The following is a 72,089-nucleotide window of genomic DNA, read 5'->3' on the forward strand; positions in this document are numbered from 1 at the left end:
ATCCATGACATGACCCCTTGACTAACCCCAGGACAAACGGACCAAAGAACTGTGTTGTGTTCTTGATAACTATGGACTGACTCAGCATGTGAGATCAGCCCACACACAACAAGGGCCACACTCTGGACTTAATCATCTCCAAGGAAACCTCTGGGCAGACCTTGGATGTGCAGAGTGGATTATATCTCCCAGCTAGCCTGGAAATGCTGAAGGATCCCACAGGAGAAGCTGGAAGAAGTGGAAGAGAAATAGTTGACAGGACTGCTCTGATATACTAAATAAAACCTTGGGTTTTACATAGTATTTTTATCTCTATGTGCAGTGACTGCAGTGAATAAAATGTGTATATATGTACATTTTTACTTAAGTAATGTATGTAGAAATGATGACAGTTGATTTGATATACTTTACTCTACCAAGTTCCGGGCCGCTTCACCCGGATGGCCACGGGCTGCAGAGCTGTTCATGGTCCTAGGGTTTGATGCCATTTGTGGTTCAATGCCAATTTTGACAACCTTATCGCTATTTCCTATAACTTTAAGTTATTTGTTTGATATCTTTAGAGTTTAATAGGAATTAAAGAACCATTTGTTGTAAACGTTTGTGACGCTTTTCATGTACAATCAATCATTGAAAGTTTCAACAACTTTCTTTTAGAGTGCGTTTTGAAAACCATGGATGCTACCTGTTCTGCTGTCTTCAGATGCCGTGACAGTAATAACAATAATAATATATTAGCCGCAAAAACCACGCAAGATGACAGGAACACAGCTTTTTTGTTACACAAGACCGCCACCAACCCGCCTCTTTGGACCATGTTTTGGTCTTTAAACAAAATATCATTAGTTCTCCAAGAGGGGAAGAATAACCACAGGTGCAACAAATCAACATAGAAACAAACAACAACATATACCTGGAAAAATAATCATAGAAACATCAGACGACAACATGTATCGATAAAACATAATTAATTTAGTTCAGGAAAATTGTAACAGCAATTTGGCACGTGGCCTCTTCTTGTAATAGCTATGGCAGTTAAGGAGGGAGAACAGGAAAAGTATGTAATCAGGTGGGTGTTTGAAACAGGGGCTGGTGGTTTCAAAATTCAAGATTCAAGAGGTTTATTCATCACATGTGTGGTGCCTGTGATGAGTCCGCCTGTGCGTGCACACGTGCATGCTAAGTGTGTGTGTGTGATGTGTCCGCTGGTGAGTGCACAGGACATGTCCCAATTAGTTCTAGTGTATGAGGTCAGAATTATATCGTAACGCCTCCAAGCAGCAGAAGAGGCCCTGCAGCCACCCATGAGTCCCGTAGCCATATAGACCAGAGGTCACTAATTGGTGGACCGCGATCCGGATCCGGACCCAGAAGCTGTCCTGTCCAGACCCGGACCTATAACCCATAAATTATTGAGAATTAATATATTTTGACAGACCAATTACATGTGTTGTAAATCATCTCACATGATGTTACTCAGCCAATCAAATCTGCGCATTCCAACAAGCATCTCACTGTCACGCACAGTCGAGAGATGAGACGAGAGAGGAGAGTCACATAGTGAGAGAACTAAGAAAGTCAGTCAGAGAGAAGTCATTTCACATGGTGTGCTCTAAAAAGAGAAAAGAAAGCTGAAATGTTAACCCAGGATGTGCTTTCACAACTGGATGAATCAATTCATAAGGCCCCATGCACAGGCTCAGCTGTATTAGAGTGTCTGACAATGCTCAGCTGTTAGTTTATAGAAGGTTCTTCAACAAGGAGAAGAACGAGTTCTGTGAAGAACTGTAAGGTGTTACACCCCTTCAGACAAGTACAATAACAGAGGACCTCTACCTGGCCATAAAGGAGATGCTAGCGAACAGGAGAATAGAGCCGAAACAGGTGGTTTCAATAACCACTGATGGAGAGAGAAAGGAGCTGTGGCAAGAATGAAATAGGACAATCCTGAGCTCATCTCTTATCATTGCATTATTCATCAATGGGTCCTGTGCTCCACCCTGTCAGACGAGTATGCTGAAGTGATGAACACAATGATGAGAATGATAAACTTTCACAGGGTATCCTCTTCCCATCAACAACGCATGCTCAGGGAATTCCTCAAAGAAGTTGATGCAAATGCTGATGACCTTCTACTGCACAACAATGTCAGATTGCTCAGCAAAGGAAAGGTGTTGGAGCGCTTTTGGTCAATCCAAATGGAAATCGCAGCTTTCTTGCCACAGCTGAATAGCCAAAAGGCAACCCCATTTTCTCTTTTTTTAGAAGATGAGAAGAATTTAGATATTGTGGCTTTTTTGGTTGATATAACTTCACACCTTAATGAATTGAATTTAAAGCTACAGGGCTAGGACAATTCATTTTGTGACCTGATGACAGTGGTTAAATCCTTTCGGGAGGAAACTTGAGGTGTTCACGGAAGACCTGCAGGGAGACTGTACACACTTCCCAACAGTGCAGGAACAGGTTCAGGGTGATAGAGTGATATCTTCTTTTGTAGACTTTATTGACAAGCTGATTGTAAACTTCAGCAAACAGTTTGACAGCTTCAGCCTTGGACAGCAGCTCACCCAGTTCATTCAGAACCTATTTATCATCAAGGATATCAGGGGGTTCTCAAAGAAAGTCGCACACCATTTCAAGTGGGCAAATGCTGGGCCTCTCCAAATGCATGTGATTGATCTCCAATCAAATGTGGCCCTGAGCATTTTGGAGGGACTGACCCTGCCACTTTCTGGCCCCAAATAGTATCTGAGACAGCTTTCCCAGGTCTGAGTAAAGAAGCCCTGTACATATTGACCATGTACGGCTCCACATACAGCTGTGAGGCAGGTTTCTCCACAATGAACATTTTTAAAACCAAATATTGTTCCAGGCTCACCACTGAGCACCTACACATGTGCATGAGAATGGTCCTGACACCATTCCAACCCAGATTTAAAATCCTGGCAGGACAAGCTAAAGCTCACTTTTCCCACTGAACAAGAGAAAGTGGAGGAGTGTGATATATAAGGGAAAGAAAGAGAAAAGTGTTAAAGCTGTTCAATTGTTAGGATTGTTTATTTAAAAATTGAGATAAGTTAGTAAGTTTGTTAGATGGCAGTTTGTGAAGTGGAGTTAACAGTAAAGAAGGAAAGGGTAAACTCCAGCTGCGTTTTTTTTAATGAAGCACTTTATTTTAAGATGTACATCTTTGAAAAGTTTTGTTATGTATTTTATTTTTAAATGCAGCCCTGATTTTATTTGAAATTACTAGAATATTTATTATTTATTAGGGTACTTATTATTTTTAATCCCTCCAGTTCAATGTGAAAACTGATAATAAATATTGTTGAAATATTATCAATTATACTTCATTTGATTTGACAGTCAGTTGTTGACTACATACGGACGTTGATACAACTACCAAGCTTCTTCAATATGGCACTGAATCATAAAGCAAGTTAGACATTATAATGTTCCAGACAGGAAAGCTCCAAGCACCGCATTATGTGTTTATAATGCATAGTCTGTCAAAACACTCATACCAAATGACCAGGAATCTGGTAACTTTCTGGTATCAATGTATCAATGTGTGTATGTTTATACCGATGATCAGTCAAAACATTAAAAACACCTGCCTAATATAGTGTAGGGACCCCTCATGCCACCAAAACAGCTCAGACTGGTCGAGGCATGAACTCCACAGGACCTCTGAAGGTGTCCTGTGGTATCTGGCACCAAGACGTCATCAGCAGTTCCTTTAAGTCCTGTAAGTTGCAAGGTGGGATCGGGCTTGTTTTTCCAGCACATCCCACAGATGCTCGATCGGATTGAGATCTGGGGAATTTGGAGGGAATTTGTCATGTTCCTCAAACCATTCCTGAACATTTTTTGTATTTTTTTGCATTATCCTGCTGAATGAGGCCACTGCCATCAGGGAATACAGTTGCCAGGAAGGGGTGTACTTGGTCTGCAACAATGTTTAGGTAGGTGGTTTCTGTCAAAGTAAATTCCACATGTATGTCAGGACCCAAGGTTTCCCAGCAGAACATTGCCCAGAGCATCATACTGCCTCTGCCAGCTTGCCTTCTTCCGTAGTGCATCCTGGTGCCTTGTCTTCCCCAGGTGAACGATGCACTGACGGTGATGAAAACATAATTCACTAGACTAGGCCACTTTCTGCCATTGCTCCCTGCTCACGTGCCCATTGTAGGCAGCATGGTCACTCTGACTGCTCTGCAGCTAGGCAGCCCCATACGCAACCAGCTGCGATGCACTGTTTTTATGATACCTTTCTATCATAGCCAGCATTAACTTTTTCAGCAATTTGGGCAACAATAGCTCTTCTGTGGGATCGAACCAGATGAGCAAGCCTTTGCTCCCCACAAGCATCAATGGACCTTGGGTGCCCATGATCCTGTTGCCGGTTCACCGATTGTCCTTCCTTGGACCACTTCATACTTCAACCACTGCATACCGGGAACAACCAATATGCAGTTGAACGGGGTCAGCATGGGCACTCTGACCACTCTGCGGCTTTGTACCAAGCTGCGATGCACTCTTTGTTCTGATTACCTTCTATCATAGCCAGAAATTACCTTTTCAGCTGTCTGTGTAACCGTTGCTCTTCTGTGGAATCGGAGCAGAGCCTTTCTGTCCCGTCATCTCCTTATGTGTCTCTACTCCCTTTCCCTCTTGTATCTAGTATGTCCATGTCTATACCTGACAGTGCATTGTGGGCGTGGCTCCTGGTTCCAGGCCTGACTGGCACAGCTGCTCGTCACACTCATCAACACTTTCCATAAGAATCCTTGCTCCTCATCCAGACCTCATCTGATCGTACCATCATCTAGTGTGCTATTCTCCAGACTGCTCTCCATTGGATTCTTGGATGTATTTGTTGCTCCTTGCCTTTTGTGGCAGTTTTATTTTATTGTTTATTTTATTGTTTATCGTTTATTGCAGAGAGTGGGCCGGCTGGAATTTATTCAGAAGCAGATAGAACATGTCCTGACATGTGACTGATCCCAGTTACCTAGATCCAGGTGAGGTGTGGCTGCTCACCACACCATCCCCACACCACACCTTGTCTGACCCTGTCCGCCCCACGTCTCCAGAAAACCTCCCACATGCCAGCCTGCCTGCCTGCCTGCCTGCTTGCCTGCCTGCCTACGCCTCACCACCGACCTGTCCACACTGGCCTGTGTCTTCAGCCTGCCCGCCCGTACCCCGAACGACCCACCTGCCCTTTATTCCATTCCCACATCATTTTGTTCCCCCCTTGTAAATAAACCTTCTATACTTCCCCGTGGTTTGTGCTGCATCTGGGTCCTATCCACCTCGTTCATGACAGAACGATCGGACCCCAACATGGAAACAACAGCCACTATCGCCATTCATCAAATCATCTCCACCCATGATGAGGTCGTCCATCCGCACCACCAGCTCATCCGAGGACTCGTGGACACTCAGGTAGTACAACTTGGGGAAATGCTGATGACTCTGTCTACGAAGATAACCCCTTCTCCTCTGCTATCCCAAGATCTCTCTCCTCAGCCGCCTCCTTCCATCTAAGAGCCCCATTGTGGTAGACCAAGGGGGCGTGGTAAAGCCGCCGCTGCAAACAGGCGGTGCAGGCTCCCATTCCGGGGCTGTTCCGCTGCTGTGGATTGGGCAAATCAATGGAGGGACTCGGGGGAGCCGTGACGCTGTCTGATTCCTGTCCTGTCTGGCCAAAAGACAACGCTAAGCCGTAGCTGTGGGAAGGCTGGTGAGCGAAACTACCGAACCTAAGACCCCACCCCCTAGGTTGCAGGTCCAAGCCCCCCTGTGTTACAATCTACTAGCCCTTCAATTGTTAGCTTTGGTTGATTCCGGTGCCAAACAGAGTTTTCTTAACTTGCATTTAGTTTCCCAGTACGGCATTTCTGTAGAGCCCAATGATTGTCCCATGAGCGTTGGTGCTCTGGATGGTTGCATTCTGGCGCAGGTCACACACCATACCACGCCATTCTTTTGTTTTTTTCCTCACCTCACACCCCCTGGTCCTTGGACACCCCTGGCTAGGTCTGCGCAACCCTCACATTGATTAGTCTGATTGTTGGAAGGAGTTCCCTGTGCCATTTCAAATGTCTGTGTTCTGGTCTTCCTCCAGTTGAGTCCATCGCTGTCTCTTTCTCCCCTGTTACTCTAGACCTGTCTGTTTTACCTCCTGAATATCATGATTTAGGGGAGGTGTTCAGTAAGGAGCGGGCACTCTCTCTGCCGCCCCATCGCCCATATAACCGTGTGATTGATCTACTGCCTGGTGCCTCCCTGCCCTCCAGCCGTCTCTTCAGCATGTCCCGTCCTGAGCATGAAACCATGGAGAGCTCCATCACCGAGTTAGTATCTACAGGTATCATGGGGGCAGGTTTCTTCTTTGTGGCAAAGAAGGACGGGTCCCCACGACCCTGTATTGATTATCATGAACTCAGTGACATCACAGTTAAAAACAAGTATCCTCTGCCACTCATCAGCTCTGCCTTTGAACCCCTGCATGGTGCCACAGTCTTCAGCAAGCTGGACTCCCCCTCCACATCCCGGGGGGGGACAAATGGAAGATGGCATTTATCACCCCGCTAGGCCACTTAGAGAATTTATTGATGCCTTTCGGCCTCTCCAATGCCTGTCTTCCAGGCCCTCGTCAATGACATGCTGAGGGACTTCCTGAACTGCTTCATCTTTCTCTACTTAGACGACATTCTGATCTTCATCTGTGACCTGTCATAACACAAGCTCCATCTCCGCTGGGGGCACCAAAGGCTCCTGGAAAATAGACTTTTTGTGAAAGCGGAGAAGTGCGAGTTCCATGTGAACTCCGTGGACTTCTTGGGCTATATTATTGAGTGTGGGCAGGTGACGACAGACCCGGAGAAGATTCATGCTGTCGCTGAATGGCCAGTTCCCACAAGAAGCTGCAGCAGTTCCTGGGCTTTGCCAACTTCTACCAACGTTTTATTAGGGACTACATCCGAGTTGCAGCCCCTCTCACCAGACTCACTCATCTCACCTGGACCCATGCTACCCAGGCCATCTGCCGGCTCAAAGAACACTTTGTTTCAGCTCCTGTCCTGATCCAGCCCGATACCTCTCGGCAGTTTGTCGTCGAGGTTGACATCTCTGACGCAGGAGTGGAGGCCGTCCTCTCCCAGCGCTCTGGTCCTGACTCCAAGCTTCATTCCTATGCCTTCTCCTCACATTGTCTCTCCCCAGCAGAGCACGACTATGATGTAGGCAACAGGGAGCTACTTGCCATTAAGCTCGCCCTGGAGGAGTGAAGGCACTGGCTTGAGGGAGCAGAATCTCATCTATATTCAGTCCGCCAAATGACTGAACTCTCATCAAGCCCGTTGGGCCCTGTTTTTTTGGAAGATTTAATTTCTCCATCACGTATCGCACAGGGTTAAAGCACATCAAGCCTGACACCCTCTCCCACCAGTTTGACTTCGGAGACGCTCCACCTAGTGCCGACACCATCCTACACTCCTCTTGTGTTCTTGGGCCCTGTCTTGGGAAATCGAGTCAGTGGTGTAGGATGCTCAGAGGTCCCAACCCGACCCTGGAGGTGGGCCTCCCAACCGCCTGTTTGTCCCAGACTCCATTCACTCCCAGGTCCTCCAATGGGGCCACAACTCAAGGTTTTCATGTCACCCCGGTGTGGGACCGACCCTCTCCCTTCTCAGAAAAAGCTTCTGGTGGCCCTCTATGGCTACAGACCAGGCCCCCGGTGAGCTTACTCCATCCTTTACCCACTCCCAGCCGCCCCTGGTCACACATTGCCCTGGACTTTGTCACCATCTTGCCCCCTCTGAGGGCAACACAGTCATCTAGTGGTGGTCGACCACATCCATAAGGTGGCCCACTTTGTCGCCTTTCCCAAACTTCCCTCCTCCCAGAAGCCGACCTCATGGTACGCCATGTCTTCTGCCTGCAAGTTCAAGTTCAAGTTCAAGTTCAAGAGATTATTTGTTACATACATATACATACAGTCATACATATATGCAGTGAAATCTCATGACACCCGGTTATTACGCACAATAAACTCTATAAGCTCTAAAAATACTAAAAAATACCAAAATGTGCGTAATCGACACAAGGTGCTCACGCAGGCAGCCGCAAGGGGAGGCACCACAATCGCAATTCTGGGTTCTATAATTATATAATATAATTAATTGACTGTGTAATATGATTGCCATAGCCCCACCAATTGACCAAACAATGCCAATTTGATCAGCTGCACCGTCTTCCGGTAGGTATCGTCTCCGACTGTGGCCCCAAGTTTGTTTCCCAGGTCTGGAAGGCATTCTGTTGGGCCTTTGGGGCCACGGTCAGCCTCTCATTGGGCTTTCAACCACAAACCAACTGGCAACTTGGAGTTCCCAGTTAGCTTGGGTAGAGTACAACTCCCACTCATCTTCTGCTACTGTTCTCTCTCCCTTCAAGTCCACCCTATGTTACCAACTCCCGTTGTTCCCAGCCCAGGAGGAGGAAGTGGCAGTGCGTTCGATGTAGCTCTATATCCGGTGCTGTTGCAAGTTTTGGAGGGACCCCAAGGCCCTGCTTCAGACTGGCAAGTGGAACCAGCACCTTGCAGACTGCCGTCGAGTCCCGGGTCCCGGCCCCCAACTATACACCCGCTCAACAGATCTGACTTTCGTCACAAGACATCCCTTTGAAATGCACATGCAAGAAATTGTCACCCCGGTTCCTTGGCCCTTTTGAGATAACCCACAAACTTAACCCCACCCGAGCTCCAGCTCCGTCTCCCACACACTATGTGCATCCATCCAACCTTTCCACATCTCTCAGGTCAAACCCGTCTCCACCAGAACCCTCTGGCCTCCGACCATTCCCCTGTCAACCGCCTAGATCATCGAGGACCACCCTGCCTATACCATCAGCCAGCTCCTAGACGTCTGCTGCCGTCCATCTTGGACCCTTCCCTCATCCGGGAGTTCCACTTGGCCCAGCCGCGACAACCTTCTGGGTTGCCTTGGGGCTCCCATTGGGGGGGGGGGCATTCTGTCACAGCCCCAGCCATGCCTTTCTGTCCCCTGGTCTCCTTATGTGTCTTTCCTCCCTTTCCCTCTTGTATCTAGTATGTCTATACTTGACAGAGCAGTATGGGCGACGCTCCTGGTTCCAGGCCTGGCTGGCACAGCTGTTCCTCGTCACACTCATCACCACTCTCCATAAGAACAGAACAGAACTCATCCAGAACTTGTCTGATTGTACCGTCACCTAGTGTGGTAGGTGTCACTTAGAGTGTCTCCAGACTGGTCTCCGTGGGATTCTCATTTATTTATTGTTCATTGTCTGACCCTGTCTGCCCCTAGTCCCCAGAAAACCTCCCATGTGCCAGCCTGCCTGCCTGTCTGCCTGGACCCCAAATGACCCACCTGCCGTTTATTTCATTCCCACGTCATTTTGTTCCCCCCTTGTAAATAAACCTTCAATACTTCCCCCGTTGTGTGTACTGGGTCTGGGTCCTATCCACCTTGTTCATGACACAGACTGGCTAGTCTTCACCCCCCACCTGCATCAATCAGCTCATGGGCGCCCATGACCCTGTTACCGGTTCACCGATTGTCCTTCCTTGGACCACTTTTGAAACGTACTAGCCATTGCATACCGGAAACACCTCACAAGACCTGTCATTTTGGAGATGATCTGACACAGTCGTCTAGCCATCACAATTTGGTCCTTGTCAAAGTTGCTCAGATCCTTTTTCCCATTTTTCCTGCTTCCAACACATCAACTTCAATAACTGACTGTTCACTTGCTGCCTAATACATCTTACCCCTTGACAGATGGCATTGAGATGAGATGATCAATGTTATTCACTTTACCTGTCAGTGGTTTTAATGTTGTGGCTGATAGGTGTATATACAACAGCCGTTGACAACAGCCATTTAACCCATTTTACACTAATAAGGATCTATTAACCTCTCCATATTTAATACAGCATATACATATTTTTTTATTTATGTTTTATATGGTATATATGTACAGTATATATATAACAGCGAATCGCAGCTGTCATGATCTCCGCCTTCATCTACCTTCCCCTCCCTCTCCTTACCTGTCTCATTAATCCAACTCCATTCACCTGCGCACACAGCTGTTCCAGATCTGTAATCTAACCACTATATAAGCCTCTCTCACCAGTCACCCATTGTCAGATTGTCTTCGATGCTTGCACCAGACTCTCCAGCGTTCCCCGGACTGATTCCCCGCTAGCGACTCTGCCTCGCTCCGACCACGTATCCTGCCTGCCCCTCCGCCTGTCTTCTGTCTGCACTCATCATTATCGAACCTGCCTGTCCCCGACTATGTATCCTGCCTGCCCCCTGCCTGTCTTCCGTCTGCTCTACAAATAAAAGACATTACCAAATATCCCTGCCTGTCTTTGTGCTGCAATTGGGTCCTAACCACACCCGTTACAGTAGCGTGCTTTCTAAATGCTGCACAGGTGTTGGTGATCAAATTGGTGAAGGAAAATTGTATTTTGTCTATTTGCATGTGTTTTCTTAAGGTGCAGTGCATGTTTTGAGCTCAGGGCGACCGTACAGAAGTTGTTTTTTTTGTGTTTGGGCTTGATTGCTTCTACCTGGCTATCCTTGGTAAACCGGATGCTGGATTCAAATTTTTTCGAACTGAATTATCAGATTGGAATTCAACCACTCAAATTCCAACAACCTGAATTTAGTTTTAAGAATATCTGTAAATTGAATTTTTGTATCAATGTTTTCAAAACATATTTGAAATCAAGTTTTTGAAATAAAAGGGAAATATTTTGATGTTATAAATTCAAAGTAGTTTGAATTTCAATATATTAAATTCAGTGTCTTTAAATATTCACAACATTACAGCACTTATTTGCTTCCATACGCTTCACCTGTCAGTGATTTTAATGTTGTGGCTGATCAGTGTACATGCTCTGTGTTAATAAGATGTGTGTGAGGCTAATTTGCCAGGTCCTGTCGAGTAATCCGCTGGAAGAAACCAGACCAGCTCTCTCACTCTTTCCTTCTCTCTCTTTCTCTCTCTCTCTCTCTCTCTCTCTCTCTCTCTCTCTCTCACTCACACACACACATACACACTTGCACTCTCTCACACATGCATTTGCACACAAATGCATGCACAACCAGAAATGTACAGAGGCACACACATACCTGTGTGTGTCCCCTAATGGGGATAAACCTCAGATCTTTATCCTTTGACGGCCAAACACACAAAATCTTTTCTCAAGTCTCCAAAGTCTTGTTGGGTATGTTCGGTTAGCAAGCTGGTTAAGAGACCACCTCGTACTGGATCGGTCACTGGTTCAGTTCAGGCCCAGTTCAGGAGGGCCCGGACAAAAAACAGTACTGGGAATTGAAGGTGCCGCTGTCCCCTGTACTGAATGAAAGAGAGGGAAAGATGTAAGGGGACTCAGTAATATAATATTTGTCCTTTGTAGTAATGCATTTCAGTCTGCATTCAATAATATAGAATTCATTTGATTGATAGAATTGACTATATAATCATGTGGCCACAACATATTTCAGCATAATCAGAAATAATATCCCCCAATCAGAAACAAAACGCCTTGTTCAGTGTTGAGCAATCTTCAAAAGCAACAATCAATGACCAATCAAACTCTGAGATGTTCATTTGTATTGGAATAGTAAAAGAAGGTTTTCAAAGCTATGTAGTATATGTACAAGATAGTTATTAGATGTATTAGACAAGTTTGATTCTCTATTGGGTTTCTCACATACTAAATTACACAGCACTTAACAATAAACAAGTGAACACTAAGCTTAAGTCATGAGCAAATGCCCAACTGTTAAACAAAAAAGTTTAATTGCCAAGTCCTGCAATTGGAGCACTGACTGGAAAATGTTTACACCTGTACAACACATGGGAAAATTATTTTATTTCCTGTGGGCCAGTTCTCTTGACCACAGCGCTGTGTTATTGAATAACACAGGTTTATAGCTTGTAAATGTTTTATTTCTGACAGATTTCGATAGTTTTCGTTGTTATACACAATGTTATTGAATATATTGTCCATTTTTATCATTGAGGCATCCATTTTATCATATGCTAAGCAAGAGTGATGGTTAACCAAAAAAAAAAAAAATGACTACAATATTATGAAATAAAGCCATCGACAAGCTGGTCTATGTGTAGCCTTTATCACCCAAAATTATATGAATATGTGTGAAAATTCTCTATCTTGAAATCATATAAGCAAAACAAGGTCGAAATGAATTGTTACACTTCAGGCAACACATTACTGTTCCACGGAGCAAGAACATGATACTGTAGCAGTGTGAGGAATTGCAATAGTTTGGACATCAAATTTAATCAAATTTCCAGAACTTTGCGGTTTGCATTGTTTCATTTTGCACAGCCTACATTACAAATGGCAATTTAAATTCAGAGTCAGACCAGTTAAATCTGTTGTGAAATACAGCCCTGGAAAACTATGGAGTACCAGTGAACTGTACAATGGGATATTGGTGGCAATGAAACTGTGGCGGACAATTCCAGTTTGTTAACAGGACTCTACCCGCATGCAACACATACAGAACAACTGTTAATCCAGTTTAACCCCCAGTTTCCCCTCGAACTTTGTTGGTTCGTTACCGGGCATTGTCAGCGACAGAGTGCAAAAGAATATGTGCTTTGGGAAATGGGGATCGAAAGCAAATCAGTTCCCTGTTCATGCGACTGACAGGACTCACGGTTTTAAGTCACAGAGGAGAAGTATTATGTGATGAATGTATATTTCTGGCAAAGTTAAATGTATCAATATTATGTTTATGCTCACATTTATTATTTAGAAGTAAAGTGTATTTACACAAAAAAAAAAAGAACCAATAATCACCATGCCAAATCTCTAGTATATGTCAATGCACCTGATGAAATAAAGTCATTCTAATTATGATTCTCACAGACTGATCTCCGGCACATTTTCTCAACATTGACCCCTTTTGAACTGTAACCTGCAATGCAAATACTGAAAGATCTGACACTATTTCCTGATAAATGTAGTATGTATTATGTTAAATGAAGTGTTAAATAGTGTTAGATATTGGGTTGGTTCATTGTGATGAGTGTAGCGCACAGTCCTTATAAAATAGATTCTATTTGTTTGGCCTGGTCAGACGGTCCAGGACCCAGGAAATAGAATCCAGTTTATAAGGTCTATACCAGGGGTGGGCAAACTTTTTGGCTCGGGGACACATTGACTTTTAAAATTTGACAGACGGGCCGGGTCAGCACAAGATGCATACATATCAAATATAAACAGAAAAAAAGCATTGCAGTGTTAATACACTTTCCTTTTAGTGGGAACAGTGTTGTTTATCACCAATTTTTGCCAGTGCATCTGGTGTTAGTATTGTTGTGGCAATTCTCAGAACAGATCTGAGGTGTTCATCACTCAACTGGGATCTGTGGGGTGCTTTGTTGGTGTTCATTCCATTAAAAGTCTGTTCACACACATACGTAGAGCCAAACAACACCAGCATCCTCTGTGCCATCTTCTGGATGTTTGGGAATTTGGCTGCGCTTTATGAAGCCTAAAACTCATCCAGTTTAAGAGAGTTGAACTTCTCCTTTAAGACGGTGTCACATTGGAGATCAATCAGTTCCAACTGCAACTCCTGTGGCGCCGTTTCAGGGTCGTGTGAGAAGGGTGATGACACCAGCTGAAGTGACTTGTCAATTTTTCCAAAATCAGAGAACTGACGGCAGAATTCTTCATGCAGGTCATCCAGTGATTTCCTGTATTTCTTTCACATAGGCCTCTTTCAACGTAGCCAGTGTGGGGAAACTTGACTTGTTTTGCATTTGCTTTGAGAATAAAGCTAGCTTGGTTTTGAAGGCTCTGACTTTTGTATGCATTTCATGCACAAACTGGTCTTTCCCTTGTAGCTTCACGTTCAGCGCATTCATGTGTGTCAGTATGTCCACAGCAAAAGCTAAATCACAAATCCAATCTGTGTCTCTCAGCTCAGGAAACTTGTCAGCGTTCTCAAGTTGCTCCAAAAATGAGATAATCTCCTGTTTGAGCTCCCTCACTCGTTGACATACTTTCCCCAAACTTAACCAGCGGACATTAGAATGGTAAAGCAAGTCCCTGTGATCAGCGTCAGTTTCTTCAAGAAAGTTAATAAACTGACGATGGGGAAGTCCCCTCGCTCGAATAAAGTTAACAGGTTTTACAACTGGCTTCACCACGTGGTCAAGCTGCAATCTGGATTTACACAGTGCTTCCTGGTGAATTATGCAGTGTAGGAAAATGACCTCCTGCTCAGGGTTTTCATCTTTCACCCTCTCCTGGATTATTTTGAGCAGTCCGACGTTTTTTCCCGTCAGATTTGGCGATCCATCTGTGGTAATGTTGGCGAGCATACTCCAAGGTAGCTTGTGCCTCTTGATGATCGCCGACACACTGTCATACAAGTCCTCTCCCCGTGTTTTCCCTTTTAGGGATTCCATGGACAAAAACTCCTCCGTTTTCTCAAAATTGTCATTAATCCCTCTGATAAAAATTAAAAGCTGAGCGGTGTACCTTTATGTCATTATTTTCGTCCAGTGCCAAAGAATGTAATGTAAATGACTTCGCTTTTTTGTTTAGCTTGCTAGCTAAGTCTTCGTCAATTAATTCAACACGGCGAGTCACTGTCCTGCGTGATAAGCTAATTTTTTCAAATTTGTTCTTGCTCTCAGGACAAAAGATACCTGCTGTCTCTACCATGCGCTCTTTGAGACACTCCCCTTCGGAGAAAGGCTTGCTGGCTTTTGCTAATTTGAATGCCAGCAAATAACTTGCCTTCGTGCTTGATTCTTGGATGGCAGTTTGTCGGATAAAGGTGTTTTGCTGAGCCTGCAAGCCAGCTGCCAACCTCTGAGCGGTAGCTGTCTGTTATGCGTTGATTGGTTGTTAACGTAATTACCAGGCTTGGTAGAAAAGTGAGGGCTGATGTATTACTTTAAAACCGCAATCATTTCTTGGCAAATAAGACATACAGCCTTTGACCAGACTTAGGTAAAAAAGTATTTAGTTGTCCATTCCTTATTAAACACTCGGCACTCACTTTTCTTTGGCCCACTCATTGTTGCAGATGGGTTCAGAGTAGTAGCAGAGTAATAACAGAGAGTAGCTCGGGCTCCGCAAAATCAAGTCACTACGCCTAATGTGCCACCTGGTGAAACGCCAGGCATTGCAGGTCAGGGTGAAATGAATGCAGCCATAATTATGAATTCTGTACCAATCTTTGGCGGGCTGGATTAAAAAGACCAACGGGCTGGATCTGGCCCGCGTGCCGTAGTTTGCCCACCCCTGGTCTATACGCTACATGAGGTTCAATTTGTTGATATCTCTTGCAGAACTTTGAAGTATGTTGTAATACGCACACAGGCTGCAGTTAATAAGCTGTGCTTCAATTTGTCAGCGAAGATAAAGGTATCCAGATGATGGGTTGAAAAATCGATTAAAAATGTTCATTAGAACGACGATTTATCCCTTTTTTTTTTTATCTCCCGAAATGATATGAATGGATATTAAAATTCTGTATCTTAAAATCATATAAGCAAAACAAGGTCGAAATGATTTGTTACAGTTAGTGCACCACATTACTGTTCCAAGGAGCAAGAACATGATACTGTGGCAGTGTGAGGAATTGCAATAGTTTGTACATAAAATTTAATCATATTTCAAGAACTTTGCGGTTTGCATTGTTTCCTTCTGTGGACCGATATATGTGGACCGATAAATGTTTGATTATTTTTTCGTATCTGATTACCAAAGTATCCACTAACGACAATTGATGCAATATGTCAATTAATTGAGGTAAGAATGCGTCCAAGAAATCAGTTTGAATGATTCATAGAGTTATTGTGTATTAATTCTGAATACCACAACGCTTATTAACAGGGGAACAACGTCACTTCTTGAGCAGTGACTGTGGGCAGGACAGTGACCGTGTGTCAGTAGGAAACAACATGAAAGAAAATATGCAGGAATGCACATAATTTCCTTCAGCAATGGCGCTGTCGCCGCTGTGATGTATCGGGGGAGCACAGTATATTGTTTGTGTGTGTGTGTGTGTGTGTGTGTGTGTGTGTGTGTGTGTGTGTGAATTTGTACATCTATAGAATGCTGTAGCCAGTGTTTGTTGTGAGTGACACAATGAGTGACATTGGGGCTGTTAAAAAGAAAAATACACAAAGGGACTGAGGTATGTGACAAACACCACTTGCTTTGTGTGTGTGTGTGTGTGTGTGTGTGTGTGTGTGTGTGTGTGTTTGTTACAGACTAACTGACAATCAGGGACAAACACCTTTAGCTTGCTAACATTTCCTCTTAATCTGGGCATTCACAGTAGGACGAGACCAGCGTTGCCCTATGTAAAATATAAGAACCACGGAGATGGAAGCCTTCTCCACACCAAATCGGACAAACAATATGCTCTGATACGATGTGGGATTTCCGTGTCCGAACGAGGCTCTGGGATGCGTTTAAATAACTCTTATCCTACTTCCGGAAGTGATGTCACTCAAGGTTTATATATTGGAATTGGACTTAAAACTAAATGAATAAGTATGGAAAAAGTATTGGAAAAAACAAGCTCTCTCATTTTCCCCGACATATTTTGTGATAAAAGACTCAGGCGCAGTTGATCCAACCGTCGGATGCGAATACGGACTCTGTTTGAAGCTAGCTTAAAGACAATGAAATTGCTATATTTTACCACGGATTGAGTGCCGCCTGTGAGAAACATTCAAAGGGTTTGAATGTTCTGTCTCGCAGAAAAGCCAATTTTTCCAAATGCCGATGTGGGAGGAAGGAAGCCTGTTGTATGGATGGAAGCTCGCAGGTTTTATTCCCCTTGCTGGAGAAGTCCTGGGAGGATGATTATGAGCAAACAGCCCCCCGCCCCACCTTCCTCCCCTGAGCAAGGGCACTCAAGCCAGCAATAGACTCATTGGACGGAGTCACTCCACAGTCGACAGCATTACACCTGCACCTAGGAACGATGGACCACCGGCTGAAGGTGCTTCCTAGGATGCCGCTGATCTTCATCCTCATCCTCCCTTTCAGCCACTACCTCCAGAGTGTAAATTTTCAGACCAATAACAGAGCGGGTCTTCCTCACAAGCTTGTTGGGCCAGCATTGACGCAAAGAAGAGTGCGCTGGCTTCCACCAACTGGTAGAACATCCACAGTATCCTGTTGCACGCATTGAAGGACCTGAGCCTCCTCAGCAAGAACCAGCCTGCGTGGTCTTTCCTGTGTTGTAGGTGAAGTCCAGATTTGGAAAATGTGCATTTCAAGGAACCTGTACGGGTCCACCATCTATACCACCTCCGCCTGGATGGAAAAACGGGTAGGGGGCTTCCTGCTCTGTTGGAAGTCCACCACCTGCTACTTGCATATGTAGCAAGGAGAATGTATTGGCACATATTACAATTCACCACAATGGCATATGCACAGGTCAACAAAGGTGGATCCTGGCAACCTTGGATAGAAACGACATGGGTTGATATCATAGGGCCAGATTTTGTGATGCGCACACACACACACACACACACAAACACTGGCGCGCACTAGAAGACTTAAATCTCAGAGTAAGTCAGTTTGTAAGAGAGCAGATCCCAATCAAAGTACCTTAAAGGATATGCTCCCTTGTGTTTAACCCAGATCATCAATATCATCAATAATATTCTGTGGCAGAGATAGATATAACCAAAATACTCCATATATGGGATTTTGTATTATTTTTTGCGACAAGGTCTTCCATCATTGCAATCACTGAAAATCCTTGTTCCAACCAAGGGGTGACGCTGCCCCACCTGCGCCTGCTTCTACTGATGACCAACACGCATGGCCATATTTACAACAAATGTTTTCTTATGTCAGAGTGAAAGATGTGTCTTACTGAATGAAGTGCCTTTTATGCTACGGAAACATTAGCAACCAGAATAAAATCTAAGCAAAATAATAACCTGCCTTTTTTTCTCCACAGCATTTACTTTTACTTTTGATACAAAAGCACATTTAATATCAGCTAACTTAAGACTTTTACTCAAGTAGTATTCTAATGAGTGACCTTACTTTTTTCACCAGTCATTTTTTAGTAAGATATCTCTACTGCTACTCAAGTATGGCTTACGAGTACTTTTTCCACCACTGCTTATACCCTTGAAGACAAACAGCCGAATAACGCATTAATCCAAACAGCACAGATGTTGATCTTGTGAAAGGGACAACGTTGTTATGGAAGAACTATGCCACTGGAATATGTATTTGTTGTTTTATTAAGACTGAAGGTTTTTGTTTTATTTAAGGTTTAAGTGAGTATGTTTGGAACATTTAAGGGTATAATTGGAATTTTCTTTGCTGCTATGTGGCCATTCCATGTCTTCCTCTGCCTGTAGGATACTCCAAACTCCTAGTTCTCCAAGTCATTCCAAATTTGGAAATAACATGGGGAAACAACGGGATATCATGCTAGAATATTGTTACTTCCTATTGGTTGGGCACTCTGCGGGAGAAAAAGTACAATTTTATTCTGGTCAGTTCATGTAAAAACATGATGTTTTCTTTTTGTTAGCTCCCATTGTGCATGCCAACGCTAATCCTATTTAGATCGATTTATATGTAGCCCAAGTGCTGACCCACAATCTGGGCTGGCATGGCTCAGCTGCTCAAAAATTCATCTTTTCCTCAGGAGCAAAACACAGACCGGGTTTCTGCCTAAACTGTACTCCGGAAAGCTTGTGAAGTGAGGTCCCATTGTTTGATGTATGAGCTGGCTTTTGAAGGAATCTTAGAGCAGTGGCACTGAGGTGGTGCCATTTGATTATCTCAGTAACAATGAGGCCATTCAAGGACCGCTATTGGCCAACTTCTGTGTTTTTGTTTGCCTCACAGCCAGATGACAAACTAGCCACAGACTTTGAAAAAAAAAAATGCAGTTATTTTTGTAAATAATGCCAAAGATTTGTAATGTAGTGCATTGGATTGCCTTTTTGTGGCATTAGCCCCCAAAAAAGCGTTCTGGGGGTGAGGAGCAGCCCGCCGTGGTGGAGGTGCGTGGCAGGCCACTCTGCGCCTGGTCACTGTGGGTTGGGTGCCTCCTGGTACGGTCAGGTGCAGGGTGGGGTCCGCGTGGCCGGTGCCCGGCCTACTGCACCCCTGCGCTGATCTGATTTTTTGATCTCCTAGTGCCAGAACTCACAACAGGCCTAGGGTTTGCAGACGGGTGGGGTGAGCGCTAGCTGGGTAGGGATGTGGCTGCGATCTAGCCCGTCACACTCCTGCCTTGGCATGCAATTTTAATACCACTCATATTAACTTAGAACTCATGCACACAAATTTAACTCCAAGCAACACACACCCGACCAGGGTCTTTGGTGTGAGTGATTCGGCAACTGTTACGAGGTTATGCCGAGTGAACCCAGATGCAGAGATCGAGGCGGCAAAAATAAAGGTTTACTTGAAACAAGCATCAAAAAAAAAAAATAATTTTGTGGGCCTGGAAACGAGAGCATTGTCAGGAGGCTAGACAAAGACTGAGCAACGAGGGACACAAACGACAGGGTATAAATAGGCAAGACAAAAAACACAGGTGAAACATAACCTAATGAGGCTGGGTAATCAGGAACTGAAACAAAGCAACATTGATGAGGCAGTACTGGCGGCATCTAGTGGCCGATGCCGGAAGGCCCCGGCAAACCCTGACAGCGTTGACATGCTTGGAGGACGAGTGCCACCAAACCCCGCAATTTTAACTGCATTATCGAACAGCATAGATTAAGCACTGGGGTTTCCGGGGTGGTGGGTTGGTGTTGGGGAGTGGTTGGCTGGGGGGTGACCGGGTAGGCCCCCTGCCAGCTGGTTTAGGGTCCTGGTGGCTTGCCCCTGGTGGTTTCTGGCCTGCTGCTACCGGCGGCGCTGTGGAGAGCGCCGGCCGGTGCTTTCCAGGGCCCTTGGGGGGCTGCTCACCGTCGTGCATGTGGGTTGCAGTGCGGGAGGGGGCTGCCGGCCTTGCTCTTGCTGCTTGGCTGCTCTGCAGCGGGTGCCGTGGGTGCCAGCTGCGGTCATATTTCTGGCTGTCTGCAGGGGTTGGCACACGGTGTAACGGGTGTGGTTAGGAACCAATTGCAGCACAAAGACAGGCAGGGATATTTGGTAATGTCTTTTACTTGTAGAGCAGACGGAAGACAGGCAGGTTCGATAACGAGGAGTGCAGACAAGACAGGCGGAGGGGCAGGCAGGATACGTGGTCGGCGCGAGGCAGAGTCGGTAGCAGGGAATCAGTCCGGGGAACGCTGGAGAGTCTGGTGCAAGCATCGAAGACAATCTGGCAATGGGTGACTGGTGAGAGAGGCTTATATAGTGGTTAGATTACAGATCGGGAACAGCTGTGTGCGCAGGTGAATGGAGTTGGGCTAATGGGACAGGTAAGGAGGGGGAGGGGAAGGTAGATGAAGGCGGAGATCATGACAAACGGGGACATTGGGGTGTCCTGCACCATGCGCACTCGGCTGCGTGGGTCGGCGCTCGGGGTGGGCGGTTCTGGAAGTGTTCCGGGCCTGTGGTCTATGCCTGGCGCCCGCGGCCCGGGTTCTGCACTTGCGGGTGGGTCTTATGCCTCCACGTGGGGGTGGGATGTATGTGTATACTTTCGGGGTGCAGGTTCTCCTCGCACTCTCTGGGGCTGGTTTATGCTCCTTGGGGCTGTGCGTGGGTGTTCCGACCTCATATACCAGAACTAATTGGGACAAATCCCGTGCACTCACCGGTGGACATATCACACACACACACACACACACACACACACACACACACACATACATACACACACATGTACACACACACACACACACACACACACACACTCATAGGCACTCTCACCACACACACACACACACACACACACACACTGTGTATAACATTTGTCGTTACATGTTGTCATCTGATGTTTCTATGTTCATGTTTTTCCAGGTTGTTGTTTGTTAAAATGTTTATTTTTCTCACCCGTGGTGATTATCCCCCTCTTGGAGTAATGATTCGATGTTTATAGACCAAAACATGGTAATAAGGTTCTTTAAAGAGGGGGATTGGTGGCGGTTCTGTTTCAGAAAAAATTGTGCTCTTGTCATCTCACAGGACAGAGTTATTTCAGCAGTTGTTGATGATTAAAGAATGAATAAAGAGTTACATTGCAGGTTGAGAACTTGAACTCCACTTGCAGATTAACTCTGTCCTAGATGCAATGGCATACAAATACTCTGTGTTGTATGCCCAGCATGCTGACAGCACAGGTATAAAAAAAGACACACACACACATACACACTATAAAATTAATTTTTGAAAGCAAATAATGTATATATATATATATATATATATATATATATATTTAACTGTGATGCAGTTAGCACCCTGTCTTTTGGTGATGGCATTATTTGAGCATTTTAATTTGTACACACACACACACACACACACACACACACACACACACACACACACACACACAGACGCACACACTTGGTCGACATGAATCGCTAAATTTAACTTGAATAACAGTGTGCTACCATCTACTGGTCATATATTCTAAATACAATATGACATAATGGTGAAAACGTTGCAGTTGATATGGGACCCTTAAGTGTATCACACTTTCATGCACGCCCACATGTATGCGCAATAGGGACAATTACTAATATTATTGTAATGACCCTGCACATTTACCGGGACATTTTAATGCTTTTGTCTCCGCTGTCTTTCCACCGTAGTGATGGTGACGTTGAAGTCATGCGACCGTGTTGTAGTTCGTTTTATAGCCTAACGTTAGCCTTTTGTTTCTGCCATTGGCATTTACGCTTAAAAAACATAACACGGTGATTGATTTGTGAAGATTATCTTGTTGAATAAAACGCGTAAGTATCATAAACTGCTGTTTGCCACAGAGATTATTTTCTGCAATAATCCAAAATCCAATGTAAAAATCCTATTGGCTTTTTATCGAGGGAACCAGAGCGACATTAACTTGAGGGGTGGATATAAAAATACCTCATACCTGCGCCACTCTATTGCGACCATCTATCCATCTATCTATCATCTATCATCTATCATCTATCATCTATCATCTATCATCTATCATCGATCGATCGTTCGCCGCCTCGGGTTTAATCACGTTCGGATCGACTACGTGCCTTGCGCACCTTCTCTGCGCATGCCCGGAAAAACATTCACCGCGTGGAGACCATGCGTGTGAAACGGTAGCAGTTATCAAGGCAGTAGGTAAGTAAACCGGCGATATTTCAGGCTGAATGGGTTTTAAAAAAAGTAACATTTCTCTAAAGCGCTGTCCGGTTGAAGCGCTTGCTTTTTAAGGAAAAACGGACATTTGAATGCTGATTTAGTGTGAATTCACCTGTTAGCTCGGCTACATAGCAGAGCTATCTGAAATCAAACTGTTCGTCGTATGCCATCAACACTGAATACAATACTACAATCCGGATAAAGGCATGATCAATGTGTCGTCCAAAGTAGTTAAAATTAGTGGTTAGTGCTTAAAGGAATCATAGGGCTGATTCACAAAGCATTTTTATTTTAATTCGAATTAGCTTATGTAAATTTATTTTAGATGGATAGGTACTTAATTCAGCTCACACAGAGAAATCGCGGCTTGTAGATCAAAATCTTCTCACACACACACACACACACACACACACACACACACACACACGTGGTAGTGAAAGTAAAAAGTACGAAACAATGGTAATTTAAGAATGCATGCAATCAAGCAATGGTAAACATTGCAATTGATAGACTGAAACGGGTGGGGTATTCTAAATTAAACTCTGTAATGACATCAAGTTAAAAGTGAGCTGTAGAAAGCTATTCACTAATCACTATTAATTCACTTTTAATGGCTTCCCACATACATGTCCTGCTATTATCGAATCATATTTATAATCAGATTGTTACAACAAGTCACTTAATCTCACAAAAGTCGGTAATTCGGAAATTTACTCTGCTATAACTCAATAGTTTTTCCTTTTTTAACACCTCTGGAAGTTGATCATTGTTTAATGAATCTGTGTATGTTGGTTGTTGTGTTGTAAATATGTGAATATTTACAATGGTAGCAATCCAAACTGTATTATATGTATTTCTTAAGGTAAAATGGCTGACAATATGCCAGAAGAGAACAGGGAGGCGCTGTCCACAGCCGAGGAGGTGGTGGAACCTGTAGAAGGGATGGAGGTCACCATGACGACACAGCTGGAAAGCCTTAACGTCACTCAGGGGGACACACATGTACAGGGAGAAACTGCAGATGCACACACCCAACTCGCCGCAACATTTACGTCTCAAGAGACCGCCAGAGGTGCGAAGGGCACGTCTGTGGAAGCAAGTGTACGTACGCAAGAGTGTGTGGCTGTAGGGAGGCCGGAGCACTCAGAGGACTCGGACAGGTACACACGCGCACAAACAATATAGATTGATATTTAATTGACTGAAATTTGGGTGTCACAGCAGCTTGCCTTAAAAAGGCAATAATAATAATATAATAAGAAAATAAATAGTAAGATAAAATTGCAATAAACAATAAATCATCATCTGAAAACAATGGCAATATACGGTAAAGCTAAGTATTAATTTGAAGGTTAAAAAATAAAACTAAATATAAACTAAGATAAACAATGAAGAATAAAAGTGGCTCTTACAATAACCTACTGATAGACAGTAAGTATAAACCTAGAATGACCAAAACCAACGAAAAAAAGAGAACTGGTAATATGAACTAACCTATAATTAACTAGAAGATATGATGATGATATGTGGTGTGTAAATCAGAAGGAGAATGAATTCGATGCATATTGGTCTTTTTACCTGACCATTACAGTGACAGCTCTTCGTCGTCCTCTACTTCCTCCTCCACTCCCGTGGTGAGGGCGCTGGCGATGGACGAGGACGATGATGAAGGCTTCAGCCAGCCCGCCCCTATCAAGACCAGAGATGAAGTTTTGCTCGAGGTGGCTGTGTGTTAAAATGGAGGGGGGAACGTATTTGACAAAAGGGTTACCTTCGTATGGATAAGTGTTAACTCACTGACTAATTTTACCTTTGAAAAACATTTTACACTCCAATTTGTTTATATCATTTATGCGGTGGCAGTTGTAGTTTTGTTTTTATTATTTGTTCCCTGAAATCATGTTTAAATCATTGTATTTTTTTTTGTTGGTTGTATTTGGCTGCTGATGAATGTCAGGAGTAGAAATTAATGTGTGTGTGTGTGTGTGTGTGTGTGTGTGTGCGTGTGCATGTGTAGGAGCTACCAGCAGTAGAGGAGGTGTGTGTGTCATTACCGGAGGACGCAGAGCTCCAGCCAATAGGAACGGTCTCCAGTATTATCCAGCAGCTCGGTCAGTACACACAAGAATAGACACCTAGTACACACTACGCATAAACAGGAAGCGACACATAGTCATTTTGATAGAGTAGAATCTTTTTTTTAACAGATGCAGCATCAGGACATCCATCCCTTGGTGGATAGAGAAACAGAGCAGAGCATTTTTTTTTTTTTTTTATAAAATGTGTTTCATTTTAAGCCTGCCCTATAATAACATATTTAGAATGCCTTATTAACCTTTTTATATACTCCGTTATGATGCTTACGGTTCCTGTGTGGTTTTTATTTTAGATTTGGATTTATTTTCATTAGTTTAGTTCCGGTAATAGACCAGACACACTCTGGCAGGTGTGTGTGTGGGGGGGAGGGGGATATAATAAAATCCACCGTTTCTTGTTTTCAAAAATATAATAAGGTTTCACAAAAGGTATAAAAAAGCTTTCACAAATCTGAAATGGGGTTTGAAATGCTGTTTATGCTTTTTATTATAATCTAGTCCAGATTTGACTACTATAATTACAGGATTTTTTTCACAAATTAAATAAAGTTTTCACAAATCTGAAATAGGGTTTTAGATGCTGTTTAATTTCAATCCATCCATCATTTGCCATGTGTTCAGCCATGTGCCACTTATGTCTGAAAATTCAGAGGCTTTTGAATGTTACTCAAAGATCTGAGGTTTTTGAATGCACCATAAGCTGAATCGGCTGCTAGTTCTAGTAACTTCAGTATTGTATGCAGGGTAGCGTCACTTTTAGGTAATTACTGCAATAAAAAAAACAAAACGCTGCTGTTCCTATGTTAATGGTGGGCGTTTTACTCAATATTATTTATTATTTTTATTTTATTTTTCTAAAATAAAACATTTTGACATTAAAAATAATTGGTGGACCCCCTGTAGTACCTCCGCGGACCCCCACTGGACTAAATGAACAAGTTTGCAGAAACACATTGATGAGGTATCGGTAAACAAATGATGTCCTTTGCAGTGTTCTATTGAAGACATATTCTAATGGAAATGGAAATCCAGATAATCAAGGGTTAAATAGAAGGCAGAGTCTGGAATGAAGAGGAGTAGGGAGGTGACATTTGGTCATGAACCTCGATAGTCTGTACCTTAAAGGAACTAGTTGGAATTTTGAGGACGAACAGGACATTTAAACTTTTCAAGACCGAATTAAAATAACTTGAAAAAAATTGGTCAATTAGCCAGACTGAAATAAGTGCCATTGGTAATGGTTTTTCTTTGTTTTTTTCTTTGTCTTTTCCTCTTCTGGTCTAGTCATTGTCCAATCACTGAAAGGCACACCTCCGCTGACAGACGACAGTCTCGTCTTCAACTCTGAAAGGCTGGTTGTGGGCAAGGTGAGCAGCCATGGGCACGACACCACTCTCTAAATGCTGAAAACAAATGCAATAAAAAAAAGTTCATGATCCCAAAGTATTTCGGGTTTCAAGATTAGTATTTCAATACTGTGAAAATATTGCATATGGTGGAAAATATCACACTATTCAATATAATTGAATATCGGCCCAAGCCTAGAGCCTACAAAGGACATGGTCGCCACAGTGAAACTGATGATTGTCAACTTTAGTTTCAAGCCAAGTTTCACTGCACCGAAAAGAGCAAGCCGGGCCAAACTGTCCCTCAATAAGCGCTTCTGGCTAGTAGTTGGTGCTCTTGACTGTCCAATTTCACTGGAGGAAAAATTACAAGGCAGGGAGCCTTGTCACTTTTTCTTCCAGCTACACTTATTTATCGTTTCACATTGATTTGATTTTGGTAGGACCTGGGAAACTTGGTAGGACCTGTTAATTGTAGAGAGTGGACTAGCTGGAATTTGCCCAGGAGCAAATAGCACATGTCATGACACAGGCTCCTATCCTGAGTGTGTGGGAATGGGGTTTTAACCTGTTGCTCGTTAGATCAACCAACGAGCAACAGGTATGCAACCACTCTGACGATAACCAATCACCTAGATCCAGGTCAGGTGTGGCTGCTCATCACACCATCCCTACAGCCTGATATATATTTATTATTATCATTTTTTTGGGGTGGTGGTGTGTGTGTGTGCGCGCGCACTGGTGTGTGATGTGTCCACCGGTGAGTGTACGGTACTTGTCCCAATTGGTTCTGGTGTATGACGCTGGTATTATATCGTAGCACCTCAAAGTAGCGGAAAAGTCCTGGTAGCCACCCGTGAGACCTGTGGCCGTATAAACACCCCATGACCGCAAGAAAGCCCAAAGCACCCCGCCCTGCAGCCACAGAAGACCCCCAGAGAAGCCTGAGAAACACTCACGCCCGGCCCAGAGGAGCATAAACTAGTCCCAGAGAGTGCGAGGAGACCCTGCATGCCGGGGGTGCACATACAGAACCCATCTCCGTGGGCAGGCACAAGATGCAGCCACCGGTGCAGAACATAGGCCGTGGACACCAGGCACACGCCACAGGGCCGGAGCTAAGTCCCGCACTGGCAGACAGCCACTGTGCCCGAACTTCCCGTCCCACAAGGCGGGCCCCCATGGCCACCCGCCCCACCACAACCGGCCAGACACCCCATCCAGCCACAAGCCCAGAGCGCCCATTCAAATAGCCAATTGTGCTCAGTGCAGGGTACCTGGATGTAAAAGGAAAAAAGAAAAAGGCAGTTCTCTCTGCTCTCAGATGTTGGAGGGTGTGTCCGCAGAAGATGCTGAAACTACGGCCGCAGCAGAGCGGAGAATCTCCGCTGTGCGACATCGACTTGGCATGAGTTCAGTCTTCCTGAAGACACCCTTTACTCTGGTTGTTTATTCCCAAAACTGCAGTTTGCATCTCCACCGAAGGTCATGGGTCCTCCAGCAGGACAACCCAAAACACATCAAAAAGCACCCAGGAATGGTCCCAAACAAAACGCTGGACTGTTCTAAAGTGGCCAGCACCATGTTCAGATCGAAATCCAAATGAACACCCCTGGAGAGATCAGGAAGAGCAGAAAGAAGGCACCCTTCAAGGAAGTGCTTGACAGAAGTTTTTTTCTCCCAAGTCTCTGCTCCCAAATATTAGAGGGGATCAATTATTCTCCTTTTTACAAAAGTGAATATAGGTCTCTTGAGGTCCCCAAAAAGTCTTTGAAGTTTGTTGCTGAAAATACCACTCAAATTATGCATTGGATCCAATCTAACATGCCTCTATAACCCTCTTGTTCCAAAACGGAGAGCCACCCTTCTGAGGCCCCAGGTGAGCCAATGGCATTTGACCATGGCTTCTGGCTTTCGTTGTGTTTACTGCACAACTTTCACTTATTTCACCTTATCGGTCCACCAAATTCTGTTTGTGAACAAATTTGAGGTGAGAAATAAGCAATCCAGTTGCTGATTCTTTACTCATATTAGATCTACAAGGCCTAATTTTAAGGTTTATTCTGACTTTTGTTACCGGGCTTTAAGCTTGTGGCGGACATGGCGACGCACTGGGCCGGGGAGGAGTTTGAGTGGGTCGGCCTAGTAATCTGAAGGTTGCTGATTCGATCCCAGGCTCCTCCCGATGGCATGCTGTGGTGTCTTTGGGCAAGACACTTAACCCCTAATTGCTCCTGATGGCTGCATCCATCAGCGTATGAATAATTGTAAGTCGCTTTGGACAAAAGCTACTGCTAAATGATGATGTAATGTAATAAATAAATCTACAATGAAAAGACAATATTTTTATTGGTTTTGTTTGTAGAAACCATATTACGAAATCTGGTTTTAAAAAAAAAAAGCCATTGGCCATTGGAAAGCCTTGAACGTCAGAGCGGTTGGGAGCCTGAGCGTTTTGTTTACAGCGATTACTACTATTTGTCACTAGTTTAGCTAATTTTTTGACCCTTTGCCACATTTAATATGAACATCTCATATTGTAATATATATATATTACAATATGAGAGAAAATAAGTAAAAGCATGGTCCCCTTTAAATGTAGGGTGTCGATAATTTTGTCAATGCCATTTCTGTTTATTTTATGATTAAAAAATGGTATGTTAAGATCTGAATCAAAAACAAAGTTTCTGTACTATTAATGGTGAAATAAACAATTGTGGAGATCAAATACCTTTGTCGATTTCAAATTATTTTACAGACAATTTTGAGGGAAAAAAAATAAAATAAATAAATGCAAGCGTGGCAGTATTTTGGGCCATGACTGTTTACTTCTGTATATCACAACTGTATTTACTTATGCATTTGTTCTGTCTGTCTCAGGTGTTTGAGGTGTTTGGTCCGGTTTCTTCCCCGTTCTATGTGCTACGTTTTAACTCTGAAGGACAGATCAGCGCCAAGGGGCTAGCTGTGGGCTGCACTGTCTACTATACCCCTGCAATCAAAGAGTTCACTGGATACATCCTGACACAAAAGCTCCAGCTGTGAGTGGGCAAATCTACTCCCACACTCCCACACACACACACACACAAGTACCGTCATTTCCGGACTATTAAGCGCATCTGAATTTAAGCCGCACCCACTGAATTTTTAAAAAATAATTATTTTGAACATAAATAAGCCGCACATGTCTATAAGCCGCAGGTGCAGACCGGTACATTGAAACAAATGAACTTTACCCATTCTTTAACGAAAATCCGCTTGTAACAAAAATATAGGCTTTAACGAAACACGGCTTGTAACAAAAATAAAAAAAATTGCGGTAAACAGTAGCCTACCAAGAAAGTCATTGGTCACTATCTTCCTCCTCCTGCGCACTGTAACCACTGAAGTCATCTCCTTTGGTGTCGGAGTTGAATAGCCGCAGAATTGCTTCATCCGATGTTGGATCCTTTTCATTGTCGCTCTCGTCTCTTTTACCCGGAGGCAAGTTCCCCGCTGAGCTCATGCTGCCCTCTTCAACACGCAGCAGTCCAGCCTTTCCAAACCCGTATATGATAGTGGATTTTTTGACAATGCTCCACGTTGTCTTTTTGCACTGAGTCAGTTCCTCACGCTGCTGTTTCCAACATCTTATCATCGACTCATTAAGGCCAAGCTCCCATGCAGCAGCTCTATTTACTTTTCCAACAGCCAGATCGATCGCCTTCAACTTGAAAGCTGCACCATGTGCATTTCTTTGTGTCTTTGCCATGATGAGGGTGACGAAATGACTACCGTAAATGGGAACAGTAATCGAAACAGTTACATTGTTTCACCTTAATCCGTTCGGCAATTTCATTGGTCTAATGAAAGGTTCATGCCGCCAAAAAACTGAGCACCGTCACATAATGTGTTTTTTGCTCAGTTTTTTGGCGGCATGAGGCTTGTGAAAGCGGGAAAAATTCATAAATTAGCCGCATCCTTGTTTAAGCCGCGAGGTTCAAAGCGTGGGAAAAAAGTAGCGGCTTATAGTCCGGAAATTACGGTATTTCATCTGGACAACAGTGATCTGAATAGTTTTAGAGTTGTCCGTGATGTTTGATTTGACCAAAAATTGATTGACTTTTAAAATATTTTAATAATTTGGTTTGTATGGACGTTAAGTATCGCTACACCATTAAAATGCTTTTGTGTGCATGTCTCCAGATTAAGAGGATCTGACGCTTCTTGGAAAAATGACCAGGAACCACCAGCAGAGGTATACACACACATTTGGCCTATACATATTTATACACACCGATCAGTCACAACATTAAAACCACTGACAGGTGAAGTAAATAACATTGCTCATCTTGTTCCAATGGCACCTGTCAAGGGGTGGGATATGTAAGGCAACAAGTGAACAGTCAGTTCTGTTGATGTTGATGTGAAGTTGATGTGTTGGAAGCAGGAAAAATGGGCTAGCATAAGGACCTTAGTGACTTAGTGGCCCTAACAAGGGCCAAATTGTAATTGGCAAATTGTGACGACTGAGTCAGTGCATCTCCAAAACAGCAGGTCTTGTAGGGTGTTCCCGGTATGCAGTGGTTATAACCTACCAAATGTGGTCCAAAGTAGGGCAACCTGTGAACTGGCGACAGGTTCATGGCAGCCCAAGGCTCATTGATGCACGTGGGGGGTGGAGGGTGCCCGAGCACCTGCCTGTTTTATCAGCGTTGGAACGTGTCCTCTGCACGCCCACGATGTGCGCACAACGGAGCGCAGATCACAGGAGCCCTTGATGTGCACTGTGGCGCCTGTGATCTGCACTCCACTGTGCCGCTCCATTCCCTAATGGAACTAGACAAAACACTGTGGGTAATGGGAATGCTTCTTCACTCACTCAATCTTACCCCCCCTGTCTTTTAAAAAAAATAATATATATATATATTTTTTTTTTTGAGCACCTGCCCCTCTTAACGTCTCTGCATTGGCATGGTGGGGAGTGAAGGCTAGCCCATGTGGTCTGATATCGCAGAAGAGCTACTGTAGCAGAAATTGCTGAAAAAGTTAATGCTGGCTATGATAGAAAGGTGTCAGAACACATAGTGCATCACAGCTTGCTGTGTATGGCGCTGTGTAGCCCCAGACCGGTCAGAGCGCCCATATTGACCACTGTCCACCGCCGAAAGCGCCTACAATGGCCACGTGAGCGTCAGAACTAGACCATCGAGCAATTGAAGAAGGTGGCCTGGTCTGATGAATCACATTTTCTTTTACATCATGTCGATAGCTGGGTGCATGTGTGTTGTTTACCTTGGGGAAGAGATGGCACCAGGATGCACTGTGAAGAAGGCAAGCCGGCGAGTGTGATACTTTTGGCAATATTCTGCTGGGAAACTTTACGTCCTGGCATTCATGTGATATGCTTTCACATGTACCATCTGCCTACACCCCTTCATGGCAACTGTATTCCCTGATGGCAGAGGCTTCTTTCAGCTCATCACTTCATTTCTCCATTGAGATCTTCATGTTATGTGGCCAATTTGTGTTCGACTTTTTAAAAGTCTCGCACATGTCGGCACAATGCTGTCCAGGGAGATCTTCGTTTTTAAAGGGTGAAGACCTTCGCTCTGGTGGCAGTCTCAAAGTGAGGATTTCAGTGATACAAGTGCCATTGCGCATTCTTGTTTCTTGATTGTGTGCTCCTTGACAGCAGAACTTTTTTTTATCTGACCTAATTCTGACCCTACTGCTAAATTGGACCACCCTTTACTACCAGCTATGTCTGTCAGTTCCTCACAAAGCACAAAAGAATGTCTTATTGTGAAATGGTTATCGATCACCAGAGCCCTGGTGTGACCAGGTCAGCAAGCTAGTATCAAACTGTAAACAGGATGGTGTGTCCTTCTGCGGCCCATCGTGCCGGGGCTGGTTAGGCGTTCCGTCTGGTCCTGTCAACCTGGGTCCTGAACCTGGCTGGCTGTGCTAGGCGCGGGGTTCACCATGTGGCCTCCTTTGTGGGGGGCGGTCTCCTGTCATCACACCGGGCTGCCGGGGTACCTGCCCTCTGACGTACTCGGTGCGCGGGGCGTTCTCGCTGGGGGGTCGGGCTGTGGGTGTGGGGGTGCTGTCTGCTGCCCTCTGTTCTGTAGTCCGCATGCTCGGCGGCTGGGGGGTGACCAGGGTCCTGATGGGGCCGCAGAGCTGCCCGACATGGCGGAGGCGCATGGCGGACCGCTCTGCACCCTTGGCTGATCGCTGTAGGTTGGCTGCCACCAGGTACGGGAGGTGGGCACGGTTGGGGAGGGGGTCTGTGTGTAACATCGAGCCCCGTGTGCCCCACGCTGGGCACACGCTGCTATGTGTATGGGTACTTGGCACTCACGCCGGGTGGGCCTCCCCCCTTGTGCGGCATGGGGGTCCTGCCGGCTTGCCCGTGGGGTGGGCGGCTCAGGCGGGGTGTCGGTTTGTCGCCGTGGGGCTGGGATCCGGGCCTGCTGTCCGTGCCTTGCGCCCATGGCCCGGGTTCTGTGCGGGCGGCTGCCTCTTTTGCCTGCACCTGGGGGTTGGTTGTATGTGTGCGCCCCTGGGGTGCGGGGTCTCCTCGGGCTCCCTGGGACTGGGACTGGGTCATGCTCCTCGGGGCTGGGTGTGGGGGTTGCTCCACGACCCTCTGGCTTCTCTGGGGGCCGGGGGGTCTTCTGTGGCCGCAGGGTAGGGTACTCGGGCTTTCCTGCGGCTGTAGGGTGTCCACAGGGTGGATATCTTACACCGCACACACGCACAAACACATACCCACACGCACACACGCCACCACACCTGCTTCAAGTGCACCCCAGTACCCTCCTGGTTGCATTCCTCTCCTTTCCTCCCTCATTTGCTGCCATAATTATGACAGGAAGAGGCCACATGACCAGTTGTAGTTCCAGTTTTCCTGGACCTCATTAACTGTTTTTCAATACATTGTCGTCCAATGTTCATGTTTTTGTGTAAATTTTGTTTGTTTCTATGTTGTGTAGTGTAGTGTGTAGTAGTGATCAGTTGTTTATAGACCCAAACATGATAAATAGTTCTCCAAAGAGGGGGGTTGGTGGTGGTTCTCCATAACAAAAAACTGTGCTGTTGTCATTCTACAGGTCATCCACAGGACAGAGTTATTGCAGCAGTTCTTGATAATTTAAGAATTAATAAAGAGTTGCATTGCAGGTTCAGAACTTGAACTCCACTTGCAGACTAACTCTGTCATGAATGCAATGGCATACAAATACTCTGTGTTGTATGCCCAGCATGCTGACAGCACAGGTTTAAAAAAAGAAAAAAAAACTGCAAACAGGATGTGGCACAGCTAAATGATGGTTTCCTCCCATTAGGACTCTCCAATGGGCCACCCCTTCAGAGCTTTAACACAGCCCAGAGTAGTTTATACTCTGTCAATACACAACTTTGAAAGTACAAAATCAGAGTTCACCAGTGAGCTCTACAGTAACTTTACTGCGAAGCAACACCACTTGTCGAGTACATTGTTGGAGGGAATGTGTCTCTCTCATCCATTTCATCCCTCTTCCATCCCACAGGCTTTAGACTACAGTGATGATGAGGAAGAGCAGGAGGCAAAGAGGAAGAAGAGACAGAAACCTAAGAAGGACAATAACAACGCTGGTATTGATGCACACATACATGCGTTACAGGGGTTTACATCTCAGAAATTCAAAAGAAACAATATATTTCGATACATTTTCACATCATGTATCTCTGATAATCATACTTTCAATAGTAACATAGGACACGGCACTTGAAAGTAAAAGATGAAATACAAACAAACACATTTACAATGGAGGCCAAAAGTTTACATACACCTAGGCTAAAGACTTTCAAACTAAATTTTTCGCATTACCCTACATTTCCTATCTTAAGACAATTTAGGGTATCTACTTAGTTTCCATAAGAGTGAATTTTAAAATATCTAAGAGACAGATATATTTATGCATTTCTTTACTATATCAGATTTTCAGTGAGTCAAAAGTTGTACCCACTAAACCAACTAAAAAAACTAATTAGTAATACACTTTGTTTTCATTTGGTGGCATTGCCTTTTAATTGCTTAACTTAAATTAAACGCTTGAGGTAGCCTTCCACAAGCGTCTCACAAAACTTTGCCAAAATTTTTGCCCATTCCAACTGATAGAACTGGTGTAACAAAGTCAGGTTTGTGGCTTCCTTGCTCGGACACATTTTTTCAATTCAGTCCACAAATTTTCTATGGGATTCAGCTCAGGGCTTTGTGATGGCCACTCAAGCATTTTCACTTTGTCTTTAAGCCATTTTTTACCACTTTGGAGGTATGTTTAGGACCATTGTCCTGCTGGAAGACCCAGTTTTGACCAAGTTCTAACTTTCTAGCAAATTTCTTGAGGTGTTGCTTTGGTATTTATAGATAATTCTCCTTCCTCATGATGTCATTCTAGTTTTTGAAGTGCACCAGTCCCACCTGTTTCCAGCAAAACAACCCCACAACATGATGCTGCCACCCCCATGCTTCGCTGTTGGGATGGTGTTCTTCAGATTAAAAGCCTCACCGTTTTTTCCTCCATACATAGTGCTGATCTTTGACCAGAGAACACTCCTCCAAAAGGATAGGTGTTCATCCTGCTGATCACCTGCAAACTTCATTCTGGCTTTTTTTATGCTGGTCTTGGAGGAGGCTTCTTCCACGGCGATTTGGGATCCACTTAATGGTGGATGGATATACCGTAAATACTTTGGTACTTGATGCCTCCCAACTTCTAAGGCTGTTCATTTGTTATTGTATTGGGGTTCAGGTTAACTTTTCGGACCAAAATTTGTTAAACCCTGGGAGTTAATTTGTGCTTCCTTCCTGAAAGATACATTTTCTGTGTGGTCTCAAGATTTTTATATACACTACTCACAAAAAGTTAAGGATATTTGGCTTTCAGGTGAAATTTATGGAAAATGTTAAAAGTTCATGCTGCAGTGATTTGTATATCATGAAAGTAGGGCATTAATGTAGAAGCATGCAATGGTGATTTCCTCATCTCAAACAATTTATTGAAACAAAAGCCAACAACAGTGGTGGGTTTACCACAACAAAAAATGTCTGTCTCAATAACTTGTCATGTGCCCTTGAGCATCAATTACAGCTTGACAACGACGTCTCATGCTGTTCACAAGTCGACTTATTGTCTGCTGAGGCATGGCCCCCCACTCTTCTTGAAGGGCGGCCCTCAGGTCATTGAGGTTCTGGGGGACAGAGTTACGAGCCTCTACAAGGCAACTCCAGGATCCCATAGGTTTTCAACGGGATTCAGGTCTGGAGAAAGTGCAGGCCACTCCATTTGAGGTACCCCAGTCTCCAGCAGCCGTTCCCTTATGATGCCACCTCAATGAGCTGGAGCATTGTCGTCCATGAAGATGAAATGAGGCCTATGTTGTTCATGCAGGGGCACAATGACTGGATTGATGATGTTATTCAGGTAGTATGGGCTCGTCACTGTACCATTCACAAAGTGTAGGGCAGTTCTGTATTGACTAGACACATCTGCCCACACTGTAACACCACCACCAAAGGCTCGTCTGGTGACAACAGTGGCTGATGCATAGCGCTCTCCTTGACGTCTACAACATCTTTGGCGGCCATCATTTCTGCTCAACGTGAATCGACTTTCATCAGAAAACCGCACTGAGGCCACTGGTCCCTCGTCCAGCGTAAATGCTCCCTGGCCCATGTATGACGATGATGCCTGTGCCTGGTGGTGTGGTCAGGTACCCTTGCAGGTCATCTAGCACGCAGACCACGCTGATGTAAACGGTTTCGAATGGTCTGACGTGACACTTGGGTGCCTCTCACCTCCCTTAAATGTGCCTGGAGTTGAGTGGCATTCATCATCCGGTTCCGCAGGGCACTGTTCACAATGAAGCGGTCATCAGTGTGGGATGTGGCCAAAGGACGTCCACTTCTATGCCTTTCTGTGACTCTTCCAGTCTCTCTATCTGTTGCAACCTGCTGATGACACTCTGTGACACTCTAAGCTCAGTGGCCACTTGGCGAGGTACTGTTGATCAGTTGTTAGGTGTCGACTTGGTCTCATGATGTCAAAATGTGAGCAGCATGATGAAGAGGACTGTTTAAATACCAAATTGTAATTGAACCAGGAAATGTATTGGTCGATTCATTGATCAAACACCTGTTGTGAATTTTGCCATTCAGCTCCTTGTTAGAGAACAGCAAGTTTTGCAGAACGTACTGAAACATTGAACAGTTGGACATGTGCATTCAAAAGTTTAGAGAAGGTCAAATTAAGTTCACCTGTAAAGGTTATAGTGCATTTTAGGTTCATCCTGAAATTTTAGAGCTAGGCCCTTAAATTACAGCCACAGGTGTCAAAGAACTCCTAATTAACTCAATTATAACATTTGGCCAATCATAAGCTTCCAAAAAGTCATTACACCAATTTCTTGAATCTTCCAGGCTATTTGAAGAGACAGGTCAACTTGGTATAACTTTTGACCCACTGAAATTCTGATATAGTTAATTGAAGCTGATATAAAACTGTATGTAATCGATCGTTTTAAAATGGCATCTGATATGAACAAAGTAGACACTCTAATTGACTTTCCATGATAAATGTATAGTACAGTGGAAACAGTGATTACGTCTGTCCGGGTCAAATCGATCACTATAAGCAGATGATTATTTTAACCGATTTTTTTTTTTTTTTTTTTTTTTTTTTTCCTTGCAGATTACCATCCATAATAAAGTACAGCTGTTTCAAACGCTTTTCAAATGACTGTACTGTGTGTGTTTAAAATACACTATAATACAGTACCAAATAAAATATATATTTATATATAAATTTTAATTGGGCTTTAGCCTAAAACACTATTGCACTGTTCACAATTACAGTACGTAGTGAAAATACTTGACAAAGCCGCAGCTTGCCGGTGGTTTCAGTGCATTTATACATTTTTAACAGGCCTGAAAATAAACTATAGGCTATCAATGCTGAACTGGTAGCAGAGTTTGAAAACAAACATTAATACAATATTTTGATCCTAATCAAAAAAGAAAATCTGCAACAATACTAACAACAACAAAAAATTACCTACCTCTGTTTTGTGTGTTGGCTCTGCGCCGCCTGGAAAAGTGATTTCACAAATGTGTCTATTGATGCCTGAATCATGGTTTTGAGCAAAACCAAGTTGACTTATTTTGCAAAGTGATGTAAAAGTTCAATGTTGTTGAAACCTTTATGAAGCAGACCAGTCTTTAAAATGCGTATTGCATTCCTCATCTCAGCCCGGGATGGTACAGCGGTTTCCTCTTCTTCCTCCTCACTGCCAGCAGCATTGGTACCCGTACCAAAGCTATCTCTCACCTCCGCGATGATTTCCTCGTCAGTAGCAGGCTCCGATACAGGGGTGCTGTCATCAGTTGCAATCCACTGCTGATTTCGGCAGGTGAATCAACAGTTTTTGGTTCCTTCTCCGGTGACATGACCAGGCCTCCTTTCCTCCAGCAATTCCAGCAAACGTCAGCCCAGGCATTCCGTAGCATAAGAATAGCATCCAGGAGGGTGATTTTTTTTTTTGGCGACGTTTGCAGCAGTAGCTCTGCTCCTCTCATCAATTTGGTGCAGTATAGTGCGGGCCTTGTGAAAGTAAGCTTTAGCTGTTCTGATGATCCCCTGGTCACAGGGCTGGAGAATGAAGGTTGTGTTCTTTGGTAGAAACTCAACTTTTATGTTTCTCAGTGTTGTGTTTTTCACATCATGGGCTTTACAGTTGTGCACAAGCAACAGAATCTTCTTAGCCTCTTGGCCCAATTTGGGATTCCAACCACTCCACAAAGAGTGTCAGTCATCCATGCCGAGGCATTGGCAACGTAACGGACAGGCAGTGTGCACGTTTTTGAAGCAGTGGGGGTTCTTACATTTGCCGATGGCAGAACAGGTGACGAGAGCGGTGATCCTTTATTTACATTCCCCCCCCTTTTATTGTCAGATTTAAATGTCAGGGTGCCGTAGGGTAGTGCTCGAAAATAAATTCCGCTGTCATCGGCCTTCCAAATGTTGACCTCCATGTATTCTTGTCAGCCTCAGCAGCCTCCCTGTGGAGTTTCTTAAACACAATGTTCTCTCTCTTTTTTTAATCAAACCAGCCTATGAAAGCTTTGAAATGGTCCTCTCTCAGGCAGCGGTGCCAATTCTTCAGCCTTTTCCTTCACCAAGGTCTGAAGGAGGCATTAGGTGACCGGGCATTATCAATCCACTTGACGAGGGCGGCTTCAACCACAGGAGCGTTTATTTTCTGTCTCCGTCACTGGCAGCAAAGCTTTTTGATCCATATAAGCAGTTGATCACTGTACCTGTTATCATTACACCGCAGTCCAAATTATTATGCCAATGATATTTTGTTCTGATTTTCCTAAATAGTCGATGCAAATGACAGTCGGTATAACTTTCAAGTCATCAACCGTTAGGGTATAATTTGAAAGTTATTGAACAAACCTCCCAATGATAACAGTATTTTTTTCAAAAATAAACTCAAAATGTACTGTTTCAAATTATTATGCACAACAGAGTTTCAAAATATTTTATAGGTTGTAAAGAACTGAAAATGGTCATTTGTTGAATTTGCAGCATTAGGATGTCATATTGACTGAAATCAAAAGCTATTTCAATCAAAAACATCGTAACAGGCCAAGTTAAATGTTAACTTCGGACCCCTTCTTTGATATCACCTTCACAATTCTTGCATCCATTGAACTTCTGAGTTTTTGGAGAGTTTCTGCTTGAATTTCTTTGCAGGATGTCAGAATAACCTCCCAGAGCTGCTGTTTTGATGTGAACTGCCTCCCACCCTCATAGATCTTTTGTTTTTAGGATGCTCCAAAGTTCTCAATTGGGTTGAGGTCAGGGAGGATGGGGGCCACACCATGAGTTTCTCCTTTTATGCCCATAGCAGCCAATGAGACAGAGGTATTCTTTGCAGCATGAGATGGTGCATTGTCATGCATGAAGATGAAGATGATTATGCTACGGAAGGCACGGTTCTTCTTTTTGTACCATGGAAGAAAGTGGTCAGTCCGAAACTCTATATACATTGCCGAGGTCATTTTTGTTGCAGCCTTGTTGGGACATGGTAACCATCCACTACTCCATCCTTCTGGACCATCCAGGGTTGCACGGAACTCATCAGTAAACAAGACTGTTTGAAAATGAGTCTTCATGTATTTCTGGGCCCACTGCAACCGTTTCTGCTTGTGAGCATTGGTTAGGGGTGGCCCAATAGTAGGTTTATGCACAACTGCAAGCCTCTGGAGGATCCTTCACCTTGAGGTTCGCGGGACTCCAGAGGCACCATCAGCTTCAAATACCTGTTTGCTGCTTTGTAATGGCATTTTAGCAGCTGCTCTCTTAATCCGATGAATTTGTCTGGTATTAACCTTCCTCATTATGCCTTTATCTGCACCAACCCGTCTGTGCTCTGAATCAGCCACAAATCTCTTCACAGTACGATGATCACGCTTAAGTTTTCGTGAAATATCTAATGTTTTCATACCTTTTTCAAGGCATTGCACTATTTGACGCTCTTCGGCAGCAGTGAGATCCTTTTTCTTTCCCATACTGGTTGAAACCTGTGGCCTGCTTAATAATGTGGAACGTCCTTCTTAAGTCGTTTTCCTTTAATTGGGCTCACCTGGCAAACTAATTATCATAGGTGTCTGCGATTGATTTCAGTGATCCAAAGAGCCTTGAGACACAATACAATCCATGAGTTTAATTGAAAAACAAAACATTTAATGTTTATGACGCTTAAATCCAATTTGCATAATAATTTGGAACGAGGTGTAGAAGTGATTTCCACTGTAGCATGAAATGTGTGGAGTTGTGTGGAGCATATCTTTAGCCTAGATGTATGTCAACTTTTGGTCTCAACTGTATAACAAAATAGAGAGAAACACGTTTATTTTATTGAAATTAAGCGATATTTCTGCGAATGGAATTGGAAACGGAGCCAAGCTGAAGTAAAAATGTAAAATAAATTGTAATTTATTATTTATTTTCCATTGTCTTTCCAGATAACTTCCCACAGATTACCCATAATTCCTCCGTGCAGAAACCACAGCAGCAGCACGATCACCGCGGCTTCCTTCCACGCCGAGCGCCGCCGCCCTTCAGGAACCAGCCCCACACGGCACCGTTCCAACACGGCGAGCCTCGGCAGCCCCCCCACGGGCCCCCCGCATACCTCCCCCCTCAGTGCCCCTACCCTCCTCCCCCTCACCACTTCCCCCCGCCCGCCTTCCCTCTCTACCCCCCTCCTCCGCCTCATCACCACTCATTCTCTCCCCACTTTCCACCTCCATCCCTGTGGTCAACACATCCGCTCCATCATGCCCTTCACTTCCCGCCTCCCCCCCCACCCCCCCCGCCACAGTGATTGGGAATCTCCTTCTCCACGCCACTGCCTCGCAGCCTGAACTGTTGCGCAATGGCCATGACGACATCTCCTTGTTCCGCCCCAAACACGTAAATAAATTATCCAGTCGGTGCCCCGGCCAACCGAAACAAGGCAGATATCCCAGCATTCATTTCCCCCACTGATTTTTTTGATTTATTCCTTTTCTTTCTTGAACTCTTCTAAGAACACAGCAGCTCTATCTTGGTGAACCATCGTGGACTTGGCACATGGTCATTCGGTCTCCAGAATCCTGCCTTTTTTTTTGTTTTTTTGTTTAAACGATTTGGTTGCGCTGGTTGTAATGTCTCAAATCAGTGCTGAAATCAAGCTTAGGTTATATCTTTGTTTATAGTAGTAATTCAAAAAAAATGTAAAATGCTACACATTTTTGTACGGTCAAGGTTTGTGTGCAGTAAATGTATAATGTGCCTAAACGATTTTAGTTACTTTGATGCTCTCGTTTCAATGAATATAAGTAAGGTCATGAAAGTATGAGTCAATTATCAACACATTTGGCTTTTTCTCATGTTTTGGGCCAGGCTGGAATAGTAGCAAGTCACAATAAAATTCATGAACTGTTTCAAGCTTGTATTTGCCAAACAAACTAAAGTCTACGAAGTCTAGGGAGTGAGATGGACAAAATTATCAAAATTAAGTATTTTAAATGCTTAAAGTCTCGTAACCCAGAATAAACTATTGAACTATCCTTCAGTCTACATTCCCTCTAACACTTTCCGTTGCCATCAGACCCATTCCTTGTTAATTGAAGTATAAATCAGTTGTTGTATAAAACAGTGATACCTTTCCAAAAATATAAACTATTTCATTTAAGAAAGTTGTAACCCAGAAAAAAGAAACTTGCTCTGAGATATCGTCATTACATTCTATGCAGTTTGAAAACCATACTGAATATTTCTGTTGTGTTCTATTTTTTTCCATTAAAAGGATGTGTAACTGAATCAAAATGTCAGCAGCAAAAAATATCAGCTTGCAAGATAAAAGTAATTGAGTCATTTGTCAAGGACTTTGTAATGTCTCCTGTCCTCATGTCATGCATGTGGTACTGCAGTTATCAGACTGGATGTTAGAACCACAACCTGTTTCACTCATTTATAACTTAATTATTTTAAGGTTTGCAGTTTGGGAGATATTCTATTTTCTTAAGTGGGTGATCCAGTTACAGGTTCACCCCTCACAAACTTAAAACTTTAATTGCTACCCTAACCTCTGGTTTAATGCAGAAGACAGAACTGCGGTCTATCTAAGCAGAGGTTGCATATAATACATGTCCTTCCAGCTTTATCGAACCAGTAAGGATTATCTTTGTCTATTTGATAATATTTGCTGTCTTATTTTCAGAGCCTCCATGGGATTTTCTCCCTTTGATCATCTCTTTGGTAAAAAGCCCAGAGTTGTGTTGGACCGACTTAAGGAGAGTGGGGAGGGAGGTCCAAGTGCAAGTAAGAATGAGATTCAATCAGATTGATACCCAAATTTACCACCTCTACCTCCTAAAAGTGAGGAAGGCGGCTCTCTTGCAAGAGCTGTAGTGGAGAGAGATGGGTTGTGGGGTCCCGAGGCCAATCAACCCACCCTGGTCCAGAGGGAAGAGGTTACCGACTTGGAACAGAGATTTGTCTGTTTTCTCCCGCTTGCCATGGCGCCGTAGACCACCACATTAAAACCTCCCTGTGATAGGACGGTCATGGCCCTATCGCTTGCCTGAACACAAAGGAAAAGTGGTTCAAGCAGAGATTAAGACCATGTTAGACATGAGTGATTGAAGAGTGCAACAGCAAGTGGCCCCATTTTCTAGTGTTGAAGCCTGATGGATATACAGTTTTGTGTGCACTATCCCAGGGTGAATGACGTGTCCAAGTTTGATGACTATCCAATCTACAAATTCCTGGATCGTCTTGGCAAAGCCGGCTTTTTTTCCACGAGACTGCACTGCATTTGACCAAGGGCCGTTGGCAGATTCCCTTGTCTCCAGAGTCAAAGGAAAAAACTGCCTTCTCCACTCTGTATGGTTTGTACCCGTTTGTCACATCTGTTTGGGTCCCCAGCCGCTTTCCATGCGCCACATGGACCTGGTACGGCCAAAAAGTCGCATCAGTACCTTCCCCCTTGAGAGCCACTAGACTTCACTGTGTAACAGAAGCTGCTTGTGGTCACTGCTCATCTCGTCACATAAAATGGAAAATAAAAGTTTTGTCTCAGGGTGACGGCACAGTTTACATGGTTTCAGAGCTTCGTTTGATAAAATCTTGGAACACACCACGCACAGCGGTAACGGTTCGTCTTCCATGCCTGTCCAAAAAAATCCCAATGATAAATATTCAGCACTATACTTTCTCCGAACCTTTCTTTTTTGTTTGAGAGGCGGGACTGTCCCGCCTGTCTGATGTCCTGCCGGGACTTTCCTTGTGGATGATGAACCAATGGCTTCTTTCCTTTTCAATGTGCCTGATGCTAGCTAACCATCCATTTTGATTATCACCGCAAGTTCAAAAATGTACAGGTGCATGTCGATTGTGGTCCGGCTTGAACATAGTACGCCCTCACATAAGTTTCTATCTATCAGTAATGATGCATTTTGAAGGTTTTAAAGAAAAAATACCATTAAATTATTTATTTCTTTTACATTTAAAAACGTTTTTGTAATAGATACTTATTTATTTTTTCAATAAAATCTATGTGTTTTGCCCCTGATTTGGGGGCCCACTTGCAATACGCAAATGCCCATAGGTTGGTAATCTCTGATAAAAGCATTGAAGGGCTGGAACATAAGTCATTGTGCTGTTAGTGGCTCTAAAATATGCCTGTTTAAAGGCATGTGTCAGATCTCGTCCCATTTATGTAGCAATTTTTCCATGGCTCAGTCTTCCTTCGCTCCATACTTGACTTGTGAATTGTTCATGCAAACTCCAAGTACCTACTATTCTGTCTCCACAACCTGTTTTTAGACCAGAAGAGTGTTTAAAAAATTGAGGGTATTTCTATGTTAGTTTTTGTAGAAATTAAGATAAAACACAAGTGGGAATGGCCCTGTAGATCTTCATTAAAAAGCTCAGTTATGTGTTAAGTTGATAAAGACGGGGGTCTAGGTCTCAACTTGGCAAGAAGACCTGTCAAGTTTTTTTTTGTTGTTGGGTTTAATTAACACCTACCAAAAAATGTGAATAAAAAAGAATTCAGAGAAAAAAATGCTTGCATGGGAGCCGTGACTGGACACCAGTCACTTCCTAATGTTCACTTTTAGTCTGAATTGTAACTTGTTTATTTGAGGCAGACTGGATTGGCTAAAATACTTGAATTAAAAAGCAAATTAGAAGGAAATCTTTGGAAGAAATGTGGAACTGTGAGTCTTTCATGCAGCCTCGCATCTGCCTCACACAACTTCGCCTTGATATTTCGAAATAAATGTATTTCATCATCTTCCTTTTTTGGACACTTCCAAAGGACGGACACTTCCTTATTTTAGACTACCTATATATTTCTAAAACACATTGAAAACCAGTCGTTTAGTTCACATTCTCTTTCACACACGTGTACACACACAAGAGGGAGTCAGCCCAACTGATATGGCCAAGGACCTCTCTGTCAAGCCGGACACAGCGAAGAACACCCGATGGGACCCTGGGGAGCCAGAAGAGGACAGGGGCGACTGGGTGGAGAACACCGTGGACATCTACGCCAGTGTCGACAGCCCGCCAGCTCGGGCAGGTAAAAACGACTCTCTTTGAAATGGCGTAGCGGTGTCTTCGCAGGCCTCATACTAAAGATTTTTGTGTTATCCCAGAGAAAGAACATCCCAAAGCCGCCGCCACTGCTGTTATCATCTGTCTGGCGCTGCTGTGTCTTCTCCTGCTGGCTGTAATCACCAGCCTGGTCATTCGCCGTGAGTTTCTGTCCCCTTTGTTCCTCCGTAACAATTTTAGACGACGCATGAGAAGGCAAGACCAGTCTGATCAACATCGACTCTTACTTACAAAACTGTAACAGTGATCACAGTGCCCCTTGACACAGATTAGCATTATCATTGCACAAGCCGATCCTGCAAAATCACTATCTTGAATTTCGGTTGACGGGGCTTGAAGTAATAATGGTCAATGTAAATGTGAATCAATTTATGAGTGACTAATACCCCTTGTAATGCCTCATGCAGTATGCCGAAACGTGCTCTGAAAATCGCCCTTTAACGCCATGCTTACAGACTTCACAGAGGTAGAAAGGTCCAAGCGACTCCAGGCCAGTTTGGACAACCTGACCAAGGAGAGAGACCAGTTGCAGACCAGCTACGACACCGTTGTGCAACAACGAGACGACTTACGAAAGAAACTAAACGGTCTGGTAGAAGGTCACTGCTGTTCTTCAGTGCTCTTCATTAAATCCATCATTTGAACCATTGTTTTTGTGACAAAATGTTTAATCTTCAAAGGAGATCTACAAAAAAAAAAAAATGATTACATCATTTTTTGGGGGGGTTGTTTTCCCTAGCAAGCCTCTGTCATCTGAGTGTTGGCTCCAGCTGGTACTACATCTCTCCTGAAAAGAGGAATTGGAACGAAAGCAGGCAGGACTGCTTACAGCGACAATCAGACCTGCTAATCATAAACAGCAAAGAAGAACAGGTAGTGTGTGTGTGTGTGTGTGTGTGTGTTTGCATTTTTGCGCACACAAAGTATGTATGTGCACTGCCAATTTTTACACACCATCCCCTGTTCTGCATAAAGCGATGTGGAAGTTTTGTAGAATTCTGATTATTTGTTACTCACTGCGCCCTATCATTCTCTGGAACTTTCTAAAGTGACTGGACCACAGACTTTTTGATGTCCTTTCAAAAAGAGAAAATCCTTATTCTCCAGACATTGAAAATTAGTGGTCGAGTATGGACTCAAGGTATCGAACTTACAGTCAAATGTCTTGCTGCCTTGCGCTCTCAGAGTGAGATTTCTGTTTTTTTTTCCAGGAATTGCTTATACACCTGAACAAAAGAGTTTGGTTTGGCCTAACTGACATGGAGGAAGAAGGAACCTGGAAGTGGGTTGATGGAAAGCCACTCAACACAACGTAAGACCCTCTTCTGTTTTTTCTTCAAGCAATTTCAAGTTTTTATCACATCCAGAGACAATCTTTTTAGCAACCTGGTGGTGTTTACTCAAAGTTTGATATTGCATTTGTTTGAATTCAGTTACTGGAACAGTGAGCAACCGGATAGCAATGGGATTCCTCCAAATCTTGAAGAAGATTGTGTCGAGTACCATGCTGGGGTCTGGAAAGGATGGAATGACCGATCGTGTCTGGAAAATAACTCGTGGATCTGTGAGAGAAATATCTGCTGAAAAAGTCATTGTGAAAGCAATGTTTACTGATTGAATATTATTGGAGTGTGTTAGCGAGGCTGGGTGTGTTAGATTTGAGCCTTGTATTATTCTGTGGTAAGTAGTGTTGTAAAAGCAACAAAATGTACTGTATTGCTGTTTTTCCATCCAGGCCTTATTAAAATGTTGGTTCCCATCATTTATAACTATTCATAGCACTTTCATAGAAACGTACCACTCTGCTGAAGCTACTCACTGTGTTTAAATGCAGTCCAATGAGGCAAAAAACATGTTAAATTTCCTTTTTGAAAACAGGAATCTGAAATTATACTCAGACAATCTTTGTTATAATATTATTGCACGTTCGAGAAACAGCTCTTTTGGCAACATCCACAGTAATGTAGGAGACTAGAAACAGCAACTTTTGCCACCTTGCCTTCCATTCAGAAAGTTCCATGTTTGCTGTCTAGCAAACATGGCTGCATGCACAGCATTGGAGCCAGGAGGAATTGCTGTTCATGGTGGTTAAATGGCTGGCTAAGAGCTGCTCTTTCCACCCATTCCATGCGATGGAGGTTTAGGTTGTCCTGCTCAGCATTTTATTACAGAGTACTATTTATTGAACTATGGAACGGAGTCACAATGTGTAATTATTCTCCCTCATTGCAAAACTCTCAAAAGAAACTGCACATGAATACCAATAAAATCATCACCTTTAATTTGTAAACTGAACTTTACAACGACCATGTTAATTTACAATAAAATCACCAAAGCTGAGTGAGCTGTTTACTTATACTATTTTGTCTCTGCCTCAAAAGTAAAAACTGAGTCAAAAGTTATATCTGACTTTTGCCGCTGACTTGTGCTGCGGATCAATATTGTCCAACATATCAGAAATAGAACAGCAAAACGCTGATCTCCCATCGCTTCCAATGCATTTCCAGGGAACGCCCCTCGCGCCAAGTCACAAAGTCTCAGAGGTGCTGATTTTGCGCCGCCACTTCGCGCAGGTCCTGACGCGCCATGGCACCATCCCCTGGTGACATAATTTGCATCCACACTGCCTCACGCCTCGCGCTTGGGGCAGTTTTATTAATTATGATTTATGTTTGTGTGTCGGATGAAATTGTCTCACGGGCCGGACCCGCGATCAAATTATCAGTCAGTCATCGGCAAACTATGGCCCTGGGTTTACACTAGAGCAGAGGCATATTTTTTCTCTCAGTGATCACTGACACGGCCCTGTGTGTCACATCCTATTGTTCAGACAGATGGGCCATCAGCCGCCATTACAAGAGACACGCAGAGTGGGGGGTGGGTATTGATGGTTCTGTGGAGCCTGAGAGAGTGTCTGAGAAAGTCGCCTTATCACGGAATTTAATATTAATTTAATAGAAAAGTTAGTTACACAAAAATCTCCAGTTTTTACTAAATTAGGTCCCATAGCAACTGAAAGCAATGAGAGACGTGTGTGGCACGGCTCGGGGTTCACAGGTTTTTTTCATGTTTCGTTCAATTAGGAAATTGAGGAAAACAAATACATCTAAAATAAAAACCCGCTCTTGTTTTTATATATTTTTTGTTTGGAGACACGGGTACGCGCAGTGGACTGGAGATCGCTCCCTCTCAATTACACAGTGATCCAAGGCAGAACGGGCCAGTCCTTTAGTTGTGTTTTCAGGTTCGCGCAATGGAGAACCAGCCTGAAGATCTTTCAGTTGTCTGAAATCGCTGTTTCAGATAGGCTGAAGATAGTAATACAGATAAGTAATAAGTAAGTAATAAGATAATACAATGTGCACGAAGCCACTATTATTCACATTTCAAAAACGAGGCAATTCAAAGTGCTTTAAATAAAACATCAGAAGCACCAAGACAGTGCACACACAAGTGCAAAATAAAAATTATAAAAAGAAAGAACACATTATAAAGTTAAAATAATAGAATACATAGAATACACAAAATCAAGTCATAAAAGTTACAGTGCAGTGCTTTAGCCTTGATTTAAAAGAGATGAGAGTTGCAGCAGACCTGCAGTTTTCTGGGAGGTTTGTTCCAGATATGTGCTGCATAAAAACTGAACACTGCTTGTCCATGTTTAGTTTTGACTCTGGGGACAGAAAGCAGACCTGTCTCAGACGACCTGGGAGGTCTGGATGGTTCATAACGTAGCAGAAGATCAGGAATGTACTTTGGCCCTAAACCCGTCACTGCTTTATAAACCAACAGTAGTATTTTGAAATAAATGATTTGGTGGACAGGAAGCCAGTGTCTTAGTGAAGACTTTAGCAGCAGCAGCAGATCTATCTTTTAGGGAAACCTGTAAAGTCACTGTTACAGTAGTCGAGCCTACAAAAGATAAATGCATTTCCAAGTTTTTCCAAATTCTGCTGAGACATAAGTCAAAATTTCCTTTTTGAACGAAACAACAAAAGCACCGTCCCCTGTCTGGATTTAAAGATTTCATCAGCGAGCTTGAGCCGAGGTACACGATCCCAAGCCGCCCGACACCCACTGTGCAGTTTCCTGCCATGTTTACTTCTGTACGACAGTGTGCTGCGTGTGACGTCTTTGCGTTTGGAACCTAATATTGGCCACATTTAAAAAAAAAAATCGGATCTGAGCAATAAATCTGAATTGGGCAATAAGGCTTCCAGTGTGAACTGAGTAATGTTTATGTTTTCATTTTCCATACAAGTAATATAATCAGGAAACTGAATAAATCGAAATCTTTCTCTAAATCGCTGTTCAGCCTGAACCCTGCGCTGCGTCTCAACATGCTGTTCAGAGCTGAACTGATTATAAGATTATATTATATATTACTATATCAAATCACAATATATTAGATAATATTATCATGACATGATCTATATGATCAGAATTATATTTATTGGGATTATCTGTTTCTCCTGCCGTTCTCCAACCAATGTCTGCGTTATGGGTTATTGCGCAGTGGGAGGAGAGACCCCTGCTGGTACCAATACGTATTGCAGCGTGTCTTCAGCCGTCTCCAGTGGTGACTGGTGTGTTAAAACATTAGCAAATATAAAGTATCTACATTTCTGTACACAGTCAGAAACAAGTACTCTGCCTGAGTTCTATGCCTCTTTGTACGAGGCCAAGTTTTCCAAACACAAGACAACCGACCAAGTAGGTTGGTCCTCTTTGGATCTACTTACATCTGAGAGCAAACCTTCTCAGTCATGAACATCAACAAATCAAAGCACAGATCTAGGCTGAATGACGAACATTTGTGTGCCATACTGCGGATTTCTACTTCTGAATATATGAAATGGCAATAACTAAATGCACTGATAAAAAGGGTTAAGAAAATAAAAGGTTTTGTCATACAATTGAGTCTGTAGAATCAATTTATAGAAACTTGACTATGAAGAGAAAAAAAAACTGAAATATGAAATGACAACTGTACGCACTGATGAAGAAAAGGAAGTAAGCCTACCTTAATAAGAAATAAGGAAATTGGACTGTTGAAAAAAATGTGTCAGCTACTACCAGCTAGTTTCCGTCTAAATTGGGGTTTATTAAGGTGTTAAAGATGTAAATAAGGGGAATAACAGAATAATAAACAAATAAAAAGAGAATTATGTTGAAATAGAGAATAGAGATGAGAGAAATAAAGATGAAGTTAAAAGTAAAAGTTAAAGGCTTAAATGATGTGGAGAAAGTTTAAGTAAAAAGTGGTCTACAGAGTGGTCTTAAGACATTAAACTCTTGTGTTGTTCTTTTTTGTATTTTCTTTCTTTCTTTTACTTTGCTGAGTGAAAGCTGGGAGAAAGACAGAGAAAATGGAATGAGTCTGAATTGGATCATCCAAGGGGCAGATGACAAGACATCTGGCAGTTCTTCACAGACACCGGGAGCTTGCGGATGACAACTCATAGAAATTCTGAACCTGGTGAATCAGGCCAGTACAGATTATCCACAAACTCTTTTCAATAGACACCTACATTTACCTATATGTGTGTACATCTAGTTATAACCTTCATGATTGCTTGTTCTCACATATAGGATTACAGTCGTTCTTTTTCTTATATTGCGTTTGCAATTAGTTAGTAAGAGACTTGGCAATGGACTGACTAATCAAGGTATTAGCCTAATTAATGGAGCATTATTGATTTGATTAATCACATGCGGAAAAACTTATATGATTTAAATACGGTTCAGTGCTGTGAATATTGGTTTCATTATCTGAGTATGGTTTACCTTGATTGAGGCTGTTTTGAGAGTGAACATTGATGGACATTTTGATAATTGATGATAAATGAGTATGATCAGATGTATCAGATCATGAACAAGTGAAGTTGCTTTCATCAGTGGGAAGCTATTGGTCTCCTTTGGGGTTGGAAAATTCAGTTGTTTTTGGTAGAGTGTGATTACACGGTGCTTTATAAATAATTTTTAAATAAATCAATTTGATTTACAGTAAAAGAAATGGATACAAGAATTACAAAAGTAATCACTCCTATTGATGTAGTGCGATGGAATAATCCTCTTATTAAAGATATTGCAAAAATATCAGAAAAATTGAGCAAGTGTTGGCCTGACATTGAACACCATGGCCAGCTGAGGGAACTCTTAACCCGGATGTGAATAAAACAATGCAGGTGCTTGTGTCCACATATAAAGTAAATCAAAAGAAATGAAAAAGAAAAAAGAGACGCACGGAGAAAAGACAAACAGAACTTGGCATTCTGCAGCTGTTCGTAAAGGAGGGACCGACATGGTTTGAAGCTGCAAAAGAAAAAAGAGAACAAAGTAGACAAGAAATAAAGAAAGATGAAAAGGATGCAGAAAAAATTGATGGAGAAGATTACTGCACCCTTTTCACATACAGCATCTATAAAGAAGCCCCCACCTTATGAGAAGGAGATGAAGTTCACTGATGTTTATCCACAGCTCCCAGTGATGACAACGGAGGGCAACTATCTCTTCAAAGATGAGGATGAGCAAATAATAGAGATGGGCAAGGCTACAACAACCATAAAGATGTATCCAAGCTCCAACAGTACCAAGAGAAGGAACCGTTTAGGAAGCAGACAACAAGTCAGAAGCCTGGAAATAGGAGAAGAGAATGTGAGTGACGGATGCGGGCTAAAGCGGAGGAAAAAGGAGCATGACCAGAAGGAACTGGACCAGGAGACTCTCAGAAAACTCAACCAAATACAGTTGGTGGATAAGAAGAATGAGGATAAGAAGGCCAAAGAGAAGGTTTATAGATGAGCAGAACAGAAAGAATTGTAGGTAGATAATGCACTGCGGGGCCCCTAAGGGGAGCAGCCGAAAGTAGGGGATTCTTGGTGGTGGAATGAGGAAGTAAAGGAGCAGCTATGAAGATAAACACTGATGATTATCTCGATAAAGAGCGTGACATTGAGATAAGTGTGCCACATATGACTTTAATGGTGGCTGAAGGATTTGAGCAGAAGCATGTGGAGAAATCATGAAGGACTGATGGTAGCACCCCAGACCTACTAGGTCTGATGATTCAAGAAGCACATGGGTTAGCCCATGTTGCAAGGGGGGGAAGTAAGAAGAAAAATCATGAAAGAGTATGGTTTTTGGGCACCGTACTTGATTGAGCAAATTGAAGAAGTGCTGAAAAATCACATTGGTTAAATCTGTCAGCATACAAGTCTGAATTGGGTAGAGGTGTGTAGTTAGGAGCTAACACTAGTAGATAAATATCCATTCTACATATCTGATTCTGTCATATACTCAAAACTATTTTTGCCTGAGAAAATGCATGGACAAATGGGGGAAAAGGAAAATGTTAATCATATATTGGAATAATGTTAAAGCGTAACGCAAAAGCAAAATTATTATCCTGTATTTGTTGTGTGTGCAAGATACTGGCTGGTGAATTTTTCTTTCAGGACCAATCTGAGGTTGGCTGTGTCCGGAGATCCTAACAGCCTAATGGACTTGAACACTCAAACATGGACATTCAAAAATGGAGGATGAAAATAGACGACGGACCCTGAATGAGGACGTCATGATCAGGAGTGTCGAGTGAAATATCATTAAAAGTTGATGGTGTTAAAAAGCAACAGTTCAATACCTACATAGGTGTTATGCAGGTTTTTATAATATTGGAGTTTGTTTATTTCAATGTAACCTGTATTATTGATGAAAAGTCTGTATTCTACAGTAGATATTTTTAGCAAGACATATTACTTTGATTTAGTATTGTTTTCTTTGAAGTTTTCTGTAACAGGGTGAAATGGATATATTGGGAACTCAGGTGTTTTATTTATTTTGCAGGGTTTTGAAGGACATTGATGGTAGGCAGGGATAGGTTCATTGAAAGGTCCGATGGGTCGACCAGCCTGACTTTGGACAAAATTTTTGATTTGTTTCTAAGGTTCTGAATGTATGCATTTACGTATATGTATCATCCTGTACAGTTGTCTAAGCCTTTCTTCTTTGCGGTTAATGAATTTGGAGGGCAATAGGTGGTTGCCTGGGGCAGAGGAACCGTGAGAGAATTTTCCTGTCTTGATTGTTGTTGAAAGAACTAAGAAACGAAGCTGCCAGATGGGTTTTTCGCTCTCACACTCCACAAATTTATTGTATTGCTATAACTAAGAATGTTCAGAAGGATATATTATAATCAGTTTGTTTTAAAGTAGGTGATTTCAATTAAGCCAATTAACGTCGGGGGAAATATGAGGTGTCTGGGAATGAGTAGCGTCCCAAGACAGTGGCCATTGTATAAAATAATAATTATTAACAGACGGTGCCAGGGGTCTCGAGAGAAAGACAGAGCCCATTGTCAGGGGTCCCGGTGATAAGGGAGGTGAAAATGTGTACGGTGACCTATGCAGGGGAATCAGAGGGTCAACGTTGTCTCTGGCTTAGCATAAAAGCACCTGCCTGAGTTTCACTCGAGAGAGAATCCATCCGGCTCGGTTCTCTCCTGGACATCCTAGGCAAGTCCAGTCTGATGCTGTTCTTTTGTAATAAATTATTTTACTCAAGTCAGCGTCAGCGGTCTCTCCTTCTTCATCAACACATCAAATTCATCAAGAAACTACACCTGTTTTGCAGTTGTTTATTGAGCATGGAAGAACATAATAAATTGTAAATTTGCAATCCGGCTCCTCACATGGTCTTCAAAACTCTATCCAGCCCTTCAACCAAAGTGTTCGCCCACTCCTGTGCTAGATTGTGCTCTGAAGGCATGGGATGAATAATAACAAACGTATCTTTTAACACAAAGGTTTGAAGTCTGAGTAGTTAATCTACTTTGAGATTCAAAGATTCAAAAAAGATTCAAGAGATGTATTCATCATATATATATATTGCACGGTATACAGCATGTAGTTAAATATTTTTAGGCAACCCCCCAGAGACTGTGCAGGGCAGAATATTACAAATACGAAGAAAATACAAATAAAAATACAAATAAAAAAAATAAAAAGTAGGAGTAAGATAAAATAAATTAATTAATTAATTAATTAATTAATTGATTAAAAAAAAAAAAAATTAAAAAAATTAAAATAAATAAATAAATAAATAAATAAATAAATAAATAAATAAAAATAAAAATTAAATAAAATACATCATATATATATATATATATATATATATATATATATATATATATATATACACACAGCATTTAAAATATACCAACAATCAACGACATAAACTATGCTTATACTGTGTATATTTATGTACAAGCTGTAGTGCAATGATGGCTGTGCAATGTTGGAGAACTGAGAAAATGAATATCAAGGAATACCAGGGAATACTGTACAGATGTGCGGGATATACCAGCAATCAACAACAACAGAAACTAGGTACATTGTGCTATGTTTGCTGTGCAATGTGAGAAAAATATAATAAATAATGAATATCAAGGAATATAAAATAAAATGTGTACAAGTATTATAGCAATGAGGTGGACACAATATTTATGAGGTGAGTCCTAGATTTAACAGAGTTCAGTGTTATTTTGGCTTGGGGGAAGAAGTTCTTTCTGAGTCTCTTTGTTCTGGTCTTGTGGCTGCGGATGCGTCTGCCTGACAACAACCACTAGAAAAGTTCATGGTTGGGATGATTCAAGATTCAAGATTCAAGAGAGGTTTATTTGTCACATATATATATATATATATATATATACCAGTGAGGTTTGTGGCTGGTGAGGCATTGACTTTTTCAGAGTCAGATTTACAAATATATGAACCCAATAGAGTAGCTTAAATTCACCATTCAGTTTGCAGCTTGCACATTGACTACTGGTTGTGTTTCATATCTCATATCAGCATTCTTTACTAACACATAGGAAGAACGTTAATTTTATAGACACTCAGAGAAAGAGCCCATTTGCTCTGCAGCCTCCGTGTGTTCTTAATTTGCCATCACAATTCCACAATTACTATTAGTATTTAATGAATGACATACTCATTCAATACAAATAAAAGGATATACTGCAGTGTATGCATGGTCTTACCTTTACTTGTAAATGAAGTCCATTCTTCTATCCTTCTGGACAAAAATGTCTGTGACTTTGTTGTGAAAGTCCTCCTTATCTTGCTTTAGTTTTCAAAGTCTCTCCATCTCAATGGAGATTATTACCAGGGATGAAAGTCGTCCTTGGTCAGTCCGATTCATACTGTATGTTTTGAGTCTTTTCAAAGCAGACAATGACCTTTCTCAATGGAGGCTGTTGTAGCCGGTATAGTTAGCACCAGCTGGAGTAACTTTGTTGCCTCAGGAACAGTCTGCATCAGATCCTTCTGGGCCAAAAAGCTGAGAAACTGTCCAGCTGATATACATTCATTCCTCACTGTCTGTGAGCTATACAGTCTGATGAGATCAGCCCTTAGTCTCACAAATTCAAAGAACCTGGCATATTTTAACAGGCTCTGCAGTTTGGTGTCATCAGAATGTTGTGACATGTCATTCAAATTTGTACAATCGACCAAACCAAGGAACGCTAGCCCACCAAAATGATCAAATCTAGCTTCCAGTTGAACACTGATATTGTCCAGAATGTTATAAAACATTTGTTTCCTCTCATCTCTGAGTGGCTGTCGAAATTCTGACACTATCTGTCAGGCGGCATGTGGCACATTTCTGCTCAAATCGCTCATGGAAACTGTCAAACTCCTGTCTTTGGCGTTGCACAACTCCAATTGTATTGCGGATTCGCGCACAACAAAATCCAATGTCCATTACTTTGTTTTGTAGCACTCTAAAGAGTGCATCGATTTCACTGAAAATGTTTTCATATGACATAATGGAAATGCATGTTGATGCTTTTGACAGCCACAGCTCAGATCCAGTGGCCATCATTAGGGTGTCATTATCGCAACTATTTGGAGTTTCGCTCATAATATGGAATAAAGCCCACAGATCAGGTTGGTACATGCTTATTGTCTGCAACAGTCTGGAATTTGAGTTCCATCTTGTAGGCGCTGCTCTTGGTAAGTAAGTGGGTGCCCTTCGTAGACTTACTGAAAAATATCCCTAGTCCCTCAGCTGTTTTAAAATAAGTTCTACACTAAATTTGTGTGCGTAACAGTGGGTTAATATGGCTTCAGGCACCTTTTCTTTGATGCTGGCCTGCACCCCATTAAGCTCTGATCACAGACGCTCCATCATAAGTCTGAGCTACCAGCTTTTCGACACACTTGTATTTCTCCAACACTCCCAAGACATACTCGGCTATAGCAGGAGCTCGTCTGTCATCATTCACATCATCAAAGCCCAAAAACGCCTCCCTCACTTCACATGCCATCTCACTTTTAGCCACATAACGCAAAATGACAGAGATCTGGGCTTTGTTTGTGACATCCGTTTTCTTGTCTACTTCTAGAGCAACAAATGGGGCTGCTTTAGTCTGTGTGAGTAGTTGATCTGTCATGTTTGCAGAGGCTTCTTGGAAGATTTTTCTAGTCATAAAATCCTGTGTTAGTCCAGACATTGTCGCATGTTGAGATGTCGCATGTAGTGTCCTTGAGCAAGACACTTAACCCCTGATGTGTCCATAGGTGTTTGAAAAATTGTAAGTTGCTTTGGCGACTTAGCGTCGCTTTAGCATCTGCTAAATGTAGAATCATAATTATTTTATAGTGTCTCAAATGGCTTATAGTTGCAAAAATAAGGAAGTCTGGAAATAGACATTAAGGGGGGTGAGCGCAAAGACACAGAAAAGGGAAGATAAGCAACCTAACGTAAAGCTCATAGAAAACGGCATCAAGTCCTTGTGTGCATCTGGAGGACCTAACTGGATCTTGAGAGAGCTGCTTGGAATAAATGGCCGTGTCTTTCAATGTAGGGGAGCTTGAAATCCAAGCAGAAACCAGTGAATATGAGACATATCAGCCATCAAGCTTAACTAAGAAGTCAAGGAATCCAGGTGACTGTCTGTCTGTCTGTCTGTCTTTTGACTTGTGTTCTTCTTATTGTACTGCACTTTCTGTAGGTTAGAACAGAATAGAACAGAACATAATTACACAATCGGTCGGTCGCTGGCCGTGATCCATTTGTAAACTCGCTAGATTCCATAATCATCCGTTAATCATAATCATCCGTTTCCTTTCAAGATGACTTTAATGCAAGCATTGTTTCAATAAATAGAATGTTATTATTATTAAAAATGCACTTAATTTCTTCGAGTTGGGTTGAACCTAATTAATTGTTAAGTTGAATTTGTATATTCAAGAATCATTTATTATTTGTCTCACAGGTTCAACTGCACTTAACACAAACACACACACACACAAGCATGCAGGGAGTGGTGACGACCACGAAAACACACACACACACACACACACACACAAACACACACACACACACACACACAAACGTTCAATGTCAATAGATGGTGTTTTTGCAATAGTTAGACATATATTATTACACTATTACAAGCTTATCATAATGTAAATTTAGATCAAAATTATTTAAATGTTAATTAATCATCAACTGAAATTCCCTGATCCTGACAGCCCTAGTAGCTATTATGGTTAAACACTCCATTACTTTGATGACAATGAGCGTGGTGTGTGTGTGTGTGTGTGTGTGTGTGTGTGTGTGTGTGTGTGTGTGTGTGTGTGTGTGTGTGTGTGTATGTGTGTGTGTGTGTGTGTGCGTGTGTGTGTTTGTGTTTCACAGGAAGCCGATATCTAAGTTTTGTTCTTGTGAGCTTTGGGCTGCTGTGCGTCCTTCAAGCCATTCTCAACATCTCTCTGAGAATTGGTATGAGGGAACACAATGATCTGCCATTATCTTGCCAAAATCTGACGACTACCACTAAAGGTAAAAGACGACCTTGTCCACCCTAAAGGGTTGGATATACAGGTATTCCTCACTTAACGACCGAGTTCAGCTCCTCTGACCAGGTCGTTAAGCGAATTGGTCGATAAGCGACGACCCGTATTATTTCACGCAAAGGGGGCGTGGCCATTGTGAATGCTAGTGTAGGGAATTCTGACAGACTGCGGAAACGAGACTGAGACTGACAACTGGGATGAGATGTATACAGTGTATATAGTGTATATAGTGTTTATAATATATATAGTGTATATAGTATATCTAGTTTATATAGTATATAAAGGGTGATGCTCGATGAAATGCATGATGCTGAGACGCCGCGCACGCAGCACGCACGCCACAGTATAGAACGCAGCACACAATACAGACTGGTCAGAGAGTAAGTCCGAACGGTCGTTAAACATGTCATCAAGTGAGGAGTACCTGTACTTTCACATGGGGCTTTCCACAGACGGCGCGTGCCCTCCCGTAGAGAGCGTGGGGCGTTTATAGTTGCCGCATTATCCGTTGCAGTAGAGAGGAAGCGTGTGAAGCAGGAATTAGTAAGTGAAGAAGAACGTTAATCAGCAAACATAATTGCGTGCACTGCATCGCAGCGGGTTTATGCAAAGGAGGAATTTCTGTTCATGGTGATTAAATTGACAACAGTGACAACGTTCCGTGCAAAAAACAGTAGAAGGGGTACGAACCCATGTCCTGCTCAGCATTTTAATACACTTACTTACTCTGGAACGGAGTCACAATGTGTAATTATTCTCCGGCATTGCAAGATTCTCTAAAAAGAAACTGCCCATAAATACCAATAAAAACGTCACCTTTAATTTGTAAACTGTGAACTTTACAACGACCCTGTTAATTTACAATAAAATCACCAAAGCTGAGTGAGCAGCTTGCGTGTACTATTTTGTCTCTGCCTCAAAAGTAAAGTCAAACGTCATTTGTAGACTTTCAATTATACACGTGACTTGTGCTGCAGATGAATTTTGGCCAACATTAATCAAAACAAAAACAGTAATCTTCCGAGGCAATTCTTCCAGAGAAAATAATTCTATATTTGCTAAGCCTTCATATTCTTTGCAGGCTTTCTTAACTAAAACTCTAAACCTTGCAGTACCTCCTTCATTAAAAGAAGATAAAACCTACTAAATAGGTCAGTATAACAAATTAAAGGTATTTCTTTGTTCATCCAGTGACTCCTTTTTTTCAGTTGGGATTCTAAGCTTATCGAAAGGTGTTGCAGTTGTGTGGTTTTGAGCAAGCGTTTCGTGATATTTCCTGTGTTTCGGCATATATTGCTTCACATGATAACCTTGCATGCTGCGCTGCGTTTTGTGACTGTTGCATCATGCTGTCTCTACACAGAGAGGGGCCGCTGTTCTGAACTGTTCAGGCTGGTGTTCAACTCCTGCTACTATGTTTCCAGTGCCAGGGGTCCCTGGTACAAGGCTCGACGGGACTGTCAGCAGAGGGGAGCTGACCTGGTTATCATAAACAGCAGAATGGAACTGGTATGGGGATGGAAAGAAAATGTTTTTTTTTTGTCAGTATGGTCTTTCTCTCTTTGTCTTTTTATTTGGGAAATTAACAAATCAAAGTTCTCAACAGTTAGATTCAATTCAAGCCTGGCAAATAATTTGCTCAATATTACAGTTGAATACATTTTGTTTTTGCCCTCAGCTACTTGGAGCCCATTTTTTTACATCAAACAGATTTAGGATTTACATGACAGATTTCCGTCTCCAGCCACAAATGTGAAAACACTTGGCAAGACGGCAAAAGGGAGGAGTGGGTGCAGAGTGGAATATACACTGATCAGCCACAACATTAAAACCACTGTCAGGTGAAGTAAATAACATTACTCATCTCGTTCCAATGGCAGCTGTCAAGGGGTGGGACGTATTAGGCAGCAAGTCAACAGTCAGAGCGCACAGTGCGAACACACAGCCGCAGACCGGTCAGAGTACCCATGCTGACACCTTTCCACAGTGCCTACAATGGGCACGTGAGCATCAGACCTGGACCATGGAGCAATGGAAGGAGGTGACCTGTTCTGATGAATCACATTTTCTTCTACATTATGTGTATAGCCGAGGTTAGGGTCCGATTCGATCGAGCATCTGTGGGATGTGCTGGAACAACAAGCCCGATCCATGGGGGCCCCACCTCAAATGTTAACTTACAGGACTCAAAAGATCTGCTGCAAATGTCTTGGTGCCGGATACCACAGGACACCTTCAGAGGTCTTCTAGAGTAAGATGCCTTGATGCCGTGTCTTGAATCCGGAGTGACCTTTACGTATCTACTCTTTCTGCGAACATTTCTCTGCATGTTAGTGAATGAGGTCCATTGATTCCTCAATTGTATAATAACTGATTTTGGCATGTTGGGAGATGTGGAATGTCGAATGGGAATAAATAATTAGAATAACTAAGTATATGACAATTGGCTGGGGTGGCTTTGAAACTTAAATGTTTCTGCTTTCATTTTTTTCAACAAAAGGTGAGTAATAAGTTGTCTTACCTATATGGTTTCCCTGTACGGTATTAAGGGTTATACTTTATTTAGCATTTTCCTTTTTCCTACAGATCAATTGTAATGTCCTGAAATATTTGCAGAGTAACTGTATTGGCTTCAATTCTATCAGACAGGGCTACTCAAATGTACGTTGACCTTGTTTATCATCTACTTGGTTTTTAACAGGAATTTGTAAAGCAGCTGGCCAACCAAATGTGGGTCGGTATGACTGACAATAATTTGGAAGGGACTTGGAGGTGGGTGGATGGAACACGAGTTACCCCCGACAGGTGAGACAAGACTTCAAACTACGTTTCCGTTGGTAAAAATGCATGAAAATATATATTATTAAATTTTTATTTCCAAATGACCATTGTTCTGGCCCAATTGTTAGGTCGGGGAAATATTGTCTATCGATGATATAACTGTAATGTAGCTCATGGAGGTTATGTAGGTACTTTTGACTGTAAATGTTGACTGTATAAATTTGACTGTATGTTGTCTTTCCGCTGGCAAGACATCAGCTTTTTAATGACAACATCACCTGAAATGTTCCCTCTTGGGGAAATTTGTTCCATTTGTTCCATTACTTCTTGATTTCAGAACTTTCTGGGCCACTGGACAGCCTGATAATGCCTATGAAGGAGAGGACTGTGGTGAAATACGTGTTTTAGGCGATTTCAGTGGTTTGAATGACATCCACTGTGACACAATATCCCAGTGGATCTGCGAGGCAGTGCTGTCATAAACAGAAACCTAAATGGCTCCTGGGTGGATAGAACATGCAGTATACATTCCTCAATGTGAAGTTGCTAAAAGCTTTTAAAGCATATGTTCACAAATAAAAATTATCATCTTCCTAAGAGATCATTATGTTCTACAAACTAGTTGTTTCTCTGTAAAAATATAAGGGTCCAATTTTCCTTCCTCCTGTCCCCCTCAAAGTTTCCCCAAATGGAAAGTGGAGGGTGCGGTTAGTAATTAAGTGTTATGCATTAATATCAGTAGTAGCAAGTCAAGAGTGTCATACATTATAATCAGCTTCCAGAATTGCAACAGTCAGAGAGTGGCGTACAGTGATAATAGCAGTTCATAATAACAGTCTTAATAATAAAGGTGAGTGTTTGAGCCCCCAAGTACCTCGGCGTATGCTTGGACCGGACGCTGTCCTACAAGCAGCACCTGGATGAAGTGAAGGCCAAGACAACCGCAAGGGTCTCGCTCATCCGCCGCCTTGTAGGCTCGACTTGGGGAGCTTCCCCCCAGACCCTACGCATATCCACGCAAGCCCTGGTCCTACCCGTAGCGGAATACTGTGCCCCTGCCTGGAGCAGAAGTCCACATGCGAACAAGGTGGATACTGTCATCAACAGCGCCCTCCGGATAGAAACTGGTTGTCTGAAACCCACCCCTGTGTCCTACCTGCCAGTCCTAGCTGGTATCGCCCCACCCAGTCTCCGACGGGAAGCAGCTACCCTCGCCCTGGCAAGGAAAGCCCAGAAGAATGACTGGCACATCCTACACAAAGCCACAACAACACCGGCACCACCATGCAGGCTCAAGTCTCGCCATCCCTACAACAAGGCAGCACAAGAGATGCTACAGTCGATCCCTGACGACTTGTCCAAGGAAGCCTGGCTGGCAGCATCCTGGAGACAATCGTGGGAGTCAGCTGCGCCCTCACGCATCCAACGATACATCCGGGACCCAGGAGGAGGTGTAAAAGGAGAAGACATGCCACGCCACCTATGGACCTCGCTGAACCGCCTGCGTACTGGCGTCGGGCGCTTCAAGTCCTCTCTAAAGAAGTGGGGCCTATCCGACAGTGCGTCATGCGAGTGTGGCGAACCTGAACAGACTGCCGAGCACATAATCACCAGCTGCCCCCTATACAGCCCACCCTCAGAAGCTGGCCTTTTTGACCTAGGACTGGAGACGAGGGCGTGGCTATATGACACTGAGTTGGCCATCTGATGATATACGAAAGAAGAAGAAGTGTTTGAAACACCAAAAACAGTCTAAATATTTGTGCTATGTGCTGTTTAATCCAGGTTTATAATCAAGTGGTATTATATTGTGCATTGTAAAGCACAGTCCACATTGATAAAACAGCTGCGGTCGCAAACACGCTGAGACCCAAGAACAAGCAGGAGGTGAAGAGTTTTTGGGGCTGGCCGGCTACTATAGGAGATAGAAGTCCGCTGTCAGCTGGACGGCTCCCCGGCCTAAGTCGGGCGGTGAGGCTATGTGCCGGCCAAGGGGTATGGTCAAGCCCCGGCTGCAGACGGCAGCACGGCTCCCTTTCCCGTGGCCGCCATGCTGCCTCGAATCGGCCTAACCAGCGACCACAGGGAGCTTTCTTAATGTTTGTCTGTGTTGCAGAGGGGATCAGTGCATGGGCTCGTCAGCTGACCAAGACAGTGAGCGGAACTCTCTTCTTCCTGCACTCGAAGTTATCATAATTATCACCTCATCATCATTATTATCATCAATATTGTTTATTATTGACACTTGTGGTCAGCAAGCCTTTTTTGTTCAAGCGTATAATAAAACCTCTCGCCATGTTCGCAAACCACGGCCAGAAAGACTCAGTCTACCTCCCCAAACCCCTATCTGTGAGCAGAGACCCCACAGTGAGGTTTAACCAATTTAGAATAACAGGATATGCAAAAATATTGAACTTTGAAACCGAAACCTCTTCTCCAGTCAAATCTGACAGATTTTCCTCTTCATGCATTTGCAGAGGATGGAGGTGAGTGCCAAAGGGCCTGAAATCGTTCATGGCTTTGGCATTGGGCTTTTTGGGAACGGATGATGGCTGTCTCCTTACATGCCAAGGGGACAAAGCTGGAAGGAGCATGCACTTGTATATGTTACTGGTATAACTTTCTTTTCTGGCTGCTTTAAAAGCAAAGTGGATTGGAACCACTGCTGGTGATGATGCATTTAAAATTAACGTAGACTTTAAAACGTCACCTGACGTTATATTTACTAATGATTCCCCGAGAAGTTGCATAAAAATTGCAATGCATGCGTCTTGAGAACTCACCCATGTGGGACACTAACGTTTGGTAAAACCTTTTTTACCTGAGCAGTCAACAGGCGTGGCATAAAAATTTTGATTTTTGTATGCATTACAAGTGGAGTTCAAATTCACAACCTGCAGAGCCAATCTTAAGTAATCATCAAGAACCACTTATGATAGTGCTGTTGTAGTTTCTTGATGAATTTGATGTGTTGATGAAGAAGGAGTGACCGCTGACGCTGACTTGAGTAAAATAATAGATTTATTACAAAAGAACAGCATCAGACCAGACTTGCCATGGACAGCCTGGGAGAGAACAGAGCCGGAAGGATTCTCTGTCAAATGAGACTTGGGTGGGTCTTTTATACTGGCCGTTATCTGGCCGTTGACTCCCCGTTATCAAACCTGCCTGTCCCCGAAGACGTATCCTGCCTGCCCCCTGCCTGTCTTCCGTCTGCTCTACAAATAAAAGACATTACCAAATATCCCTGCCTGTCTTTGTGCTGCAATTGGGTCCTAACCACACCCGTTACAAGATCAACGCATTTCTGTTAAACATTTATGGCCGACACCACTGTTTGATCAGCTTAACAACTAATTGTGGCAGTTTCACCTACCACGCGCCGCCAAAGTGGCTGTTCAGGGACCTCTGGCACAGAGACACAGAAGACAGGGTTGTCGACACAGACAAGTTTATTGTGGAGAGGGGGCTTGATTGAACAAGCCCCGGAGCAGACGGACACAGGTCATGACAGGGCTCCTCTCTCAAGTTCAAGAGATTATTTGTCACATACATATACATACGGTCATACATATATGCAGTGAAATGTCATGACACCAGGTGATTACGAACAATACGCTCTATAAGCTCTAAAAATACAAAAAATCGACACAAGGTGCTCGCGCAGGCAGCCGCAAGGGGAGGTGCCACAATCATGATTCTGGGTTCTATAATTATATAATATAATTAATTGACTGTGTTATATGATTGCCATAGCGCCACCAATTGACCAAAGAATGCCAATTTGATCAGCTGGTAGCGGCCATTTTGATGGTTGCAGCTATTTTGACCGGAGCAGCCCAAAGAAGAAGAAGAAAAAAAATTGTATTCGGGGCAGTCCAGACATGCTGTGGTGCAAATTTGATGAACATTGGACCATATCTGTGGGAGTTAGGAAAAAAAACGTTTTGGACAAAATTTGAAATGAACCAAAATCTATCACTATGATGCAAATGGGCGACACTATGCTGAATAGACTCGGCATGACCCAAGCCAAGTCCGAATCCATGGCATCAAGAATTTCATTCCCATGACCAGCAGAAGCAGAAGTAGTAGTTAGACAAAAGGTAAAAGTGGTTGTTGTAGCGCCACCATCTGCCATGAATCCCATTTTTCGTGTTTAGTAATTTCAGAACATGTTGAATCTATCATTTAAGTTTTGTGTCTATGCGTTTTACAGTTTCTGAGCGCAGGGCAGCTTTAGCAGAGGATGGCTTGAAGAATAATGATAAAATGTAAACAAAAACAATAGGGTACCCACAGTTTGTGCTGTCCCCTTAAAAATGATAGAAGAGAAAGAAGAAAAATAGGTGTTGGATTATTATTAAGAGTAAATATTTTTTATTTCATATTGTATTATATTGAATATTTACTAATTTTTAATAATTGTGGTTCCAATATGCCAATAATATTTGTGATTAAGTGGTCTGAGGCAGTTGCAAAATGTGTTCCTAAAGATCAAATTCAAGTACAGTAGCCTGGGAACCAAACCAATGCAAGCCCCTGATTCACTTGCTCTAGCAGATTGCTCTGGCCACCCTCCCATTGAAACAGATTTCCACCAGACCATTGCAGCAAACCCACAGGTTTGATACTATGAAGATGCAGAGGAGAGCCGTTTACGCACCTTACTAAGATGGCTGCTGCTGATGTGGAATGTTCTGGTGAATCCGCTATCGTGACAGCATTAAACCAACTGGACGGTATATTTTCTATAAAAAGCTTTTGATGAGAAGAAAGATGTGTTTGCTGCAATTCCGACTGGATTTGGTAGGAGTTTAAATTACGAACTCACTTGTTCAGCACTAGGTTACATGTTCTGTTGCTCTGATTGTGTTAGGCCCACGGCCTCCCAGCACCACTAGAGGCTGCTCTTGACCCATCCGCGGCTCCTCCCTTAGCCCAATTTCACACACCTGGGATCAATTACCATCATCACCCACACAGTATTTATTCTCCAGCTCCCCAGTCACTCATTGCTAGACCGTCAACTACCTTAGCCAAGTTGTACTGCTACTGGCCAGTTCCTAGTTCCTAGCTCCTAGTCCCTAGAGCTAGTTCCTAGTTTATGTTTCCTTGTTTGGTCTTTCCCCTCCACCCGGATCCTGGACTTCTCCTTCCCGGTCGTCATCATCCCTGCCCTGCCCTGCTCCATCCCTACCTGACCGGGTCCCTCCGGCCATCTCCACCTTGTGGTCTAATAAACATCCTTTGTCTGCCTCCTGTCTCTGTGTCGTGCGTTTGGGTCCCTCCTAGCTCTGGTCGTAACAGATTGGTTGTAGGTCTATGTAATTGCGTCCAGAGAACGCCCCTTGGAAACTGAAAATGAACTGAGATTCTAGACTTACACACATTTGTGAATTGGTCTGGTGATGCCAAATGTGTTTAAGCCTAGAATCTCAGTTCATTTTCAGTTTCCAAGGGGCGTTCTCTGAGTGCGTGTGGGGATGGGGGTTTTACCTGTTACTCATCAGACCAATCAACGAGCAACAGGAGTGCAGTCACTCTGATCCTGGGTCCCCAATTACCTAGATCCAGGACAGTTGTGGCTGCTCAAACCACACCACATACCCCTACACCAAACTGAGGGCAGGAAGAATGCCTGGCCAAAGCCTACTCCTCCCACCACCAAGCAGAGAACAGAAAAAAAAAAAAAAAATCCTAAAATACAAACTCTGACACAGGGTTACTATACCTAAAAGTACAGACTCTGACCCAGGGTTACTATACCTAAAATAAATAAAACCCCAGACTCTGAAACTGGGTTCTGATATCTGAAACCAACAAATATCCAAAGAAAATGAACTTCTAGGGGACCCGATTCCCCGGAACAGCACGGTCCACCGGCTTCCTTCCCCCAGGGTGACGATGCAGACCCCGCCCCTCTCTTCCAGAGTGTCGGGCCTCAAGCTGCTGTGTTGGCTGGTGGAGGCGTGGCCGGGCTTGGCTGCTGCTTGGAGGGGTGGCCTGGCTGCTGGGCAATGAGATAATGACAAAAACAGTTGTGACGGTTGTATACTATTTGGTCAGCTTGTCATTTACATAATGACTATGCCCCTCAATCATATCACCGGGTGTTTCTCTCATACAATGGTAACAGTCAAACTCAGGTCACAGGTAGTCTTACCTGTCAGGCCTGGAGGGTAGGGCATTACCTCCTGAACACAGCATCTGGAATGCACTGTCCATTTTGAAATCTCAGCAGCCTGCACAATAATAATGGACTGACTGGCATAGAGCAATGACCTTTGTGAAGCCCCACTGCAATATTGCACAACAAATTCATAAAATATTACTTATTGTACCTTTTCAACTTTTTATAATGAAATCCCAGGTGTTTAATTCTGTGTTTTGTCTGGTTGGCAACTGCTGGTATCTGAGGATACTGCAGACTGTCTCGGTCATCACACTAAAAGTCTGTTCACACACATACGTAGAGCCAAACAATACCAGCATCCTCTGTGCCATCTTCTGGATGGCACAGAGGATGGTTGGAAATTTGGTTTGGAAATTTGGCTGCGCTTAATGAAGCCTAAAAGTCATCCAGTTAAAGAGCGTTGAACTTCTCCTTTAAGACGGTGTCACATTGGAGATCAATCAGTTCCAATTGCAACTCCTGTGGCGCCGTTTCAGGGTCGTGTGAGAAGGGACATGACACCAGCTGAAGTGACTTGTAAATTTTTCCAAAATCAGAGAACTGACGGCAGAATTCTTCATGCAGGTCATCCAGTGATTTCCTGTATTTTTTCACATAGGCCTCTTTCAACGTAGCCAGTGTGGGGAAACTTGACTTGTTTTGCATTTGCTTTGAGAATAAAGCTAGCTTGGTTTTGAAGGCTCTGACTTTTGTATGCATTTCATGCACAAACTGGTCTTTCCCTTGTAGCTTCACGTTCAGCGCATTCATGTGTGTCAGTATGTCCACAGCAAAAGCTAAATCACAAATCCAATCTGTGTCACTCAGCTCAGGAAACTTGTCAGCGTTCTCAAGTAGCTCCAAAAATGAGATAATGTCCTGTTTGAGCTCCCACACTCGTTGACATACTTTCCCCAAACTTAACCAGTGGACATTAGAATGGTAAAGCAAGTCCCTGTGATCAGCGTCAGTTTCTTCAAGAAAGTTAATAAACTGACGATGGGGAAGTCCCCTCGCTCGAATAAAGTTAACAGGTTTTACAACTGGCTTCACCACGTGGTCAAGCTGCAATACGGATTTACACAGTGCTTCCTGGTGAATTATGCGGTCTAGGAAAATTACCTCCTGCTCAGGGTTTTCATCTTTCACCCTCTCCTGGATTATTTTGAGCAGTCCGACGTTTTTTCCCGTCAAATTTGGCGATCCATCTGTGGTAACGTTGGCGAGCATACTCCAAGGTAGCTTGTGCCTCTTGATGACCGTCGACACACTGTCATACAAGTCCTCTCCCCGTGTTTTCCCTTTTAGGGATTCCATGGCCAAAACTCCTCCGTTTTCTCAAAATTGTCATTAATCCCTCTGATAAAAATTAAAAGCTGAGCGGTGTCCTTTATGTCATTACTTTCGTCCAGTGCCAAAGAATATAATGTAAATGACTCCGCTTTTTTGTTTAGCTTGCTAGCTAAGTCTTCGTCAATTAATTCAACACGGCGAGTCACTGTCCTGCGTGATAAGCTAATTTTTTCAAATTTGTTCTTGCTCTCAGGACAAAAGATACCTGCTGTCTCTACCATGCGCTCTTTGAGACACTCCCCTTCGGAGAAAGGCTTGCTGGCTTTTGCTAATTTGAATGCCAGCAAATAACTTGCCTTCGTGCTTGATTCTTGGATGGCAGTTTGTCGGATAAAGGTGTTTTGCTGAGCCTGCAAGCCAGCTGCCAACCTCTGAGCGGTAGCGTTCCATTATGACTCGATTGGTTTTTAACGTAATTACCAGGCTTGGTAGAAAAGTGAGGGCTGATGTATTCCTTTAAAACCGCAATCGTTTCTTGGCAAATAAGACATACAGCCTTTGACCAGACTCTGGTAAAAAAGTATTTAGTTGTTCATTCCTTGTTAAACACTTGGCACTCACTTTTCTTTGGCCCACTCATTGTTGAAGATGGGTTCAGAGTAGTAGCAGAGTAATAACAGAGAGTAGCTCAAGGCTCCGCAAAATCAAGTCACTACGCCTAATGTGCCACCTGGTGAAACGCCAGGCATTGCAGGTCAAGGTGAAATGAATGCAGTCATAATTATGAATTCTGTACCAATCTTCGGCGGGCCGGATTAAAAAGACCAACGGGCTGGATGTGGCCCGCGGGCCGTAGTTTGCCCACCCCTGGTCTAGGTCTACTGAGTGACGCATAGATATAAAATAAACTTTCACATTCACTCGAACTTGCATGAAACATAAGATGTCCGCTTTCACTACAATCCTCAAACACACTCAATATTCTGCACACTCACACAACTTGTATTTTAGCAGGCTACAGGTGGTTACACTACCTCATAGCGTTAGCAAATTTGCACTTTCACCCAACATGGTCTTTCAACTTGTAAAACTCTGGTATAAATATAACACATCTTAAACACCTTACACATTTATTATACATCTGTTTTGCTATTTTTTACTGAGTGACACATGTGCCCTCTTGCGCTAAAGGACCCCTAGGCTGCACAAAGTGCCTGTGTGAACTCTCCACATTGTAACCATAAATTAAACAGTCGCTATTGGAAATGCATATGTATCAGATAACGAGTGAACAACATAATAAACCAAAACAATAAAAAGAATACATGAGAATGGGGGTGTCCAGCGTCCATTAATATTCCCTTTTTAGAATTTCTTTATTACTGTGGGTCCCACACTCGCCCCTCCAAAATGAATGTCGTTCCGACGTTAAGGATTTCCCAGAGTATGTACTCATGTCTTCAACTGGTGAGTAGTGGTAGGTTATACAGGAGTCAGTCTATTGGGATACTCTCTGTACAGCAAGAGTCTTTGACGTTCATGATTCATGATTCATGATTCAAGAGGTTATTTGTCACATACATATACATATACATACGGTCTGCATACATATATGCAGTGGAATGTCATGACACCCGATGATCAGGCACAATAAGCTATAAAAATACTAAAAATACTAAAATGTGCGTAATCAACACGAGGCACTCGCGCAGGCGGCCGCAAGGGGCGGCGCCACAATCACAAATCTCTGGGTTCTATAATTATATAATAATATACATTTAAATCCTCCTCAACGAAACTTACCTTAACTTACCCTTACCTTAAGTACTCACAGAGGTAACTTACCTCACAGAGTAGAAGTCCTGGCATGTCACAATGATTCAGTGTCAATACTCTCTTTGACCTCCAGTCCCAAGATGATGGATTATGCATCTACCTCTTTATGACATGTGTCAGAAAGACATCACTGTGATATCTGACACGCTACTCCACTACTAACATGCGCTATGTATCTCAGACTGAAGGGTTTTGACCCAAAAAATTTTCCCCACAACCCCCATACTGCTGTCCTCAGTATCCAGTATCCTTCTTAAGAAAGTACCTGGAACTTTAGGTCCCAGAAACAAAAAGGTTCCTGAAAAAACCGACACTTGTTTTTAAATGTTATTTTTGCACGCAACTATACAACTGCTCCACTCCAGTAGGTGGCAGTAATGCAGAAGACAATAATACACAAACAATAATCATAAAATGTATAAAAAAAGACAATAAAAGTGTTTAGTTGTCTTTCTTTATCCAATGTATTCTTCTGTCCTTGTATTTTTGGGTAATGTCAAAAAAATATTCAGGATATTCATCCTGGACTTTTGAAAAGTACTACCCCCGAGCAGGTACTTTTTAGTTCCTGGGTCCTGTCCCCGGAACTTAATTTAGACTCTGGTGGAAACACATTGAGTTCCTCCAAAGTCTTATATGTCAGTGGTCTGGTTTATGGTACTCTACTTGTTAACTAATATGAATCAATGTACTATTCTGCATGATCTTTCCATTATTACTCCAGCATAAAATTCTACTATGAACCCTCTTCTTCCGTGTTAAATTGTCACAATAATAAACTCAACATGTGACTATGAACTTGTGTCTTTTACTTTTAGCTGTAAATATCACTTGTGTCTGTGTGTGACCGGTGGTTGACCTAATATATTGTATTTGAGTGTCTTGGGTGGATTTATTTGTCGACAAGGATACTTTCACTGGTGGGAGATGACTGCAGCTCAGGGTCCCTCTCGTCTGCTTCAGAGTTTATATCATCTGCTTCATTAGATCACACCCCTCACTCCACCCCTACTGTTTCTCCATTCTCCGCCTCTGGTTCTCTCCTCCCTTTGTCACACTCAACGCTCTCTTTGCCTTGCTCCAGTTCTCTGTCAGTTGCTTGTTGCTGGCTTCTGACCTGATCGAATGGCTCTGCTGTTGGTGTGGTGAATCTAAAGTTACTTTCATCCTCTGAACAGGCAGGAACTCTCAGGGCAGTAACAGGTTCCTGTGCAGGAATCTCATTCTCATTCCTGGGCCTCTCTCAGGTTGTACTACGTAGACAAGATTTTTTGTGCTTCCTCTTAGTTACAACGTGGACTTGCTCCTCCCAATAAGACCTGGGCTTCCTGGTTTCACCCTCTGTCTCTGAAGTTCCGCACTAACATTCTACACACTGGCTATAGTTCTACCCCATAGGTCTTACGGTCATACTACTTCTTTGCTCTATTTTGCTCCCCTGAGTTGTCTTTGATGCCAGCCTGTATGTCTTGTGCATCCGCCTTCTCCACTTACTGGAATATTCACTGTGAGAAGTGCTCTGGTCACTTGGCGTCAGGACAAATATAATGTCCACGGGTAGCCTTGGGTTTCTACCATACATAAGGTAGTATGGGACATATTCTGTCACTCCACTGCGCATACAGTTATACGCATGTACAACTTTGGATAAGGAGACCTTCCAATCTGGCTTGGCTTCCTCTGTTAGGTTTCTAAGCATGGTTAGGAGTAGTTGATTGAATCTCTCAGCCTAACTGTTTCCAGCTGGGTAGTTAGGTGTTGTGCATGAGCCTTGGATGGCCCAGTATTCTTCCAGCTTGGAAAACAGCTTATTTTCAAACTCCTTGTCCTGATCATGATGCAACTTGGCAGGAAATCCAAACTTGAGCACAAAGTCTTTGTGGTGGACCAAGGGGGCGGGGCCAAGCCGCCGCTGCAGACAGGCGGTGCAGTCTCCCATCCCGGGGCCACTCAGCTGCTGGGGATCAGCCTAATCAGCGAAGGGACTCCGCTGATTTGCCTGATCCCCAAAACAGGAAGGCATAATTGTGTTTTTGTGTGTGTCCCCGCAGTAGAATGGGCGTGCCGGCGAGTCAGCTAGAGGCACGATCCGACAGGGACAACTGGTGATCCAGGAAGCGGGGCTCCACGGATAACCCAGAACTATTTATATATATATATATTGGCCTGCGAGCCACCTTTGTTTTGAGAGACTTGTTAATAAACACGTCAACTGGCACTGTTTCGCCTCCGCCTGCCTCCTCTTCCTTATTCCCTGGCACTGAGCCAGAACGATGGTTTACAAGTGGTGCCTGAGCACAGACATAGAGCAGCGTGAGGTAGAATCCCGGATGCCCTCCCCACTGGAACAGATGGTGGCGGCCCTCGCCACAATGCAGGAACATCTAGCCCGAGGGCCCGTGAGTGGGACCAGGGGGCAATACAGATCCTCCTTTGGGAGCGCACCAGAACTGGCGAGGAACGCACCCCCGCCCCCCCACTACGATGAGGGGGAGGATGATCCCGAGGCGTTCCTCGCCAACTTTGAACAGATGGCAGAGGCGGGTGGATGGACAGACCGCGAGTGGCTCATTCCACTCCTCACAGGTGAAACGCAGCTGGTGGCGCACTGCTCTCGCCCTACCGCGAGAGCAGTGGATGAGCTACGCTGTCGTCCGGAGGGCGGTGATGGAACGGGTCAGGAGGACACCTGAGGGCCACCGCCTGCGCCTCCGGTCACTTCCTTATGACACCGCGGGCCGGCCGTTCCTGCATGCCCAGCAACTCCTGGACCCCAGCGGTGGCTCAGACCGGAGGAGCGCTCCGAACAATCTCCCGGCCCGCACCGCTAGCTGAGTAAGATGCCACCGTCCAGCCTCCCTCCAGGCCGCCATAGCCCTGTTGGAGAACTTGCCTCGGGATCAAAAAGTTGTTCAGTTGTTGGAGAAAACCTTTCTTAACCCTGTTTCGATCAATTACTCTATTCTGTGGATCTATTCAAGTATGATAACAATTAGGACCTTCTTTAATCAATTACTGAACTTCTGTTGATCAATTCAAGTATAACAATTACCTTCGAGGTTCTCCGCGTGCTCGTTGATGGGTTGGAGCGTCAATCAGAGGACATAACGCACCTTTAGGAGTTGGTCATATTTATTGTCAG

General features: G+C 43.3%; 2 protein-coding genes across 2 annotated transcripts; both read left to right on the forward strand.

The window, feature by feature from the left end:
- The first annotated feature begins 22,197 nt into the window (after positions 1 to 22,197).
- On the forward strand, positions 22,198 to 40,817 carry naf1 (nuclear assembly factor 1 homolog). The gene is made up of 9 exons (XM_079999646.1): positions 22,198 to 22,333; positions 23,217 to 23,514; positions 23,946 to 24,075; positions 24,372 to 24,465; positions 25,735 to 25,817; positions 28,677 to 28,837; positions 29,982 to 30,033; positions 33,332 to 33,416; positions 39,856 to 40,817. Exons 2-9 carry the CDS (start codon positions 23,222 to 23,224, stop codon positions 40,215 to 40,217), a joined length of 1,260 nt encoding a protein of 419 aa, XP_079855772.1. The 5' UTR covers positions 22,198 to 22,333; positions 23,217 to 23,221; the 3' UTR covers positions 40,218 to 40,817.
- Positions 40,818 to 43,822: 3,005 nt separating this feature from the next.
- Positions 43,823 to 46,210, forward strand: LOC307229557 (uncharacterized protein; the record flags this gene model as incomplete). Its single annotated transcript, XM_079999557.1, has 6 exons — positions 43,823 to 43,964; positions 44,041 to 44,139; positions 44,455 to 44,586; positions 44,739 to 44,872; positions 45,211 to 45,311; positions 45,433 to 46,210. 6 exons carry the CDS (start codon positions 43,823 to 43,825, stop codon positions 45,581 to 45,583), a joined length of 759 nt encoding a protein of 252 aa, XP_079855683.1. The 3' UTR covers positions 45,584 to 46,210.
- Between the last annotated feature and the right edge of the window lie 25,879 nt (positions 46,211 to 72,089).

The sequence above is a fragment of the Zeus faber genome, assembly GCF_960531495.2.
Source record: "Zeus faber genome assembly, chromosome: 4".
NCBI lineage: Eukaryota > Metazoa > Chordata > Actinopteri > Zeiformes > Zeidae > Zeus > Zeus faber.

What these genes read in the sequence shown, in the direction of transcription:
- naf1 (XM_079999646.1), top strand. Translation starts at nt 23,222, where the DNA reads ATGGCTGACAATATGCCAGAAGAGAACAGGGAGGCGCTGTCCACAGCC. An exon ending in GAGATGAAGTTTTGCTCGAG is followed by an intron (nt 24,076 to 24,371) that starts GTGGCTGTGTGT and finishes GTGCATGTGTAG; the next exon opens with GAGCTACCAGCAGTAGAGGA. An exon ending in GAAGGACAATAACAACGCTG is followed by an intron (nt 33,417 to 39,855) that starts GTATTGATGCAC and finishes TTGTCTTTCCAG; the next exon opens with ATAACTTCCCACAGATTACC.